Source organism: Melospiza georgiana, chromosome 9 (genome assembly GCF_028018845.1).
Source record: "Melospiza georgiana isolate bMelGeo1 chromosome 9, bMelGeo1.pri, whole genome shotgun sequence".
In the NCBI taxonomy this organism is placed as follows: Eukaryota; Metazoa; Chordata; class Aves; order Passeriformes; family Passerellidae; genus Melospiza; species Melospiza georgiana.
In genome coordinates, this window is record NC_080438.1 from 12,000,860 (window position 1) to 12,072,948 (window position 72,089).

The following is a 72,089-nucleotide window of genomic DNA, read 5'->3' on the forward strand; positions in this document are numbered from 1 at the left end:
ATTTAATATCTGTGATACTGGGGCATGTATGCTTTATAAAAAGTAGTTAGAGAATAGAAATATTGAATGCCATAGTTGTTATGAGCAATTTAATAATATCTGACCATGAAGCAAAATGTGAGATGTGACTGGTCTCTCAATTGATAGAAAATAGTGTCGTTATCTGAATCAGTACAGTTATGATGGCTTGATCCACCAGGATTTGAGAGGAAATTTGTTAATGTGACTTTTGATCCATATTGTTTATCTATTAATCTATTAAAAATACTTATTTTTTAAAAAAGTGTTTATGGAGAAGTTGTTGCCCTGAGGCACAGATTACAGCAACCACAAAAGGTGTTATAATGAGGTGGTTCCAGGTGTTACACAGTGGTGCTTTAATGTTCACAACTTTTTGCTTTCGTAACAAATTCTGCGATCAAGTGTGCAGCTGGACCAACATCCACGAGTAAATCTCTGCCAGGCAGAGCCAGGTGATGACTGCAAACCAAGAGATATGCAAGCTCCATGCCTGAGGAGATGAGCACTTGGCTTTGCCAAGGGCTGTGTTTGCATGGCCACAGGATGATGGCTTTCAGAAATTCCAGTGAGGCCCTTGGCTGTTTGCTTCTGGTAATCTCTTTGCCTCCTGACTCCAAGTTCCTTAGATTCCTATTTATGTACATGTCTCTTTCTTAATGACCCAGTGCATGTGAGGCCTATAAAAACACATTCCAGTTATATGAATTCTGCAAACTAAATACAGCCTACCTTTCAGTGTGTATGGGATGGAATCACTGAAATATAGAACTGCTGTAGGTAGCAGGGGAAGTTTTTCTTTGAGTCACTTTGGTAAATCAGTTTTCCATTGGGATGGGTCATAATCTGTCAATGATTTGCTGTCTCTGATGGTGTTTTCATTCCAATGAGATATAAACATGAGGGCACTTCAGTGAAAGGTTTACTACAAAGCTTTCCTCTCAATCTTTTTTAGTGAGTGTATGAGGGACTACAGCTGTTTAGAGATAAATTTGTATATAGAGACAAATAATGAGATTTTTAAAAATCCAGTATCAACAGACTGAGTGAAAACCTTTCAGTTTTGTCTATTCTTAACGTTATTGTAAATAACTCCAAAGTCAGGTTGCTCCAAAATCTGGTTTTAAGAACTAAGTGATAAAAAAATGTTTAAGGTTAAATAGGTAGATGGAATTAATTTTAAAAATATTGTTTTTAAGGTCTACCTAAACTCATATTTTTTTTCCAGTTAACCAATACTGTATTAATTTTTGCTACTCTAAACCTGAAGGTCAAGTAGCATTTAAGATCCCTAAGTAGAAAAAGGTGTGGACCTGGCTTTATTTAGAGGTTTCAAGTCCTGTTTTGCAGATATGCTGACATTTATGAAACTGTCAAGCTTTGATCATATTGGTTAATCCAATTTAAAGATGCTTAGAGCTTTTGTTTAACCTTCAGCTTGAGATAACTGGTGGTGGTGGTTTCAGAGAGAGGGAGCAATAGCATATTCAGGAGAAATACCACAGGCCAGCATTTGCAACTATTACCATTTAAATAGCCTGTGTCAACCTAAACAATACACAAGGGTTTGGATGACATTTTTTGTGGGAATTTGATTCCAAGGATCTTTACGGTATGATAAGTATGTGATCCAAAATGACACATTATGGAGTTATTCTGGGCTGGGGTGAACACAGATCTCAAGGAAAGGATGATAGGCAAAACTGCATCCCAAACTGCAAGGAAGGAGCAAGAAATTACAAATAGATGGGAAGCACTTTAAACAATTTCCTCCACCATGTACAGGACTGTATTGTGACATTCATCAGAGGAATCTCATCTTCCCAAGCTGCTTCCAATTTTCTGCAGCCTATTTGAATAGGTCTGCTTCTATTAGGACCAAATTTAAGGGACACAAAGGGTTTTCATTCTAGCTACACCAGGACACTGTGTCAGTACTGCAGGGAGAATAGCTCTAAAAATCCTGATTTCAGAGTTCCTTGATCTGTAAATATCATGCATTTGTTCATGGGTACACACCTAAATAACTCATTAAGGATGGTGTTTAGGAAGAATTTTCAGAACTGAGGATTAGGGAAAATTGTAATTTTTGGCTTAATTTTTTTTATCACTTAGAAATCCTCAGTAGATTTTTATGAGAACCTGCAGAAAAATTCATGTTATAAATAAAGAAAAGCCTGAAAAAAATAAGGTCCTAGGGTCTCTGAGAGTTATAGTCTTGCACTTGGAATGTGAGGCAGGGCTGAAGAAGGCTTGCAAGCTGCTCCTGCAGTGCTGGGCTGCAGGGAGCTGCGAGCGCAGGGCTGGAGGAGTGCCAGTGCCCACCAGAGCCCAGCAGGGGCGAGTCGAGAGGGAGAATGCAACTTTGGGTATCAGAATCTGCTGTCTGGGTTGATTTTTAGAATACCAAGGGTGTGAAAAATTATAGCTTAACTATCAATTGTGTAAGTGTGACGCTTTCATAATAAACACAGGCTGCTTGGGTTCATCTGAAAACAGTCTTATATGTTTGGTTTGTTTTAGTCACGGGGACGGTTTCTGTGTCATCTGCTGAGTGGGTTTGGTGCTTTTCCCCCTTTTTTTCCAAAACTAGCTCTGAGTGCTTGCAAGGAAAGAAGAAAACAGACACCAAGAGAAACTGAAGTTGTTCATTGTGGGAAGTGTGCCTACAAAATTTGTCTTAAAGCTTTGAATATTTTATTTTTGTTACAAAATTGATTTCAAGGCTGAGGAACAGATGTTTCAGTCTGTATTCTTTATCTGCAAAGTTTTTTTAAAATTCTTTGCCTAAAAATATTTGCCCTCTTTTAATAAATGGACAAAAATGGGTTGGTCAATACTAACCTTTAAGGTACAGTTTTTGTTAGCAAGCAGAAGTTTTTACTTAGTGCTCCAGTGATATGAAAGATGATGTAACACTGACCCTGCTTTTCGGATACCATAGGAGAAATACTGTGCGTGGCAATACTGTCAATGATGTTGTGTTGTTTTTAATGCCCATGGATGTACTCTGAAGTGACCTATCCTCAGGAGACTCTCTGGTTTAGTTTTGTGCCAGTGCTTTGTTTAGCAGGGCTACAGACCAATGTTTCACCTTGTTTTCTGTGTAAATGTTCTTTATTTAGCTGTCAGTCCATTATCTGCCTACAAAGTACTCTCTGAAAGAAGATTCCTTACTTTTGCCCTTTTTTTAGAGTTCAATATTATCTATGAGAGAGATGTATATACATTTGTACAGGAATAAACACTGTGTCTGCATTTATGTGACCCATGAGAGCTGTGGAGATGCTTGCTCCCACTTCAGCTACTTCCTATAGACTGATTATGATTTTAAAAGCTTATTGTAATATCAGGCCTGCTTGTGATCATCTTCCAACTGAAAGCTAGTCTGATGTATACTGATATCCTGCTAATAGATGTTGTATGACATGTGTTCAAAAAAAGAGGTAACATTTAAAAATGACACTCAACATTACTGACAATGTAAATGATGCAACCCCATCAGTTTTGAATCAATTTGGATTTAATCATCATTTATAATTCATTTGATTTCCTCTTAAACTCTGCCTCAAGCATCTCCTAGGTGTTTAGACTGCAGAAAGATAAAATGCATAGATGTATATTGCTGCCTAATAAATCTCTTTCATGTTTTCCACTTGCAGAGACAGGGTAGTCTGACCTTGGAAAAGGGCTATAATCCAGTGTCTTTATAGAGATGAGGAAGCAGCTTTGACAAGCAGAAGTTAAACCCTAGATGGTCCAGGACTATCTAGCCATTGCTTAATCTTCTTAATATGGTAAGACAAATCCCATTCTTCATTTTTATATTAACATATTTCAATTTTATTACAGTTTTTAACTCTTAAGCAGAGCTGTAGAAGCTTGGATAGAAATGCCAGACAAGCACACACGTTCAGAAGAAAAAGAACCCCTCAGCTCAGCAAGCTCACAGGTTTCAAAAAGTTTATTTTAAATGGCTGTGAGTGAGGAAAAATTAGGGCATTGAGCAAGCCAATGTAACTACTGCAGAGATAGTAAAATAAGGACTGTAAGGTGAAAATTAATTACTATTAACAATAAAATGAATTTATTCTGAGTAGGGCTTGCTGTAAAGACCGGATTTCTAAGTGGCCACAGGGATAGAAATGACCACTTGTGATTGTTACCTGCATCACCAGCTAGTTTCCCATTTTTTGGAGCAGGATGTGATTATCCCCAGTTGTTTCTGAGAAGGAACACCTAATGTCAGCCTTAATCTCTGTGAGGTGGCTGCTTGTTATTGCAGCCTGCACAGAGGCTGACCAGAAGGACTCCACTTTGAAACCTGTGTCTGGAAATGAAGCTCGCTTCTTTTCCACATCTCTTTCCATTCTTCTCTCCCAAACTACTATAATGGATATTATTTTGTGTTTGCAGAAATTGTCTGCCACTGAGCAGGTTACACAGGACATTGAAGCAGCCAAAGAGCTGAATAGTGGTTGAAATTGGCCAGATTCATTTAAAATAATATTTTCAACAATACATACTATTTATTTAAGAATAATTAAATTAATTATTTAATATTTTTTTGTGAACTAAAAAACCAATTGACTCCCTTTGCAAACGTAGGGACAGAGAATCAGTGATGTCTACTCTGTGTGTGATTTGGATATTAAAATCTGTGATTGAGCTATAGAGTTGTTCTGGTATGTTAGTGATTTGGTTGCTATAATTAGATTATATGACATTTTCTAGGAAATTTGTTCACTTATGAGTCAATTTCTTATAAAATATATTTTTATTTGATAAAACAAAGAACAAAATTACTAATAACAAAAAAAATCAGTATTTGTGAATATGTTTAACAATTCACAAAATTAATAATAAATCATAAACAGCTCAAATCCAAATTGATTCTGCTGGAGTGAGTTGTTCTGAAAACATTTCTCATGTTTCATTAGCTCTCACATTTCAAATCCCGTGCAGAAGAAAATCTCTAGAAAGTGCGAAACATTTGCAATCATAGTCAAGACACCCCAAACCAAGCTTTGTACCTTTGCTGTAAGGGTGTTACTGATATTTGGAAATGTGAATTTTGAAGGGAGAATTTTAAATCTGGCTTCTCAGATGTTGGTTGTATTTAGCAGGCTTGTAAATAACCTTGGAAAGGGCTGATTAGGTATGAGATACAGGCTGTAGGTTGATTAAATTTGTTTGAATGCTCAAAAGCAAAGCTGATTCTAAACAGGTAAAACATGTTTTTCATGAAACTGAATGGCAGATGAAATTCAATTTTGGTAAATGGAAAGGAACTAATGTATTTAAATATGCATTTTGATTCACTAGTTACTATTCAGGAGGGAGATATTGGCATTATTGTGATTAGTTCAATAAAACTGTCACCTCAGCACCAGCTAAAGAGGAAAATACAGTTCTATAAAACATCCTGGGAAAAAATAAGATAAAATAATGAATGCAATCCTTTTGAAATCTAGGTTGCATTGTTATCCTGAATATTGAGGCAAGAGTAGTAAAAGTTCCCAGAGGAACTAGAAGGGCTACAAAGAACAATAGTAGACAGAGAAGGGTTTCTTGTTGAGGACCAATTAAAGTGCTCTGTAATTTCCCCTTGGAAGAGAGAAGGCTGGGGTTGTGCTAAAAGTCTAATAACTGACAAATAGTGTAGGAGAGGTAGCATTTTTATTTGTTATTGTAATGCAAGAATGATGATGTACTGAGTAAAATCATGCAACAGTTTTAAAACCAACAAATATTTTCTTGACAAATAGGCAATTAAATTGTGGAATTCCCTATCAGAGGGTATGGTGAAGATATGAAATGGGAATAGGTTCAAATAGGATTTGATTATTTTGTGACAAAATGTCCTGCTGGAGGGACATGCCATTCTGTATTTTCCCGGTTTCTTATGGTATTTTCCAATTGTGGACCTTTTTCAAAGCAAAATATGGCTGTTTTTATGACCTTCAGATATTTGAAAACAGGATGAATTTTACCATTACTGACAGTTCCTCTATGAAGTGATATTAAATGCCTGCATATGTTTACACCTTAATCTTGTGAAGTGCGCCTGCACGGCATCCCCACTGGAATGTGCTGGGAGAGAGCTCTGGCACAGGGTGCCCCTGCACAGGGGCTCCGCTGCAGTCCAGGGGGATGGATGATGAGGACAAAGGTTGCACATTTAGGGATGGACATCTCCTGCTCTGTGCTTGCTGTTGGGTTTGGTCAGCGGGTTTGTTTCAGACAGCAGAGCTGCATCAGCTGGGGTCGTGGACTTAGGGCTAACAGTTTTATATTTAGGGGAATCAAACCCAAAGAGACAGTGGCATGGGGCTTCCCTCTCTCTGTTTGGGGTCTTGTACCCTTTTCTGCATTCTGTTGCTAAGCTGCAGATCAGTCCTCAAACAGGCACTGAAATGGACTCCGTTGTGTTCACCCATTTTTTTTCCTTCCTTTCCTGTGAAGAATCAATGTAAATGAGTTTGCAATACATTTGCTGCTGGCAATTTCGGTGTGGTGTGGTGTTTAATAATTTTGCTTATCAATTTCATGTCCAAGTAATCATTATAAGGTTCTTATTTTTTGTTCTTTGCTTTTGTGATCCATAATAGAAGTTCTATTTATTTATGGTAAATGATACAAGTTTGTGGATGCGTGTCAGGTTTCTCTGTTTGCAAGATTCCTTTTTGTATCAAAAAATGTCTCAGGGAATGGAAGAAAATGGGCTAAGCAAGAAATAAGGTAAAAAAAAACAGAAGGAGGACAAAAAAATCAATGGAATTTTGAAATAGCCCATGTGATAAAAAGTATTGTCAGCAATTTCTAGAAAGTTTTTTTGGGTACAGAATGGGCAAGATACGTATTTCAGAAATACAGGTTGCACTCTAATTCCCTTAAGCCTCTCCTTTCTACTTTGGCCTAAATTTGACATTGCTGGCATGTCTTCCTCACAGCAAAGTTCATGGAAAGCCAGAATGGTGCAGCTGGTTCCTGGCTGGTTTGATGCTAAGGGGAAATCTTAATTAAAGCCTCCTTCATTATGTGCTGCCATGTCCTTGGAAGAGGTGTGATGTTGCAGAGACTATTCCATGTCAGGGACAGGTTCAGAGAACACTGGTCAGGGAATACAAGTTCTTTGGAGAATGAAGTGCTTTTAAAATTAGTAATGATATGCAGGGATAAAATTTGGAAAATTTGGCCTTTGCTTTGGGTTTGCAAAGCTTTGGGCATTCTGCCTGTAACCGTACATGCACATATCCTGGAATTTCTGCCAGTCACCTGCCACTCGGTGTGGTAGCATCCAGACATGCCTCTTGCCAAGTCCCACAGGACTCCTCGTTGCTCTGTGCTCAAAGACTTAAACCAGATTAAAAAGCAGCCATGAGGACCAGAGCACAAGAAGAGCCCTGAAATATCTGTGAAGCATCCCTGGGCTCTCACAAGCGTCAGCATCCTTGGCACCATACCAATGCTCCAGGTGCCAGGGGGTACCAGAGGAGAGCCAGAACAGCATGGTGAGCTGTGCTTCTGAGAGCTTCTGGAGGACACTCCAGCTCCACTGATGTCTTAAACAAAATGCTGCATTCACTCAAAATTAGTGTTTTGCAATATTGTAATTGCAGTATTTCAAGTTGGGCTAATTCTCCTTAAAATTTAGATATAATTTTGATTTTCCCCTTGGGGGGAAAAAAAAAAAGTTGATTGAGCCATTCTTTCCCATAGAATCCTGAAACTGCATTTTTTAGTAATTTGTTTAACAGAAAAATGCTCAGCTTAGTATCTGTGAATTTGGATTAATATCCTTGGCTAAAATTGTCTCTTTATCCAAGCAAAAATTTGACTCTTTAAACATTGACTTCGATATGCTGACACAAATGAAGAAACACTGCTTTTAGGCTTCTGAATTCACAAGTGATAAAAGAGCAAGAGAACACCCTTTTCATAACAAAATTATGGAGGTGAAGGTCTTTCAGTAAAATCTTTTGTATTTTGCTGGAGAAGCTTTAAAAGTTATTCACTCCTGAATAGATTTACCCTGGAGGTTTTGTTTGAGCACAAATGTTTGGCTCATCCATTTCCTTTAGTGGATACATAGCAAACCTAGAAATTCCAGTTATTTCCTTTAAAGGACAACTAGGTGAAGAGATAATTTCATATTGTACACATATTTTTCCAGAAACTGTTGCTTTATGCTGAGAAACAAGTGAGTATAACTAAATACATAAACCAGTGGTGCTCTTAGTGTGATGTTTGTTAATGGGATCTGGTGGAATATTTTACTTCTATTTTACAAATAAGAAACATGCAGCAATTCTCAGAAATATTTCAGTAGCTGTTCTGTAGCTCAGTGAAATGAGACCTACAGTGGTTTAATCTGTTTTTTAATTAATATGTCTATATCTCCGTGAAAACAAATCCAGTGGGATCTTGCTGACACTATTAACTCTTGTGAGATTTTACTACATATCAGCAAACTCAAACAGAATTGAAAGGAGGTAACAGTAAAATTTTTAATTTATTCACATAATTTTGAATTCTCAGAATTTTTTTTCAGTTTAGCCTTGCATTAAAATAGCTCTCCCTTTTCTTCTTGAAAATAGTTGTGAAAATGTGTGTTTGTTCAGATAAAAGTACTCTTGGCTGCATTTAGCTTATTCTCAGTATTTCCAAGGTCATACCAACAGCAACATTCAAGGGCTCAATAATCAGATTCTGATTTGGCCTCAGCAGTGTAAACCTATGCTAAGATATGACATTTCAGTGGTTTCACTTGATGGTATTTTTGAGAGCAGAATGTGTCTTTAATTATTACATAGAACACAGCTTTGTACGTCAAAAGCTCAGAGAAAAATTGACAAGCTCAACCTACTTTACAACCATCATTTAAGCCAAAATTCATTAAAATGGATTTCCACAGAAGACATCCCATTGGCATTTCATGTACAGACAGTAACTGAAAAATGCTTTTATATACAGATTCATACCAACAGCTTTCTGTCCAGCAGGTGACTTTCTGCATTAAAAGGTTTGTAGAAGTGGAGATTGTAATAGGATGAACAACCTTGATAAAAGGCTTTGATTCTTATCTTTGAAATTTTTTCCCCATTACATTTGCCTTAGCTGGTGCTGCTGCAGTTAAGGGGATCTCAATGCACCCATTGTAAACTTCTTTCATGGGGTTTGATGACTTCATGGTAAAAAATAGCTTTTGTCTGAAATACAGCAGTTTTTTTTTTTTTTTTAACAATTCTTTTTTCAGTTAAACAGTGAATGTTAACTTGAAAAAACACATTTATTGTAAATGAAAGGGCAATCTTCAGCTCAGTAATATCACCTCAGATTAATAAAAATGACAGTATTTTAAAAATCCAATTTTGTTTTCACAGTAAGGTTGTTTGTTTGATTACCTTTTTTGAATTGCACTTTGTTTAGACAGGGAAATGGATGAAGTTAGTTTCAGTGGGCTTGTAATCATTTTCACTCTCAGGTCGTTAGTACCACAATATTTAAGATGCAATAGCTGCAAGGTAAGTTTGATGAAAACAACCACATATATTGGAATTTTCTTAGAAGTTCTAATGTTGCATCCATCCATTTATGGTTGTACTTATGTGTCACAGCCCAGCAGCGTTCACCTGCTCAGCTCTGACTTCTGCCCTCTTGCCTGTGAGTCAGGCTGCAGAGACCCTGGCTGTTGAAGATGCTATCTGCAGCTCCTCCTTCCCCTGATTCTGAGGGCACCTTTTCACAAACAGGAGGTGGAAGATGAATGAGGCAGCAAATCAGAGGGCTGAGCTCCCTTCCCTGCCCTCCTTGTCTCGTCTCCTCGCAAGGGGCCAGGCTGTGCCCTTCCTTGTTTCTTGTGACAATGCGCCTGACCTGTTTGTTGAGTTCTCCTGGCTTTTGGGTTTATGTTCTAAGCAGTGTCTCTGCTGTCATGTAGCTTAGCAGAAATATGCTGTAGTGAAAATATCAGTCAGTTCTGCCAGCCTCGGCGCTGTAACAAATAACCTCCTGTTATTTGTTAATGTGTTTTATCTGGGGAGCCACCAGGGAGTGATGGTGCTTCCTTTTAAATCTTGGTGTTTGGAAAGTGCCTTTGTGCATGGAGGGCTACTGGGCTCCTAAGGCTTCTTCTTCTGCACCTACTGTAAGAACTCAGAACTTGGGAAAAGACAAGTCAGGGGAGCAGAAGCAGCTGGGGGCTCAGTGGGCAGTCAGTGCAGTTCTCTTGGGGGACAGGTGAGCATTTGGAGGAGATTGCTCTTCCAGTGAAAGCTGGGATGCTGGTTCATTTTCCCTCCTTCATGAGAATGTGGCAGAATCAAGGTCTGTCTTTTCTCCTGCAGCTCAGATCTTCAATGTCCCCAGTGTGAGTTAGTCATTTGTCATTATCTCCTGATTTATGCAAGGTCCATGCTATGAGATACAGAATGAGCAGCTAAATGCTTAGTAATCTGTATACTTGGTAAAATGCTATGTGTATCACTCCTGGTTATACTGTTTTCTCTGTGTTTACAGTACAGAATTAACTCCTCTACAACCATTATACTCATTGATCTAGAATGGTTGCAGTAGATTTAGCAAACACCTTTCTGTATTGGAGAAGGCCTTATCAAAGGGTAGCAGTGACAGCATATGAGGAGCAGCCTTCAGGAATTTGCAGACAGCATGGATTGTGTCACTCTTTGGTGAACAGGAACCATTAGATTTGACTGTGAAATGCTTTCAAACATGAAAATCTTTTAAGAGATTTTCAAAATGCCTATCTCAGTTCATTGACAACTACCTGAATTTGAGATTTGTAGACTGAATATATTGTTTTCGTAATTCAGAACACTAGGGAAATTTGTTTTGCTTTGTTTTAGGAAATATCAGAAAAAAATCAAAAGTGATGTGAAAGCTTTAACTAGAAAAGATTTAGATTTGTGATGCAAATGAGTCTATGAAAATGATCCACTTGCACTAGAGGAATAATGGAGTCAAATTATTGGAAAGTAAAGATAATAGCATATCTGGGATCTCATTGTTCAAGAACTGCCTATAAATATAGTGCATTATTAGTCAAGCATTACCAGGTTATCTCCACATTGCTGAAATTTATGCAAAACAATTTTCAGTGCCTTTGGAAAAATGATGTGAGAGTATCTGGCTACTTATGATTGGTCACTGTTGCCGCATACAATGCAGACAGAAAAAATCAGAGTTGCATTGCTAGAGTCAAGCAACATTATTATCTAAAAATGAACTTGAGACAGGAATTTTTTGTTTTTCATTTCCTTTAAGTATTCTGTAATTAATCAGAAAATTCAATTCAACTGTGAAATGAAATAAGTGAAGAGAAAAATCTCCTTTGTATGTTGCCTCTTCAATCCCCAACACCCCGCTGACCTCTTGCTATTGCTAAAGTGAGATCTGTTCTGTGTTTACAAACCACACTCCTTCCAGCAGCACTTGGGAGGAAAGGTTGAAGTGTGTAGGGCCCTACATGCCAAGCACACTCAGGAGGGGTTGTGACAGTAGCCAGGAGTGAGTGTCCCACATCAAAGGGGTTGTGCCTCTTCCTCCAACTAAGGAGAAACAGCAGGGGCACTATGCCTCTTCCAATGGCTGTTTGAAGAATATTAATTTATAGAGACTGATGCAGGTAAAATCCATTACTACCTTCCTGTAGTCTATGTCTTAAATTTCTTTGTTGTGCCAGTAGGATGATGGTGGTACAGCTGTCTTCTTCAGCAGATAAAGTGTATTTCAATTTTCTCTACTCATCTGCATGGTCATTTTCTCTATAGAAGTATTGACCAGAAGTATACTCAATAAACTTTTGTCTCATCTGTCTGGGGTTTTTTTTTTGTTTGTTTTGGTTTTTGGTTTGGGGCTTTTGTTTGTTTGTATTTTTAAAGAGTAGGGCAAGTTTTGCTTATCTTTTTGGAGAGAGGTTTTCAGACAGGGTGCTGCAAATGAAGCCTCTCCTCATCCATCAGTGAAGAGTGGCTGAGCAGCCACGTGGTTCCAGCCTTTTCCCTTTGCCAGGTTTCCCATGTCTGCTGCAGGCAGCTCTGCTCAGTGTGCTGCACTGAGCTTTTGTGCTTGGTGTGGGCCATTGTCCCAGGCTGGGTTTGGATTTAATGATGGGAGATGGCACTTACCAGTTAATAGTCACAGAATTTATTTTTATGGTTTTTTGGTCTTTTTCAGTATAGCATTATATGGCAAGGACACTTGTTCTTTGCAGATATGATTAGGTGACTTCTTCATCTTTTGTGAGGCTGAGACTGCAGATATTTTGGGCTGTGTATGTAAGCCTGCATTCTTGAGAGAATAATATATAGGAATCTCTAAAATCTCCAGCTAACGAGCAGTAAATTAATTGGCAAGTTATTGTCCTTTCCCCTTGGTTATTCTTAGTCTACAAAACTTAGTTTAGAGTACAAAAGGAAAAGAACAAATTCCCTTGACTCTCTTGCCCCTCTCCATACTTTTCTGCAATACAGAAGGTTTAGCTCTGAATGCAGTTGTCCCTCTTTCAAAATAAATTATCATCTACTTTGTCAGCAGGGAAAGCATCATAGATTGCGTGTGAGTTTCTTTTGATAATTTTCCTGTAGCCTTTGTGAGAAGAGGGGTTTTTAGATGAGCTGGGGTTTCCCAGTTCCTGAAGGCTGAAGTTGTCGACTGTCAGTAATGTCAACACCTATTGCATTTCTAGTGATGTTTCACATTCTAGTCTTGTTTCTGGTTTTCAGGGTCTTAATCATCCTGAAACAATTTGAAGAAGTTGGACTTTTCTTTTTCAACCATGAAGAGAATGCACAATAAGGGTACTTTATTAGAATGAGAGAATGCCTTGGTCCATCAGGTGAAAATGTTAGAGCAGTGTGGACTTTGTGCAATAGAAAGGGAATGTAGCATCATCCTCCTACTTGATTACCTCTGCCTGACCTCCAACTGACTCTGTTTAAATTATTATCTTCTCACCTCAACGTGAATCTTCCATTTCTGCAAATATTTACAAATATATTGGTTTTTCTGCAGTGTATCAATTGTATTATACTGAAGGTTATTTTATCTATAAAAGCAGTATAACAGAAAGTGGAGCAACTCATGGGTATGAAAATACTGGTCTTGCAATCCATTTTAGTTTTAGCTCTCCTCAGGCTGTGTACTGCATGCTATTGTAATGCTGTGTATTTGGTTTGTATTTGGTTTTTTTTCCTCTTGGTGCCATTATTGTTGTATTGTTGTTTGTTTTGAGTTGGGTGTTTTGAACCTATTGCTGTGCTGCCCTGCATGCTGCACATCGTGACTCACAGGCCATCTGATAATGAGGGCTGACTTAAATCCACTGTCAAGTGAACATTCCAGAAAACAAAACATCAGCTCACAAAGTTGAGGAGTTCTGTTTATAGTTACTTTTTCCTTTTGCTCATGAAAAATAATGATTTTCCACTAAGGAGGTTTTTAGACTGTATTTTTAATAGGAGAGGGGAAAGTTGTTTGGTTATTTTTTGTTTTTTGTTTTTTTTTTTTTTTGTTTTTTTTTTTTTTTTTTTTTTTTTTTTTTTTTTTTTTTTTTTTGTGGTTTTTATTTGGTTGATTTTTGTGGTTTTTTTGGGTTATTTTTTCCTATGTGGTAATCTCTCTCTGGCTATGCTGCTTCAGTCAGCACCTCTATTCAGTTTGTTTTCCTTTCTCTAAAAGATGATAATGGCCGAGTTGTGTGGCTCGGGTAACCCAGGAAGAACTGTAGAGGTAAATTCAGGAAGAAGCCAGAATGCCACTGCCCCAGAATGCATTCCATGTGCTAAACAGTTTCACCTAATTGTTCATTTCTCCCTCTCTTTCATCTAAGACTTACTGTAAAATGCTTTCATGACTTGAGAGTTTTCAGAGGAGTTAAGACATTCTAAAGCATGGTGTGGTGTGTGCTGGAATGGCTTTCTTACAGTTTTGGAGACCAGGTTGAAGTGCTGTGAATATCTATTCCTTACTCCTATGTTTCAACCGCATTCCTGTCTCAACATTATAGAACATAAAATGCCCAGAACCAGTGGGCCATATTATGAACCTGATTGTTCACCAAGGGCTGTAATACACAAAAGTTTTACATCTGATCTCACATTTTTAATATATAGCCATAAAATTTAATTTCAGTGCTGGAAATATCCATACTCTTAGCTGTTAATAAAATAGTTTAAAAATATAAATGTATGAAAAAATCAATAGTGTCAATGTGCCAGATATTTAGAATAATTTGTTTTATTTATTTCCATGCTTATCTTTTAGTAATTTTTTTCTGTCTCTGATGCAGTTGGAAGTTGTATATTATACCCCGGCTTTGTATTTTAGTTTTTAATTTTGATATTTTTAATATCCCAATCAGCTTTTTATTTGTGTATTTTTAATATATAAAGCATACTTGGTTAAATCTTAGCCCTATCTTTCTATCTGTGTGTTTTAAGAATGCCTTGTTGGGTTACTGTGTGATTAAATGCTGATTTGTCTGTCCCACAGATCTGTTTAAGACGGTGGGTTTATTAAAATATTTAATGTAGATTAAAACATCATCATATACTAGACTGCAGTTACCATCTTCTTGGACTATTAGAGTACATGCAGATAAATGACACATTATCTGGGTGTATGTGTAGAGAAAAATTAATTTCAGCCATTTTCATCACCAGCTGTAAAAGGAGGAAAATGCCTTATGGTACTTTAGATAATGCAGTTCTGAAACAGACCCTGTTGCCTCACTTCAGGCATAATCCATGTAATGGCTGTATTGCAGTGAGGATAAGATCATCTTATAAATACCATAAATGCACAATCTGCCATGTTTACCCAGTTTTTCCTTTTACAGTTCCTTTTTTAAATCACACTTAAATAGATTCTCAGCAGTAGTTTATCTGTGATGCATCAGAAGAGAGATATTTTGGGTTAGGGAGAACAAAAAGCCCTATAGGTAGTAATTGCTGCTCTCTCACGAATTGTTAGCAAAGAGCATCCCATTCCACCAAAGGAAAGAAAAAAAAAAAAGAGGAGAGGTTATTTTCAGGCACCCCTGCAAACAGAAATCATCCTAAACTATGTGTTTTAATAGGGAAATCCTGGCATATGTAATTAGAAAGGCATTTACCTCAGTGATAAAAGAGTTTTGTTATAATGTTAAAACCACTAGTGTTGACAGGGACAGCTATAGACAGCAAGTAGTGTTCCATTTTAATATCAATTGTGGGCTTTATTAATATTTCAGAAAGCAGGGAGCATGTCTGTAACAATCAAATGCTCTGGGAAAGCAGCAGTTCACCAAGTGCTTCTTAAGACAGATATTGTCCAGCTATGTATGGTCTGGCTGTGTCATTTACTTGAAACATGTACACAATGTATTTGTTATCAGCATGACTGGATGCACTTAAATGAACAGTAATGTAGGAAAAGTGCTTTTCAAGGCACTGAGGAAGCCATCTGAAGCTTCATTTTGTTATGTACTTAAGAGAATGATTTTGATGAGGGTGTATAGAGCTTTCCATAGCTGTGAGTCACCCTCATAAATAAGGGCATCAGCCCATCCAACATTTCCCAGGTGCTCCTTCCCCGTCTCCCTGAACTTCTGCAGAAACTTGTGGGTTACTGATATGTGTTGCACTGTGTTTTTCTTGGAAGAACCAGTTTTCTCCAATTCAGGCAAGCAGGGAAGCTGATTTTGGAAAGTTATTTACTGTTGTTGTTGCCTTTGACAAGCAGCAGTGAGAAGATGATTAGGGAGGAAGATTTTGAGCCAGGTGTGGGAGCATTTATTTGCACTGCACCCTGCTAACCCAGGGTTCTTCTGCAGCCATTCATTCAAATTAAGTACTTTTAATAGTTCTTAGTCCATCTTTAAAGAGTTAAAAATTTCACAAAAGTAATTAAAAAAATTTTTTTTGGTTGCAGACAGTAAAACTATAACAATGCAACTGCTGTAACTCTTTTCACCTATTGAATTGTCTACAGACCTGAGATGTTCAAGAAAGCTGATTTCAAACTGTGGATAGGAAACACACTACCAGAAAAGAGCAGGAAGTCTTTCCAAATGCAAAATATTGCATTGTAAGCTTTGATACCCAATTAATGTAGCTTGAATGAAAGAAGCTCATCAAACAGAATTGCCTTAAATACTGTTATTACAAGGTAGTCTTATATTGTATTCTGAATATCTGACAACAGAAGAAGACAAATTTGAGACACTGAGCGCATAAAGTCCTCATGCTCCAAGGAGGAATGCCTTGAATACCATTTCTGTTCTCATTGTTCATGATGCTTTCTTAGGTGATTGGTAGTTTATGTTAGAGAAATGTGACTGCTTCACACTATGTGGACCTGTGATGGTTTGAAGGCAGTTTTAGAGAGGGCAGTACATGTGAAATTTTAGAGCAAAATTCGAATGGAATATGACAGGTTAGGTGTTTAATTTCTATAGTCCCAGAAGACCATTGGCATGCCTGTCCAGTGATTTGTGGAAAAGCTGTCTTTACAAGTAATTCTGAGAAGGTACCGGTTGGGCCAAAAAAACCCCAAAAAACCTCCAAAAGTCAAAATAAAGACAACTTCTCAAATTTCTTCAGCAGTTAACAGCAGCTGAAACTCAAAAGAAGATTGTGCTGAGTGTTAAATATTTCTGTAATTACTTGTGACTAAGTACTAGTTTATTTCACTGATTACTTATCTGTGCATTAGGGCCAAACACTATTTAAACATTCCCCAGCCATTGTCTTAATTTTCACAGATGTTTTTCAGTTCTACTAGGTATTGTCCTTCCTCCTTATTCCATTCAGGATTTTATTAGGCCATGCTATTTCCACTCTGAATCTTTTTCCAGCAATCAGTAAGATAGGGAATGTGGGATAGGCATGTTTTGCTCGGATATGAATTCTGTCCAGAGCCTCAACATAACAGAATAATTGACTCCAAATCACTTTGGACCAATGACTCTGAAAAATACAATCCTCCATCTGTGACTCTGCTTCTATTTCTGTTTTCTTCCGGCTAAAATTTATTCTGAGAAGAAGAATCCTAGGGAAGTATTACCTCTTATAGATCATCTTCTCTGTTGGGTACTTAATACCAAATCCATTGTGACAAAAAAGGTAAATAAACACGGAATATCTGTATTTCTTTTCTTGCTTTGTAAAACCAAGCAATTGGACTTTGCACAAGGACTCTTTAACATGTTCATGAATACAGTGAGGTACCTTCTTGCTTTTAATTATTTTAAATTTCCACTGTTTCTAATAGGATCCTTCTCTTTAGAGGAGATTGTCCTTTCTTGAAAGGAAAATCAATTAATGAGTGGATTCATGGCCTACTGGAGTAAAAAAAAGCCCTGTTTGCTTTAAAGCATCTCTCACCATTCTGCCCTATTCCTTGAGCTGAAAGCAACCCTCAAAAGTAAGTGACATTCCATACTGCACATATCTCATCTTGTCATTGTCCCTGGTTAAGCTTGAGAAGTGAAGAATCAACCCTACTGAAACAGGGATGGGGGGAGATGGGGAAATAACCAGGCAATGGGCCAGAAATTCTTTATATTGGGGATATTTGTTGATACTGGGAATGAAAAGACTTACGTTGGGCAAACGCATCTGAAGTTCTTTCCTAGTTTTTCATTTTCTAGTAACTCAGATTTCTGAGGGACATACTTCTGCTCACATGAAACATCCCATATCCTTTTAGCAGCCTGTGGTATTATGAACATTTTGGAATCAAACAAAATCTCCCAAACTGCTCTGTCTGAAAGGATCTTTTAGCATCTCTTGAACTGTAACCTCTTTAGTTGGGAAAAAGAAAGAGATCTGCTAAAATTGTGACCTTTCACTGCTGGAGTGATTTGAAAGCCTTGGGCTCACAGTCAGTTTCCACGTTCTGTCTTTACTGCTACTGGTGAACCACATTACAGTGTGAGACTGCTGTCCAGGCACATGCAGCACAGCCTCTGCTTCAAGGGACTTGCAGTAAACTATTTTGTTTATTGATAAGTGCACAGATGATATTACTTGCTCCAGGGTATTCATCTGGTCAATGAAGAAGCTGTGTAACTGTTCTGCCCAACTGTTAATCGTTTTGTTCTCTCACAAAATGGAATATGATAAAAATAAAATCTTTATTTGATCATTCCAGGGAAAAGATCCCCTTAATTGCAAGTTTCCAGACGGGTGATGAAGACATAGCTTGGTCTGTCCCAAATCCTTCATCCACCATATATCTTTAACTCATTCTCTCCTTACCAGACACTTACAGGCTGTAGGTTGTGGGTGATAATAAGCTTTATGCTTATTTGTTAATGTTCCTTGTTTTGTCTTATTACTGTTTCTGAGACCTCTTTCTTCTAGTTCCAAAGAAACTGTTTGCCATCTTATTTGCATAATTCTGTTTTAATCTTTCCCCTTGGTTAATATTCTCTTCCTTGATAAAGCTCTGCTTCGCCTAAAGGATTTCTGTCCACAAAGGTGAAACAAGTCTGTAAGTTAATAAGGATTTTCACTCAGCCACCCCCTCTCTCATAGCCTGGATTTTTACCCCAATCTAAACAGGGTGAACCACCAATTTTACTCCCTACAATTTCAAAAGAAGAAAAGCATCTTTTTAATTTCACTTTTTTGCATTAGACAAATTTACTTTACAAGAATAGATTGATTTTTGTTTCTTGAAGGGCATCATGTGCTTTACAGGATATTGAGAAATCCCAACTCCAGCCATGTGAAGGATAAACCTATTGGTGCCTCAGGCAATGCAAGTAAAGGACTTGCCAAACTCAAATGTTTATTCTTTTGGGAATTTTTCTTAAGCACTGTAATTTCACAAGATGATTCAGTTGCCCCATGGCTTATTTATAAAACGTTAAAGTGTTAAATACAATTAGTATAAGCATCCTAATCTCTCTGGAGACTCTTTGCTTATAGTATTGCTTGGAGCTTGTGTAAAATAGTCTGGAATATTTAATATTTTCTGGTTCTGTTTATTTTTATTTTCTGAGCCTGAATGAAAAAGGAAATTTCAAAGACAAAGTATTTTCTTGTTCTTTGGGGCTACTACATTCTGCTGGTGAAGCTGAAGTAAACTGGCTCTGTCCTGGAGCAATGATGCAGTTTGGGTAATTCTGGTTGTTTGCAATTTTTAAATTCTTTTAAAAATCATTGTATGATGAAAACATTGTAATGTGGCCTGTGTGGGACTATTTCCTGTGATCAGATGGAAAAGGAAACTCAGTTTGTTTTGAAGTGGTTGGTGATTCTGGGAGAATGTAAAACTAGAGTTCTCTGCCCCAATAGTGTTTGTGTCTGCTTATAAAGACTCAGAAAATAAGGTGAGGTGTTTGGTTTTTTAAGACTTAAATATTTTAGTACCTTTTTCTGAATGAAAAGAGGAGTGGTTACAGTGGGCTTTGCCATGTCAGCAAATGTAACATAAAGTAATACTGAATTTGGTGTTTAGGTTTACTTTATGTGGGCTTTGACTAATGTTAAAGTATCTGGACTGTGTTTGATACTAGTCTTTCAAAAAATTTCAGTTTTCCATGATGCTCTCACCACTAATGGCCAGCAGAAGTCTCTTTCTAATAGAGACTTTTTAGGCTGCTGGTAGTAATTCACACATTGACTCTTACATGCCTAATTGTGTGAAAAGGGTGATTTTATTTGATAGACACTAAAAAGAATCTCAGCCTCTCATCATGGGGAAGGACTCCCAACTCATAGATTCAGTGTAAATTAGTTTATTTTTGTCTGTTAGGTTAGTTAGAACATGAGCATGGGACATTGGAATTTGTTGTCAAAATTTCAAAGTAAACAATATGCATTAAAAAATGTCACCTCCATGATGTCTCACAGATCTTGTGAGCCTGTCAAACGCATGGTGCAGATTCAAATCACTTCAGGCACCCTGTGGTAGGAAGGCCCAGTTAAACAGAGATTGATGGAAAGGTTATTTGACATTATTCGAAATTTCTCAGTCCTCAGTGAGTTTTGGGGCCACCTTTTTCTGGTATTGCTGTGTTCAACAAAAAAAGCAATCAAACCTTGAACAATCTGAAAAGTTCAAGGAAATATTTCTCACTGGTTTTATTGAATGAAAAGTGAGTTTGCCTGCCAAGTTCATGTGTGAACAGAAAAGAACACAAATACAACAGAATGACACCCTGATGACAGACCTAAAGGTAACCTTTATTGAGTAATTATCACAAATAACTGTTTATGGATGGTAGCAATGTGTGCTAAAAAGGATTTCTGTTTCTGAGCTTCATGGAGGAAATTTTCAAGTAAGGATTTGTATGAAAAGTGGGACAAGAGGCAGTGAATTGTGATGGATGTAAGAAACCAAGGAGAAAGAAGAAATTGCGAAAATGGGAACAATGGAAGTGAAATAAGTGCAGAGACAAGTTTGTTCTTTAGCTGCTTCTCAATATAGTTGTTGGTACTGATCCTTCCAGCCTCAGAACATTTATTAAAAGGAAGGAAGTGCACCAAGACCTCAGCTGGTCACACTGCACTGATGGGGAGATAACATCTGTTAGTGGCCATGCAGGACACAACTGCAACACATTGCTGAAGATAGCTTGATCTTTTGTGTTATCACATTCCCAGAAAATGGTGATTTCATTCTGCTGTCACTGATTTCAGTAGCAATGATTACCTATATAATTTGTGACTGATACTATGAACACAGTTAATTACATCTAAAATTCGTTTGTTTAGCTTGGGATTCTGCTGCTGTGATTTATCTTTTGGCTTTTATTCTCCCATCCACAAGAAAAGTACATGTTTGAAACAAAGATTTATATAAAATGGCTTTGCCTATGACAACAACCAGGTTGTAAATGAGATGTGACAAGGCAGAGGATGGATATTCTGGTTTAATAACTACAGTTAATCGATCAATCACTCTGTGTCCCTAGGGAAAACGATGCATTCCATGGATGCAGATGATCTGTTGCATTGCCCTTGGGGAAGTTTAGGTTCTTCTATGTGATAATCATCTGCTCAGAAGTGACAGTGAATTTAAAATACCACCTTTACAATCTCTCTAGATTGGTGGATCATCAGATTGGATGATATAATCAGGAGTCAGGGCAGGTGATCTCTAACTCTGTTCTACTCAAAGAGGGTAAGAAAAATTTTGTTGTGTTTTTCCAAGCATTGGCTGTAATAGAGCAAGATAGAAATTAGTCCTTCAAAGATTTTCTTTACAATTACATACACTTACATAAAATGGTGAATACAGATAGAGAAATAGGACAGATAATTAAATGATAAATCTATCCAGATATTTCTTTTGCAGAAATCCTGTTACAGTCTGAATTATAGATATGGTTACATGTTGTTCTCAGTGTTAAACATGGCCTTAAATCTAATTAATTTTTCTTTGAACTTGAGAAGTGATTTCTTGCCATGAAATTTTGAGACCCTTCAGGATGAACTGAAATGTAAGAGGTTTTTTCCATGACAGTGAGAGTTTGACCCTTCTTCACTAACTCTAAAGCCCCAGATGTTTTAACATAATACAGATACTCTTGTTTGCATGAGCCTTGTAGAAAACAGTGTGATTAAACAATTCTCTCTGTATGTATTACCTACAGCCTATTTTCTTCTAGTTTGTTTTTTTCTACAGCTTTTTCACAAATAACAGGATTTTTGCCCCTTATTACAGCTTATCTGTCTCTGCAGTTTTTTCCCCTCACCTGGAGTAATAATCCTCTATTTGCAGCACTGTCAGCATCCTCACAGTAACCAGCTGTGATCTCACAGGCAGCTGTGGATCGTGATTTCTATTAAAGAATATATAAAATATATATTTTAAACCAAACATATTTTTATGCCCCAATGTACATTTTAATGAAAAACTAGTTTTTTTGTTCATCTAGAAAACAAAAGTAAAATCAGTGGCTTTGAATGTCATGGTACACTTCCCATTGTGTGAGCAATGTATTGTTGGCAAGACTGTATTCCCAGTTACTCCAATGAGGAATAACTATTCTTTTGCTATAATTAGGCTCTGATTTTAATGGATATATAGGGTGGATAACAAAGATGCAGAATAAGAAACTGTATTGCTTCAAAGAAGAGAAGATAATGCAGAGTACGGAAAAGCGATTTGTGAACTATTCCAGTTTTGCAGTTTGTATTCAGTAACTGCAGTGAACGTTGTCAACACAACGTTCAGTTGTCTGTCCTAGAGTTAGGAGCACAGTTCTGTTTTTCTTTCAAGAACTTATTTTCTGATATCTTTTCAGAAAGATTAGCGTGTGATTTGAAACCTTAACCCATTCTAAATGAGTGAATTTGAAAACAAAGGACAGTAATAATTGATATGTAAATAAAAGTTAAAAAAAAAAGGCCACAGGAGTGTTTACTTTTCTGAAGCCTTCTTAAACTTCTATATTTACTGCCCAGAAAGTGATCTCCTTCCTGAGCCACACTCCATGGGAGATGTCCTGGCCGATTTGGTGCTAAATACTGTATCTCTAGAATAAGTACAATTTCTTCAATTGATGAGCAATCAAACCATTTTTGGCTATGTTTCTCTTTATGGTAACTTTTGGATTACTTTAGGGTAACTATTGGATTTAATGGAGGACTACAAAAACACAATAAATATGACATGCCAGTTAAAAAATTTATGGACCAGTTCAGGTAATCACAATAATACTACTTCAATAATTTGAAGTACAAACAATATTTTTGAAATACATACAAAGTACAGCATGATAGTTTGTGTTGGGACATTAAACACAGGTTATTTTGGTCTTCATCAAGGATGGGATTTGGTCCAAGAGATCAGAGAATAAACTAGACTAAATGGCAAACTGATTTTGTTAGTTAAGGAGACATTGCAGGGAGATGTTGGTAGCATGATGCTTGTTGTGTAGAAAATCTGCCAGTGAAGATGTGAGGGGTGGGTTCATCATTTCCATGCATGGAACATACCAGCTTTTGCCATATTAGAAAGACTTAACTGCTATCTCAAGAACAAAATCTCACTATTTGGGAGCAGCAATCAATTTCTCCTAACTCACACAACACCTTACCTGTGTTACCCTGAGATCTGCAGATATGAGAAAAGTACCTGGACAGAGGGGATAATTTACAGAAAACAAGTAGGTTGTTTTAGCCCTTGGTTTTATTTGCTTTTTGAGTTGAATATTGCAGTTCAAAGGTATGAAATTCTCACTCTGGAATTTAATTTCTAGATATTCAGGGATAACTTGTAGCTGTGGTCCATATCCTCTTAGGTACAGTTGCTTGGATACGCTGTGGGATCCTGTTCCTCCTCCTCCTTGAGTATGCAAATGCTATAGGCTATGCAAGTATTTTTGGTCATGAGCTTTTGTTAATAGAATACTGAAATTCTTCTTCTGTAGGCATTCCTGAAGAAAACCTTAATTGTACGAATGTTGTCAGGCAGTACCAACAAAGCTGTTAAAGACAACAAGTGAATTGCAATGGGTATTGACACTCTTTTGTGAGTGAAATGGTTCATTGTATTTCAGAGTGAACAGCCCCCAGATTTCTGACTGGCAGATTTTTCAGGGCACAGGGTTTTTCCTCCTTTAAAAGTACAGGTTTTCTCTTCTTTCTGAAATAAGGTTAAAAAATGTGCAATTCCTTCTACCTTGAAGGATTTAAGTAAAAGTGCATTAGAAAACCTTATTTTTTCTTTCTCTACTCCAAAAATCTTGCCTTCCACTAAGAAATATCCACAAGTCCATATTGAGAATTTAGGAGGCTTGGCTGCCTAAAGCCTAGAACTAAAATTTATTCTTTTTTTTTTTAGGTAGGAAATGACTTTTTCACAAACAGTTTGTTCAGAAGAATCAAAACATGAAGTATCTTTAGTAAGACATTTGCACATTTGGAGACAAGGTGGTTTCTGAATCTGACAGACTTTTTTGTGGTCCTGAGTATATTTCAGTAGCATATTAATTTCTCTGTCATAAGTCTCCCTTATGCTGGCTGAATGCTAAATACTTGCTTTAGTTGCAAAGGCAATAAAAGCTTCATGTTTTTACAGAGTTTTTCTCTTAGATGACTTACTGCAGTTTCATTGTTTTTATTTTTATAACCTAAAATAATTGTTTTTGATGCATATATTGAAATGAAAAACTCCTTCAATATAAAATCTCAGAAGAGAATTTCTATTGCCTCAATCCTTTTCCTGGCTTATGGCACGTGCCTGTTTTGTAGCAGCATTCTTTCATGCTCCATAGGTATGTGTTTTATTTCATACAGCATCACTGAAACCAGTCCACTTCTTTGGTACAAAACTAACTTTTAACTGTGGCCAGCCAGGATGTTCTTTATATATATATATATATATATATATGAAAATCCTGGATTTGCTTATTATGAGAATGGGGTCACCTACTGGTCATAACAAAATTTTCATTATTTTAAGCTTTTACATTAACTAGGATATGCCTAAGAACCTTTCTTAATGACTTTGTGTTGTTTCAATTAAGTTGTTCTTGGATCAAATCAAATAATGGTAGGATTTGTTGATCTGCAAAACTGCCTTCCCCATATGGATTGGTAAGGGATTATCCCACCAGGGGTTTAGAAATCCAGGAAATTAAAAAAAAATTGAATGAATAAATGTTTTCAAAAGAAGGAAACATCCATGATAATGAAACTGAGTCTATTTTAAAATGCAAGGGATCCTCTTGAAAGCCAGTACTAAGCACACTCAAAGAAAACATTGTGCACTAAACACAATGCATTATGATTATAAAACTAGGTCTCATTTAATCCATCAATATTTTGGTATGTTTAATATTTAAAGAGTGTTTTTAAGCCATTATTCAGAAAACCCTAGGACAAAAATGATTTTACAAATAACAATGCATACAAGAATCGAAGTTAATTTGACCTTTATCACTGTATTGTCATTAGGAAAAGAAATTCAATTGCAGCAGTAGTCTACATATCTATGTAATCTGTATCTTTTCAAAAGAGGAGAATACATCAGAGCATTTTCCATAATTTTGAGACTTTTACAAATTGGTTGCATAATAAAGTTTGAAACTGTAATAAATGCAGTTTTGCATCCCAAATATATGCCAAATGTTTTATCTTATTCAATAGAAGGAAAAGCAGATGGCTGAAAGGAATTTGTTTTCCCTGTAATCAGTAGAACCAATTTCAAAAAGTACTTACAGAAGCTGACAGTGAGTCATCACCTTTGTTTCAACATAATATAGGGAACACTCCCTTAATCACCCCAAGTGACCTGAATATATGTTTTTGTATTTAAAGACTTAGTTCATAGATGAAAAGTTATTAGAGGAAAAATATATAGTTGTAAAAAGTATAGGATGATCTGAAACAGCACCTTTCTGTCAGAGCTTGCCTGGGATTCCATTTCCCATGGATTGTCTCTTGTGTTTGTTCCATGGGGTGCCACCCATCCCAAAGGCTTCCAGGGACTACTGAATGGTGTAAAGAAACCCAGACTGAACTTGCCCTTCTTTTACCCCTTCTGTGTTCTGCCCTGCATTGTTTCAGCACTGTATCTCACACTGCTAACAGATTTCAAACCGCTGCTATGTGCTTTTTGCAGATGCTAATCCCTACAAATAGTGTTTATGATTTATAAGAATTCTAGTAGCAGGCTGATGATGGCTTCTTTTGGAAAGAGGTCTTAACTGTGCAGACTTGTACCTTGGGTAGCTCACAGCCAAATTAATATGAAGAGTTTGGCAAATCCTTTATTTGTGCATTGAAATGATGGCATGATCTTAAATTAAGAGAGTAACATAATTTCCAACTCCTCAAAAGTATGTTGCTGTATTCATTATGAGGATATATGGTGAAAAATATCAGGGTGGTATTGCATGTAGGGTGTTTTCTCTATCTATTGGAGAATCTTATAGTGAAAAGGCAAGCCACTGCAGTTAAATGTCACCTTGGAAATCTCTGCTTTGTCACGTGAAGCCACATGATAAATTTAACCTACTAGTAGAAATCTGCTTAAAGTAATTAATACAATTATATAGCCAAGTTCCTGTGAATTAGATGACTTGTCATCTCTCAGTAACTTTTTATTTTTTTTGTGCCCCTACTTTCTTCAAGAGAGGGGTCAGACCTTAAACTTTTCCTTATTGAATCCAAATTCTGTTTTTGCAGAATTGCCACATAGTGTGATATCAATGGCATCTTTCAAAGTGCCATGGAATGCCAAATACTCTGAAAAAAGGAACTACTTTAAAGCAGATTCCTCAAGTGTGTATAAACCCTTTGTGGGCACACTGAGTTATGAGGACAACCAAAACACCAGCAAATGGAGCATAGCTAGCTTTGGGCATCAGGATTAATAGTCCAAAGTGAATTCACATGTCTCGTAGAGAGGCTGCTCCTGGCTCTTTCAAATGCTGAGAATGTCTCTATGACACATTGGTGTCACCCTGTGATAACAGGGAACAGGTACTCTCTGTACCTTAATTTTCCAGTAGAGTTAAGGGAACACAACTTTATACCCTGATGGCAAATTAATTGGTGGCTGTTGATCATTCACATGGTACAGCAGAAAACTTCACAGAAAAAACTTATGAAAAATTAAAATGGGGTAAAATGGCATGTTTTTGAAGTGACATTAAAGACCTGAGGCATCACATTGAATAATGGAGATAGAATGAAATAAAATACTCTTTTGTTCACTGAAGTTCATCTATCTTATTCACCAAACAGTTTGGAGTCCAAGGGAAATGCTAAAATATGAATCAATGATTGGAGGATTGCTGTGAAATCTACTTTTACAATTGAGTAGAAAGTTGTCTGAATTTCTGCTGTTCAGGTTTCCCTTCAGCTGAAACCTGGCAATCCTTCACAATGCTTCTAGTCCAAGGCAGACCATGAATTTGCTTACAATCCCTTCGGTGATAATTAAAACTGAGGGCTTCTTCCTCTTGTGGAGAGTCTCTGTTTCAGGGGAGGTGATGGTAGCCCCTCAGACAGAAACAGGTCTGTCTGTGCCCACAGCAGTGTTGTCAGCCTTGTATACTTGAGCTCTGGTCCTTTCAGGAGCAAGGAAAGCTTGGTAGAGCTGTCAATACCAGGCAAAACAATGTCTGATTTTATGAATTATTTTCCTTCAACTCACCACTAAAAATTTGTGCAATGAATTTAATTTATATATTTGCAAATGCTGTAACGCGGAACATACTGCTGCTGACAATCTGAATTGCTCATGCTGTCAACTGCTTGGAAGAGCTCTCAGCCTAGAGTTTGACATGTGCTTCCTCAGAGAACAAGGGGAGTTGTTTTCCCAAGCACAACCTGTTTATGGAGCAAATTATTTGTAGGGGTATTTCTTTCATTGACGCTCTTGCTGCCTTGAACAGGTTTAACTTTAATGAGTTCCCCCTTTGTAGCTGTACTTTACAGTTTCTTTTCTAGACCCTGAAAGCTATCTTGTCCACTTCGTAGCCTTAAGGCTGTGGTTGGTGTCTCCCAGTCTTCTTAATGTTCATGATGGTGCATATTTGCTTTTCATTAACAGCAACACAAAGGGAAATAATAAAAATTAATCCTGCATACAATTTTTTTTGTGTGAGGCTTTTCCCTTCTGCCCAGCCCTATACCCCCTATTGAAGGCAGTCCCTCCTGCCTTGCACTGGGCTGCTGGGAGAAAAGACAAATGTTTCAGTGTGGAAGGATAGGGAAGAAGTCAGAATTTTTACGCTGAGATCTGTGGCAAGGAGCCTTTGTAGTGCCCAAAGACCCGAAGGTAAGAGAGTGTTCCTTGGCTCTCTGGGTCTCTTTGGGCCTTATTACACAGCTCAGGCCCTGGGCTCTTTGCTTCAGCCGTGGCACATTGCTGTGGAGAGCTGCCCCTGGAGCTGGAGAGGGGCATGAACTAGAGCCAGATAAATGCAAAGGAGTTAGTTACACAGTGTGAGATACAAAAGGCTTAATGAGCATGGATATCTAGCAGAAACTTAAGAGAAACTGAGCTAATTGTCTGTACACTGCTAAAGAAAACACAGAGTAAATGGATTTAAGCATATTCAGGTTCTAAGTTCAGATGCATACTTTTACAAATAATAACATGAATACTGTGGCTTCATACAAAGTTCACTTAGTGTTTCCTTTGCAAAAAAGAGGGAAAAAAGTGATATTAAAACACTTTGTATATTACAAACCACCTTTTTTTTCTGCTTGACTGTTCAGCATTTCGAGCTGACTATTTATAGAGTTAAAACCTTGCATTTTAGAATCACTATTTCTTTTCAATGTTAGTAAATAAACGCAGGTAGCAAGAATGGATTTGTTTGCAGAGGGTGGATATTGTCTTAAACATTTCTCAAAGTGAAAATGAGCTGAGTATGAAAAGAAATCCTGTTTGTCCCTTTTTACTTTAAATTATCTGTTCTGTAGCGTATTAATGAGTAATAACATAACTCACAGTTAATCAAAATAATCTGGCCTGGAAAGGAAGACAATTTATAAGTGTGTGATACATATCCATGACAGAGTAATCTGCCGGAGTTTAGTAATCATGCGTTTGTTGCAAAATACTCAAGAGCTTACGTAAGAGCCTAATTCTGATCTCTGACATTTGGAGCCTGGCTCCGTGTGTTTATATAACACTTCTTAATGACTTAGGTTTTCCTGGCAAGTGCTGCTTTGATTGCAGCCTCTGTAAGATCTCTTTGCAAAATCAGTAAAAGCTGCAAACTGTGAATGAAATGTTTATACTGGAAGGTTGGAGAGCCACATGTTGACTAGTAAATTTTTAAAGTCTGCTTCCATCAGTGGGGATGTGGCAGGGTCTTGGCAGCTCTTGTGCCTTTGTAAGCTGCAGTATAATGCTAACAAAGCCCAATCAGGGCTTTTCTGTCAAGACTGCTAATTACTTGGATCCTGCTTCTGTCACTACTTGCAATGCTTGCTCCAAGGCAAGTGGATTGGTTGACCTGAAGCATGTATAAATTCTTCTCAAATTTCATTGATATCCTGTCTGAACAAGCAAGAAAGAAGAGAAAATGCATTTTATTTTCTCACTAGGTCACTGGAGACGGTGACCATTTGAAGCAGCACAAAGCTGCCGAATGTTTTCCAGGGCAGACTGTTTCATTGACAGCAGGTGATCCAATGTAGCACTCAACACAAGCAGTGGTTAACACACTGAGAGGGAGAGCCAGTTTCCTGGGAGTAAGTGGCATTATTTTCTGGCATTGTGGGACCAAGTAGGTTGTGTCTGGGTGATCCTGTGCTTTGTTTATCATATAACGATGAAAACTCATGTTTCTGCACCTTGCTGCCACAGGTTTTGACATGGTACTCTGTAATTTTATCCCTTTGTGAAGGGAGGTGACACAGCCAAAGGGCTGGCTTTCGGAGGCCACGTCCCGGTGTGTGGGATCCCTCTGGAGTCACCAGGGGGAGGGAGAGCAGTGCCATGCCAAGGTGAGGGGGCAGCTCTGCAGTTGCAGAAGTACTGAGAAAACTGTGGTCCCTGCAGTGTGGAAAAGTCACTGCTCAGGCCATGTATAGTTTATGGGTAGCTATTCCCACATTGCAGACAAGAGAGGGTTCCTTTGTGCCATCAGACAATGGGGTTACTTGGATTTTTATAAGTATCTGGCCACAAGTAGGCCAAAATTGGCAGGTAACATATACTTCATCAGAAAATACAGGTGTGTGTGTAAGATGTAGTGGTCACTGACTGAATCCACATTCTCTCAAAGTTTGTAAATATGACAAAAATTGATGCCTTTGGCTGTAAATGGGTTTGATGCTTATTTAACATCCTGTGTAAATCAGCTGCTGGTCTTTTTCTTCTGTGATACTGATATCTATAAACTAGGTCATGCCAACCCCTACTAGCCGTTTCACTGTGACAGTCTTGCAGGAGAGAATGTTAGGACGAAGACAGAAAATGAATTTCTGTTTTATCCCTGCAGGAAGCTTGCCCCTGCCAGGTCTGGGTTTAGCTGTGTGGCTGGTCAATGGCAGGAGTTTGTGCTTTCTAATGCTGATTGTACTGAGCTCGTTCTGGGAACAAAAGGGTTTGGTTTCTGCTGATGTCAATCTGACTCCTTTTCAGAAGCACTAAATTCAATCAAAAATAAAAAGTTTTGTGGTGTGCTTTACCTTAATCTTTACTGTTATGATGTGGTGATTTTTTTCCCTTGTATTTTTTTTTTATAATTTGATTATTCATTTTTTCCTTTGATTGAATTTGACTTGATCACCTCTATGTCGCATCAAAAAGTGTGTCAGACCTGAGGACAGCTTGGCTTCTCCAAACACTTCCTTTTAACTTCCAGCTCTAGATTTTAATGAGCATCTGATTCTACTCAAGTGGCAGCAGGTTATTATGTCTGCTGTGATACGGATTTAATTGTGTGCCTCTGTTACTATGCTGAGATTCCTGGGATCTCTGTAACCACTTTGATGTAGCGAATGTTTAAAAATTGTGTGAGTTATATATTCCCCTCAGAGGTAAGGAAAATGTTTTGTAATTCAGGCTGAAGTTATAGAAGTGAAAAGGCACAAGGGAGGCAGTGAACATTTGTGGCCTGTCTGATCCATTGGTGGTAGAATTTCAGCTGCAGTGTTACAGAGACCTGCTCGTGGTAACGTCAGAGGATTTGTCCTCACTGGCATCTCTGAGATTGAATTTTATTAGGTGTTTGTAACCTCTCCCCCTTGATTTATTTTAACTGGTATCATCTCTTTTGACAACCAACATTATTGCAGCATTTTTACTGCTGGAAGTGCCATGATTTGCATAGCTGAAAACCACATATCCTTGCCAAAGAGCAATTGCTCTTAAGGTTCCTTTTTTGACAAGAATTTGAGAGAAGGAGTTCCTGCTCCTGCTGAAATAACTTTTGCTGTTCTATTACAACGAAGTCTTACTTTGATTTCCATTTATATTAATTTCCTTTTACATATCTGTGGTGTGAGTTTTGTTGAGGTTTTTTCCCCACAATATTATTAAAGGCTTCAAATCAATGTTTGCATTATGAAGAAATAACTTATGAGATAAAAGTGGTCATAGGCATAGTACAGAAAAAGCAACAGCATATTAGGGAGTTTTCTGATAGTCCAGTTAAAATTATTTTCTATTGTTCTCAGGAAATAATAGAAGGAAGATGCTATGTAGCACAAATTGAAATACCTTTCAATATAGAAAAAACTCTCAAATTTCTATTTTTGTTTTAGCAAAATTTTGACTCTGTTTAAGAGGGGATAACATTTTAGAAAATCAAGATATTATTATGAAAAATGTTTACATTTCTCACAAAACAAATCTGGAAAATGCAGTGGCATTCATTTGAAACAAGAATACCATTGAATAAAGAGTGGTGGGAAAAGATTTGATTATTTTTATGGCGAGATTTAATTCCTTCAATGAAGTCATGAAATTGCTTTTCTGTTTGAAGTATCTTTGTCACTTTCTATGTAGCCAGCATATTATGTTAACTATTTCTTTGATATATTTTTGCAGCTAAGTGGTTTTAATCCCTTTGAATCTCACAGTACTAATTTTGTTTTACACAGTGATTTAAACACAGCACTCTTTCAGAAATATCTGGTTCCCCTCATTTAATATTTATATCTGAGAATCATAATTTGTTTTTTCTTTTCCTGAGGATGATGTACAATTTCATTTGACATTTATCTTGATTCAAGGGCAGTGTTAATTCATTTCTGCTTGGCCTTGTAATGTCTGTTATTCAGTGGAAGGGATTGTCTGCACCTCTGTTGAAAACTTGTTGACTTGCAATATAATGCTCTTTTAAATTGAAAGATTTTCAATTTTCCTTTACATGACACTATGTTGCTGATAATTTTACTTCAGATTCTGGGTTATGTGCTGCTGGTTTATTAGCAGGCAAGTTCAAAAGTTGTCTTTGTTTACAAAACATTTGTGAGGTATGTTTTCTCCTTTCACTTTCTGATGATCTAAAAGACAAGTTTACTATTTCAGCTAAGTCTAGGTTTTAGTATGTAGAAGTGTAGACGTACTTTTTGTCAGGAAAAAATATTTTTATATTTTTATTTACATATAAAATATTTTTATATGTTTTATTTCAGAGAAAAGTATTTTTATATGTTTATATGTCTATACATTCATATGTTTATATGTTTATTGTCTATGCTTATGAAGATTCTTCAAGTCCTTTGCTAGAAGGCCATGGCATCGATGATTTCCCTTTTAAATTTAGGTACACAATTGAAGTTAGTTTTCCATGATCACTAGCACAGTCTATTTGCTTGCTCTTTCTCCACTGTTCTGCAGGTCCTTATTATATCTGTTGGCCCCAAAATATTTTAAGTTTACATGTGTGCAAAGGAAGAAATTAATTGGGTTATGTGCAAAGTATCAGCATAATCTGAACTTCCCTTAATAGGAAGGTTGCTGTGTGGCCAGGAAATGACTCCAGCTTGGTAACAAAGACAAATTGCCTCACTTAAAGTTCAACATAATGCTTAACTCTATCTGTAATCAGATCATAAACTCAGTCCTAATGTGGTGCCTCTGTATGCAGCATGCACAAAAGGCGTGCAGAAAACAGTGGGTTCATGGGACTGCCTGAAATATTTTCATTGTTTGTGCTCAAGTGCAGTCTCTCCTTAACCTTTTCCATAAGTGCCACAATTACGAGTTAATCTCCAACTTTGTACAGTCCTCAGCCATGGAGTGAGTGCTTGTGCTAAATGCCTCTTTATTCCTCAAGTCAAAGCTGCTCATTCATTCTGCAGTACCTTTTAAAGGTAGAAATTAATTTGGGACTACCTCCTAAAATCTTCCAGTTGCTAACACATGTCAGTTCACACCTTGCACTCAGATGCAGAGAGAAAGCGCTCTGCTTTTAAAATTTTTCATGTTGCTTCTTCTCTAAATCTTTTTCTTGGATTTCTACTTTGTATTAATATTGATTTAATGGTTTCTCCACTTAATTTTAGTTTCAATTTGTGCATCTTAATTTTAGATTATTTCAATTGGACAGATTTTAAAAGCCCTGGAATTGTGCTTCTTACCTATCATACATTTAGACATGCTGTATTACAGAGATAAGTAGAGATTTTATTTTCATCACTTTTTAAATATGGTCAGAAAATATGGCAAATTCCTTGATTTTCTTTCATTTTTTTCTAATGAGCTGTGCAGATCTGCTGAATGATATGCTTGTTGCTGATGCTTATAATTGCATATCGATCTATTTATTTTTCAATGTGACTTTATAATAGAAGATGCTGAGGAATATTGTGATGATGCTCAGTAACCTTATGTTGACAACTCCAAGGAAATTGTAATTAAATGGGTAGACATGACTAGTAAGTAACATAAGATACAATATTCTCAATTTGTGTTTAAATGTGGAAGACAGGAGAATTTTTGGTACTAGAATTACCTGAAATGGTTGCAGTTATAGTTCTTTATGCTGAATCCTCTTCCAATGTTATACCTTTGTTACCATGTATGTAATTGCAAATTATGGTTATTAAGCATGGGAAAAAAGCAGCAGTTTTGACAAATCATTGTAGAAACCATGTAAGTGAAGAACTCAGCTCCTCCTTCTTGAGGGTCAACAACAAATAGCACATACTGGGTCATAAATACAACAATTGTGGGAAGAGAGAGGTTATATTTGATATATCATCTGAGATGATGAGGGCTATATGGCACATACAATGTGAAGACCTATATTTGTGTATTATTGAATACTTTTTATTGCAGGTATTTTTGCAGAGTTTCAAAATGTTGCATACCTCAAGGATGTGGATATTACAGTTTTAAGCATTCCTTCCAAAGATAAAAGCAAGCAAACAGACAAAAACCACCAAGAAACCCAAATCACAAAGAAACCCTGTTTGTCCCAGGCTGGTGTACTGTACCAATAAAATATGATCTCCATTATAATAACCTACTTTATGAAGATTAAATGGTTTTGCAATTCAAACAAGGTAAAATTGGTTTAAAGCAAAATCAAACACTAGTTTGCTAGTTTAGGATTTGAATAGTGGAATGAGAAATCTTTTTTTATATTGCTATTGTGCACTGGTCAGCTAAGAAGTAATTGCTTTTTATAAGGCAAATTTGCTTTTACTTTTCCAAGGTAATGAAATGAACCTGAAACATTTCCTTTGAAATCAAAGTCACTATCACTCAAATGTCACCAGCAGAATTCCATCATATGGTTTCAGCAAATACATAATGAGAAAGTAGTGCTTGGAAATGATTGACAGGATTCTATTAAAAAGCTTTACTACACATTCATCCCTAATTATCTGTGTTGTAAATCAATAGTGATTTGACTTTTTTTTTGATATTCGCATGTTGCTAACATGTACAGACCGAGACATCTGGATCCTATTTGAAGAATATCTTGAAGATGTGATTTGGAAACTGCAAATGCATTGAGGGAAAAGGGTCTGAATTTGCTTTTTTAAAATACCTAATGAAATTCTGTGCAAACAAAGTATGTTCATTGACACAAGACAGTCTTAAAATATAATATGCAAAAATGTTCAAAGAAGGAAATCATCTAAGATTGAATCAAATCTTTAAACAGATCTGTGTAAAGGTCTAACAAGGAAATTATTCCCAAGAGTAAAGATATTCCATTGCATAAAATCAAAGCTGCTTAAGGGAAAAATTATGTCAAAAAGAGTTTAACTCCTTTCCAGCCTAATCATCATTTCAAAAGAGGAGACTTTATTTGTGCTTGGGGAAATGCTTTTTAGGGGCAGAAGGACAAGGGATGTAAATTCAGTCTCAGTGAGAGGGCAGCATACTTTTAGCACAATAGCTATCAGAAGGAATGCTGCAGTAGGGGCACAGAGTAGAACCATTTTCAAGCCCATCCCAATGATTCTGACACATTCCTCCCTGTAAACAAGACTAGAGTGAGGGCTGTAAAGTTAAAAAGTGAATTGAACAAACATGGTTCATGCAATTAACAGCTTCTGTGACATTATCACAGGAGACTGTAGTTAGAGGATGTTCTACAAGGTTCTCAGCAGCCTCAGAGAAAAACCAATCAATACAACAAATACCAGTAGGACAACACTGAAGCCATTGGCATGACTCTCATGACTCAATATTTAGCATCTTGGGGAAGACTTCTGTGGCAGAAGGGGAGGAAAATTATACTTCATGCCAAATACAGTACAAAGTTAGAGCAATTACAAAGTAAGAGTTAATAATTACAGAAAGTAAGATGATGGAAAAGAAGAAGATGTGAAAATATCTAAGACTTGAAGGTTTTGGTTAAATGGGTATAGTTTGATAATGGTATTGAGTACTTTTATAAAGGAAATGCTTCACCTTGAGGTGTTTGTAGTGCATGATGCCAAAGGCTCAAGTATTCCTTTGTTGGTGGAAACTTTAATGTGGTTTCATGAAGAAACCACATTGGCTCCTTTCAGTAATATTTACTTTCTGTAACTGTTCTTAGTCTGGCAGGAAATTTCATGCTCTCTAAAGGTGAAGAGGTTTTCCTTTTCATCCCTTTAAATCTGTGACTCAGCAAATCTTTAACAGATGAAAAATCTCCCAACCAATCAACGAACTGGACAAACCCACTTGTTGGAATTAGTTCTCCTGTGGCTAGGAACTGTCAGGGATAGTTTTGGGAACCACATAGGGTTTTCTTGTTAGTTTTTCCTTGCTCCTTGGTTGAGAGGCAGAGCGGGTGTGCCAAAGGGCTCGAAGCACAGTGCTGTGGCACCCTGTAGTGGTGCTTGTTTGGGGCTGCATACAATCCTTTGGGTCAGCAAGAGGCTGTTGATGCACTTGCTGTTTGTATAGCCAAGGTGGAACCCATGTGGCACTGGAAAGAAAATAGAGAAAATGAAGCACATTGCTCACTTCCTAGGTTTGTTTACTAAAGCCAGTATTTTAAAGTGCTCAGAAAAGGCCTTTAAGCTGGCATTTGTGAAGCACATTTCTGGAGTGAAGGAAGTGTGCAGGATGGATTCCTTACATTGCTACACTTCATCAAGTGTTTCACTTACAGTTTAATCAGTCAGCTTGGATAGTTTAGAAGCTATTCATGCCATGCTCAGTATGGGGCTCCATCTGTATATAAATAGACTGGATTTAAAGGATAGTTTATTTTGTTTTGATCTTACAGAAAACTGCAATGCAGGTAATAATATAAAAATGTCTAAAAATACAGTGAAGGTGACTGGAACCATTTTTTCTGCTAAAACTAGACCATTAATCACAAAATAGGTCAGGATTTTAGTACAATAAAACTCTTCCTCAGAAGAAACAGAAGAATGTGTTTTGCAACTCAATATGTTCTCTCTGCTAAGGAGTAATGCAGCACAAGGCAGCACAGATTGGCACCTGCCCCTTTCTTTTCATTCTGCAGCCTTTCAGTTGCAAATGAAAGAAACAAGCAGCAGGGTAATGCAGCTGTAGGCATTAGGAAGTTTGAACCTACTCTATGTAGTCTGATTCCTCCATAACATTTTGTGAGTTGTTTATAACATATCGTTGCGTGTGATGTTAATTGGACGTTTTTGAGACAGGGTTGGATGGAGCTTGGAGCAACCTGGTCAAGTGGAAGATATCCCTACCGATGGTGGGCAGATTGGAACTGGATGATCTTTAAGGCCTCTTTGAACCCAAACCATTCTATTCTTTCTGCCTTGCTAATGCTGCCATCAGAATGATCAGAAGGATCTGGTTTCCTGGAGAAATCCGTCATGTTGATTTACAAGTGCTGCTGCCGTCTGTGTCGTGCTAATAGGAAGCTCATGGCATCTGTCTTTGTGCTGAAAGCTAGCCAGCAGCAAAAACCACATGATTACTAGATGATGTACAATCAGTGGATAAGGGGAAGTTCAGGCAAGATTCTGGGCAACTTCTGGTTCTCAGTCAATGAGCTAGAATTACTTGATTCTCTTATGATATAAAAAAAGTCTTTTACCTTCTGATTAAGACTCTGCAGTTCTTTTATGTTCAGATTGATCAAGTTGTATTGCATGTTCTTGGTCATATCACAAATGAGCAGAAAAATTTAATTATTTCCCATCATTATGTGTGTGTCTGCTTTCCTCATTAACTTAAAATGCCATAGTAGCTTCTATCCCTTTACTCATCACTCTGAAGAGGGATGAGTACATGTGTACAACTTCTCCTTTGAATCCCATTTTATTCTACTTCCTACTGCTTTAGTGAATGAAGAACTTGATTTCTGAGCTGAGGAATTTTGACCTGCCAAAACCAAATTGTTTTCAAATTCTTTTCCTTTCTCTCCCCCTGTGGATGCCTTTCCCCTCCTATATTCGAGACCTTGGTATCTTTTATGTGAATGCCATGCAGAATTTTACCTCTGTTTGTCTTTTCTTTTTTCTCCACCTTTTTCTCTACAAAAATCGACCATGTCTACATTTACAGAAAGAAATCATAATTGTTTGCTGCCTTTTTTGAGAGTTGGAAGCTGCCAGAGCTCTGTACTCCAGCAGTGTCTGGATGCTCAATATTCTAATGACCACTCAGCCAAGAGAGGTCCTGCTCTAGGCACTGCTTGTGTGGACAGGCATTCTTTGGACCTGAATTTTTGTGTGATTGCCAGTGCCACCACTTGATTTCTATAGTTTAAATTATGTGTTTTGTGTAGTCTTTGATTGTTTTGATGCAATTCAACCATTTTAAACATCAGTTTCTCCTAGTAGGATTCACAAGGTAGGATCTTAAGGAGATCTTTAGGGTAGAATTTGCAGCCTCTTACTGTTCCTAGGGGCAGTAGATAGGTTTGCCTTTCCCAAATGGTTTGAGTTTGAATTATCCTCCCCACATAGTGCTTGTGATCAGCAAGAAATGATGAAAGGAGGACAACATCTGGCAGAAACAGTGGCAAAAAGCTTGGGATAAATGAACCTGATTGTGTGCCATGGCTGTGCTGTGTTCTGTTAAAAGTTAAGCAAATGCATGTGGCTGACAGCTTGTTTAATCTAGATTCCCTTTTTCTATCAATTAATTTGTGTGGTCTCATGATGAGGGAAATGTCTTGTTTTGCAAAGACCAGTCTGCTCCAAGTATCTGCTACTTCTATAACAACAGGAAGGAAACTTCAGGAGATGAGTTCTTTCCAAATTCAACTGCAAATTGGATTTACTCATTGAAGTTACAGGTGTTATGTTCTGTAACAAAATCTGCTCCTTGAATTTCTGTCCAACAGCCAGGGAATACTTAATTCTTTGTGATATAAACAAGTAATCCTAAAGACAGAAAAGTTTCTTGGGAAAGTAGATGTTTCTTAGGAAAGAGAGAATTTCATCTCTCCTGTTATTCAACTTCCTTGAGAATTTTGGGACCAGTTTATTTTATAGTAGGAATCAGTTAAAACATTCTTAAAGTGTATTATTCATGTGGTATTTTGAAAACATGGCCAGAAATAGTGCAATTAAAATCAAACTCAAGGTCTCAGTTTATTATATTTTGGGAAGTATTCTTAGAAAACTGCTAGAGGTGTTTTCACACTGTAACTGTATAACTCGCTTCCCTAATGAAGCTAAGAAATGCCAAGATGCAACTAAAGATTGGAGTTCAAGCATTAGGACATTTTTTGTTTGTTTTATATTTTATTCTTGATCATATATATAGTTTTAATATTTCATTTTATATTTTAGATCACTATAATATTGAAATAATTTATTTTATTGTAATTAATTACTTTAATTCTTATTATATCATTGAATAATTACACCTTATTAGACAGTATCTGCAATCTTCAATGTGCCAAAAATATATAAAAATATATATGAATATATCAGCATGCTTACTTTTATCACTCTTAGTTTCTGATTTAAGTGTCTGCCATTATTGCAGGTTTTTAGGGGTCAGAACAATCAAAAAAACTACCCTGGTGATTGCAGATGTATCTTGTCTGAATGCCTGTGCTCTGCTATTTAACACTTAAACAACTCCACCTCTCCTACATCTTTTTTACAAGCCATGCTCTGATGTTAAATGGTAATTTTTGAAGAAGAGCTTCATCAAAGAAAAAGTAAACTTGGTGGGTTTGGGACATTTTTTCCAATTTAAATGAAAGTCGTACTTGGCAAAGTAGATATTTGCTATACTTAAGTAGAAAATTATACAAAACATTTATGTTGTTTTCAAAGATGTCTTATAGGTATTGGGTGTTTGGAGCCATATTTTTAAAATTTTGGGCAAAATTAGGGCATCTGTGAAAACCCTAATCAGAAGTCCAGACTCCTGAATTATATTAAGTATAATGCTGATGGCATAAATATCATTACTTGTATCATCACTCAGTGCAGAATTTGGACTTGTGATGAGAGAGAATGTGGGAAGTATTTTACTGGAGCTGCATATATTTTCCACAATAGTTATTCACAGAATAACTTAAGAATAACAGCTCTGTAGTATAACAAATCTTGTGTTCTGAAGGAAGAGCTCTTCTTTCAAGAGCATAGTGTTGAAACTTTTTGGGATTTTTTAATTTGGCATAGAAAAGGGCATGTGAAGACAGGAGAATCCATAAATAAGGCTGAGGTTCTAGGCAACCTGCCATTCTGACAGCATATTTTATAAACAACCATAAATAACACTCACTGCAGCATATCAGAGACAATTATCCCATGCCATCAGCACCATTGCTCTGATTTACTGAGGTCTTTGAAGAAAAGAAATACTTACCTGTCATGCCAAACTGCAGAGCTCTAATACGGTTGATATTTTTTCTCAGACTTCATTATGTTTGGCTCTTGTTTTCAGTGAATCTCTCTTGTTTTGTGTTTCAAAATGCAGTCAAGAAGGAAGTTAGATAAGGGGTTTGGAATAAAAATGTCTGAATGGCTTCAGCAGAGTATAGGTGCAAATCCTTTTGTATTGCTAAATAAGATTAACGCTTTTATGAAAAGTGCTTTTCTTCTGTGTCTTTGAGCAAAATCCTTCTGTTTCAAGAACAGAAGACACAGAATCAATATAATGCAGGGTTGGAAGGGCAATGGGAAGTGGTGGCGTGTGAGATTGACTGGGAAGTTCTTCTAATGCCATATAGCTTAATTGGCAAAGGGGTGACCCTAGGAAAGTTTTCTAATAAGGGCTGGATTATATGAGGCACAGACTTTGATTGGAAATGAGTAGAAATGAGATGAAACAACAGATTTGGGAACATCAATATTTTAAACCATAAGTAGAAGTGTCTAGCCCGTTACCTTGGATGTCTAGTTCAGTGAGACCCACTGACCCTGGGTAATTTTTTAGGGGAAAAAAGTGTTGGAAATTCTGAAGGATTTTCCTGGGTGAAGAGGTCAAACAAAAGTTTGGAAGTTATATATAGTGTGGTGCTCTGACAGGTGATATCCGCGCTCTCTTTTGTTGCAGTGTCAGGGATGTGCAGGCTGGATTTGAAGTGTCTGCTTTGCTGTCTGTGTGAAGCCCCTGTAGGCAATGCTTCCACCATGGAGCAAGGTGGTGTGTGTGCTGCGACAGCATTTCCACATTTCCCTGGCAGCCTTGGCTGCCTGCACAGGGCTTGGGTCTGGTGTGTGCTAAAGGCCAGCCAGCCTGGTTATCTGGTTATGTGCACTGGTTATATGATTATATGGTTTGTTTAAGGGTGGGAGACTTGTGGTTTCCTCTTTTTTTTGGGTGTGTGTGTGTGTGTATTTGTTGCTGCTGTTGTTGTTGCATGGTTTTGGTGCTTTGTTGGTTATTGTTTGTCCCTTTTGTTTGGCTGGGTTTTCTGGGTGAAATTGCATTGTTGTATCTAGGTGAATCATAACTATAGCCTTGGAAACTTAAGAGCTCAGGTTCTTAACACACTTGCTTATAAGGCATCCTGCAGCACTTCTTAACAAGAGAAGTTTTCACATTATGGTTTGGCCAAAACACAAGTTAAACAATTTCTTTTTTCTGCTTCTGGTTCTACAGACTGATGTAGTCTTCGGCCAGTGTTTTGAAAAGTTCTTTAACATCATATGCAGCATAAAACCTGTGTTTCTCAGGTGAATCAATTGTATTCCATAGTTCATGAAGAAGGTTTTTGGGAAACAGAAGAGTAGTATTTCATGTCACTGCTATATCAAAACTGGTGCTGCTATTCTAGAATAGGAAAAAAACCCAAAACATTATTTAGCTAACCCAGAGCATGCACAATTTTGAAAGCAGAATTTCATGATGGATGGACACTTGACAAAACAAGATAATCTTCTGTCTTGCAGGAAGTAAGTGTCAGTAAAGAGTATGAGTCTTCAATTAATGCAAATAAATGGTTATTAGATATGGTAGCCATCTGGAGTAGAAGCAATATTGCATGTAAAGTTTAATGAGATTAATTTTGTGTGTAATGAATAAAAGATCACTAGGAATGTCTGGTTTGTACATAGGCCCCTGTATTTTCTGAACTTTGAGCATTCTTGTATATATAAAACTTGACTTTGTAAATCAATAATCATAAAACATTTCCTTGCAAGTGCAGTATCACTTTATCACTTGATCAGGTTTTTCCAGTCCCAGTGAAATATTTGGGGTATAGGCTGATTAGAACAAAGAGTTACTGAAAGTACTGTTTGAGGCATGATGTTGCTGGAGGTTTGTTTATCTAGTAAAATGGATGGATTTATACAACCTTGATGAAGGGGAATCCTAGATAATTACTGAGGTGCATTTTGAGCTTTTTCTTTTGGGTTTGTTTCTGATTGCAAAAGAAATCATGGGTTCTTCTGATAAGTAAAAAGCTTGGCTGTTTCTTGGCTTCACAGACTGTTTACAAAACAGACCAATATAAATTGACAGTATGCAAGATCTATTGAAAACTCACAGGATTTATGATTAAAGAGCTTGTGCCAAATTTTTTTTTTTTATTCTGCATACTGCTGTGGGCACTAAAATGCTAAATTCCAATTGTGCAAGATATTCTCACAGGGTTTTTCTGGTCCTACTCAGTGTTTAATCTTTCATGAGATTCTTCCAGCAGATGGTTTCTGCATTGTGCGTATTCATGGCAATTTCTATGGACACAAACGTTTAATGACTTACCTCTGAAACAAATACAGAGTTCCATACCAGTTTCCAATGAAACTTCTAATTTAAGGAGGCATTTCACAGCTTACTTCCCAAATGGCTGTTTGTCAGCGCAGGAGCTGACCCTTTATCAGCACAATCACAACCAGATGTGACTCAAATCAAACCTGCGTATCAGAAGTAACTGAATAGAATCCAGAACCCACTGGATTCCCTGTTTCACTGCATCATATCCAGGTAAACTAGTTCATGTTGGAGAGGTACAGATTCACAAGGCCAAAAAAATTATTAAAAAAATTATGCAGACTCTTGACCCTTTCTGTAGCATCTCAAAGTCTAAACTTGGAACCATACTGCTAAGAAACTGCTAAGAAAAAAAATAATAAATACTGTAATTAATAGTAGAAAATGTTAGGAGAATGATTTGATGTTTGAATAGATACGGAAAAGAGAATCTTTTTTAATCTCCTCCTAATATCTTTTTTTCCCCCGTTTCCCTGATTATGGCATACAATTCAGGGAAAAATTATTCTAAAAACAATCTTTTTTTGTTATACTGATGTGAATGATGTTCTAGTGAAAATTATGTGTTAAGGTATGGTGTTGCCTAGAAAAAATGTCAGAACTGCCTGTGGGAAGTGCAAATTATTGAAGAAATTTATTGTAATTTCTTTGACAGATGAATTCCAAAGAAGAGAAGAAATATTAAAGAGGGAAAAAGGAGAATCCAGTATCTGTCTTTGTATAGCAGTGTATTCTGGCTCAGGCATTTCCTCAGAACCAAGGTTACCTGACTGAAGTCTAATTAAGTGCTAAGAACACTAGGCTGCAATTTCAAATCAATGTCCATATACAGCAATGGCTAGAAATTAGTAATTGCCTCCATAATTAACAATATACAGAGAGCTCTTTGTCCTTTTGTTTGGTGTCTCATCTGCTTGTGGTAATCACCAAACCTCTTCTGTGGCAGGGAGAGGTACAAAAAACCAGGCAAGCACTGGGCAGTGCCTGGGTGGTATCCAGATCCAGGAGCTCAGATCCAAGAGTGGAGAAGCTGAGTCTGAGGGGACAACTTTGGCAGGTGTCTGTGGCTGACAGAAGTTCAGGCAATCCTGTATTTATTTTCATCATGTAGTATAGACATGCATCAGAGTTAGGTCTTTGCTCATAGCTCATTTTGTAATGATTTAGATTTGTCATTGTCTTTGAATCACAGGAACATCCACATATCCAGAACAACCTCCACTCTGAACGATGAACCCTATACTGGCTACTGCCAGTACAGAAATTTGCTTTTATTTCTTTCAGAGACTTCTTGTGTCCAGTAGTTCTGCAACACTTTGAGAACCTAGATCACTTGAGTGACTCTAAAGGAGAAGTCTAGTTCAGTAGGTTTTGAATTTGAGGGGAAAAAAGGCCCACTATCCTGAAAGTTATTCAGGCAAAATTGTTGGTTGCTCATTATTATTTAGTGACAATAGACAATTGTAGGTGCACGGTGTGTGGTGATTGTGAGTGGGGCTGGCCCAGCCCCATCCCCAGTGGGTGCAGCTGTGGCAGCAGGTGAGCAGCACTGACAGCAACGAGCCAGGGAGTGCCCAGGGGCACTGAGCAGCCACCAAAGGGAACAGAGGGCACACAGGGGCAGGGCACCAACAGGAGGGGATAAAAGGCTGGGACAAAGAGCAAGAAGGGCAGAGCTTGCAGCCTTATGAAGGTTTGGTGTTACTCTGTATGGGCAGAGCCTGAAGCCTTCTGGTGAAGTAAGGTGTTGCTCTGTTTGGATTGAACCTTTCTGAACTTATATGATGGCATTCTGTGTATTGTGGCCATCTCAACTGTGATATGTGCTGAGACAGACAATAATAACAATGTTCATGACTGAAAATATTTCAAAGCCCATACAGCTAATCAACCATCTGTAATTAAAGAGAGATAAACAGATTAAAGACAATGTGCTATGCACCTGGTATAGGAGGATCCATGGGTACTTGTGAAGTCTGGTAGTAAGATAAGAAGTCTGGTAGTAAATGAAAGTTGTGTGGTTATTTTTTTAATTCCTCCCTTACATTTCACCCTTAATGTTTTAAATTTATCAGAATTGTGTTTTTAGGACTGTACTGACGTCTGCAATATACTACCATCTCAGGATGAGTTTTGTGTGGTTTTGGGTGCAATTAAGGTTAGATAAATAAATAAAACCATACTTAGAAATATTTAAATGTAGTATTTTGTAACGTTAATATTCATATACTGATGATTAAGTAGAAGATAGAGCTCTGGTTATTACAAGCATGTGCATTACTGACAATGTTATTAGAACCATTAAACTCTGTTGGTAAAGTGGAATAAATTAAATTAAAGTGTTTGTTCAATTTTCCTTGTGTGCCCAAACTCCAAATTTAGCATGTTTTAAAGCCTTTTTAAATTTTGTTGCTCTTAATATTACTGAAGTTAAAGATGCATAAATGTGAAATTATACTCATTTACTCTTCCTAATAGAACATAAATGTATACACACTATGGTAGGGATGCAATAACTGTACATTATAGTAGCAGTTTTTCCATACTAATTCTGGGGTTTTCTGGGGTTATAAGGATTCAAGACGGTCTTGCCACAGATGTCTTTGTTCAGCATATTTTATTTATGATAGATCTTTTCTCTATTTAAAACTGGATGAAGACTTCTTAAAAATATTGTTATTTCATCACAATAAATAGGGTAAGAAAATTTTGGGGAGAAAAAAAGAACCACAAACTTGTAGTTTTGAAAGCCAAAATGCTTGGTAGAATTACAGTACTTCCTGAATAATATTTAAAATCATTGTCGTCTTCATTTTTACTATGGTATGTCAGAGAATCATATTTTTCAGAAAAATCTTGGAAAATAATGAGGCTGGAAAGTTTGGCAGGAGGAAGCAGAAGTTAATGGCTAAAATATACATGCAGTAGACAAAATTTAAAAAACTATTTTAAAATAAAATCTCACTTATAGAAATATCAAAACTCTACATATGTGTATCATATTTAATAGTTTTAAATATTATAAAAACAGTTATTTTTGTTTACTAAGGGTCTGATTTGATAATTTTGGAACTGTTGTAATGTTTCTGAGATGTGTCTTTACAAGAAAGAGCGACTGTCCAAATGAAATGTTCCAAACTGTCTCTAGATAACCTTCCAAAAAAAAGCAGCTTAATGTATGTATGATACATATGAAGGTATTGGTTTTCAAACTTTATTTATGGAATTGGTATTTCCTGATCAACCTGCAATCATGTTTGTGGAAACTAGGTATATTTAGGTATTTCCTCAGTGCTTAGAAATTGTTATAAACTTATTATGACCTGCCCCATAATGTGCCCTTGTTCTAGAATCTGTGATTTTGTAGTGTGCCCTGAAATGCAATACTGTGGTCTGAACAACTGCAAGAATTTTGAGCTTAACTTTACAGCATTTAGTTGTAAGTTTTACAATCATAGTGTCTGATTGTGAAAATTGCATTGGCTGTAAAAATCAATCACTTACCAGGTGAAGTGATGGCCGTGCATGATGAAAAGGAAATGTGAGCCTGAGCCTCACTTGAAACCATTCAGGCTGTCATGAGACAAGACTAGACAAAAACAAAAACAAAAATAAAAAAAATAAATAATAAAAATAAAAAAAAAAAAAAAACCAAAAAAACAACAAGCTTGGGATTGGGATTTCTTTTCCCTGTGCCATCCCCAGCTGTAGCTCTGGCTCTGGGAGTGTTGGAGCTCAGCCCTGGGCTGTGGGTGCATTCAGACCCAGGGTCAGTGGGTGCAGAAGGGAAAACCCTCGCTCTCCTCCCTGACCTTCCCTCCTTGGGTCTGCCCAGCAGCCAAGAACCACAGCCCAGCACAACTGATATTGGTTGACAAATTTTGTTTAGACACAAAATGGGATATGGGGGAGAGCTCATTGCCACGAGATTCACTCAGCTGCCATTTGAATATCGTAGCTCTGTTAAAATCAGACACATGGATTCCCAGCTAGATGTAAATTTAGTGAAGCTTAAAAATATTTTCACTCACGGGCTTGTGAATGTATAACAAATATGCTAACCAGGGCCCTGCATGCTGGGAGTGTGTTTTAAAGGGATTAATTAAGGTGAGGATAGTGCTCTTCCTGGCGGAGGAAAAGCTGATTTATGGCTTCAGGACCCAGAGCCAGCTGAGGAATACATTATCTGTTTGCAGATCAGCAAAGCGTGTCATGCTGGCACGTCAGGAGTGGCCAACTGAATTCCCACCCAGTACTGAACACCTTAATTAGAGGAACCTTCCAGAAAGTTTTGGCATCCTGAAATTTGCTGCAGCGTGGTATGAATTTACAGCATCCTCAATGAAGTAAGTTCCAGGGTTCTGGTTTCCTGGACACAAAACAAATTTCTCAAAGCAATGAATCACAATTAATGAACAACCATGCGTCAGTTATTGACATTCCCTTCAGATTATGCTGCTCAGCAGCAAGGTACTTTCTTCTTCTAATAAGACCTAACATGACATAAGGTTCTATCTGAAGGACCTTCTTGCTTTATTAATCTCATTATGACCACTTGAATTGCTACATCCTCTGTAATGATTAAAACATTTGACTCCCAAGTGTGACATTATAATGAGGATGGAGTTCCCAGAATAAGTCATTGTATCATTCTCAAAGGCTAGCAGCAAATAGAAATAAAAAGTCAAACTCCTCAGTGTCATTTCCTTACTGTTTCCATGGAAAAACAAGCTAAAAAATTTTACATGCTTATATATGCAGGTTTTTAAACAAAACTAAATAATCTCTCATAGAGAGAGATTTGTTTTTTTTTTAAATTTAAAGAGTATAGATATCTTGAGTACCAATTTTAAAAGGAGTATGGTTTACTTATGTGAAGTGCTAAGCTAAAATTGACCACATGTAATGTAGTATGCCTTCCTCTTCCCACCGTGTGCATATTTTTGGGAAGGACTGGGACTGACTAGCCAAATTCCAGTTTGACAAATTATATATTTCATATTGTTCTTTGCACTTCTTAACTTGAAAATTTTTAAACTGCTCTGCATTTTCTTGAATGTGCCATTGCTCTATGGGATTATATGACTATATACATATTGAGAAATATGCTTTCATTTAAAAAAATATTCATCTCTTATCCCAAAATGAAAAACTTCTGTGTGAAATTTGAAATAAATCTTGTTTCTAAGTAATAAAGCTAAATGAGAGAAAGATAGGAAATAAAATTTTATTCTGTCACTTTTTCTGCTGCTGGAATCTTGAGGGAGATAATTTGGACACTTTTCAGCATCATGATTTGGAATAAAAAGGCACAACACATGTTGGTGAAGCAATCCTTAGGTATGAAAATTGGTAACAGAAACTGAGAATAATAAGGCTTCAGGTCTTTTTTTTTTTTTTTTTAGCTGTGTGGAGGGGGTTGTGTTTTTTCTCATAGAATGAGCTAATCCAGCATTTTTCTGGTTCAAGAGAAATTTCCGTGGGTGCAACTGTTACCTTAAAAGGCTTCAGCCTTGACTCTAATTGTGATTTTTTGCCAGCAGTTTGTCTGTCCCAGCACAAAAACCCCAGTGACTTCAATTAACTGCATGTTCAGTTTGTTTTTTATACTCTCTTTTTTTTGGTCTAATTATCTTCCTAATGGATACATTCAACTCCCCAAGTTGTGTTGTTTCCTAATCTTGGTGAAAGCAGGAAGGGAACATAACAAAATAATTTATTCTTAGGGAAAATGTTAAGATTTGAACATGACTTGAAAAAAACATAGAGGAATTCCTGCTGTTGTAACCTCCTGGTAAGCATTCCCCAGGTAGTCAGGGAACCTGGGGTATATTTGTTTGGGATAAAATTGATCCAGAAGGAGCTAGAAACCTGCTGACCTTTCAGATAAACTTATTTCCAAATGATGTTTTTACTGCTGTTTTGACTTGGAAAAGTTAACTTTTCCTCAGACTCTTGACTTTGTCCTGCTATTTGACAAGAATTCTGATGTTCAAAACCATTAAAGGGAGCAACAAATAGAACAGATAGTTGGAATCTAATTATCAATGAGGTAGAGAAAGAGCCATCCATCATCTTGGGTTTAGCCTTGTGAGAAACAGTGTGTGAGAATGTAAAAAAATGTCATTAGGACATCATTCTCTGCATTCCTGAGCATTTCATATTGTGTGTGTTAGAGAAAAAAAAGTAGAAGACCCTCTCTTTTCTCCCCTGCCCCTGATTACTGAGGTAAAAACACAGCCCCAAAAGGATGGACTATAAACTGTAGATCAACCATTGCAAGAAAGCTAGAAAAAAAATGCTGAGACATTTTTTCTGAGGGTCATTTTTACTATTATTTGTTTTATAAGGTCACTTTCCTATGATGCTATTTGAGAATGTCTTATGCACGGAACTAAAAATAATTTCCTTTATTTATTGCATGGAAGGGATTGTGAGCTTTTGGAAGCTGTATGGTTTGCTAATTATATCATTGTCATTCAGTTGTCAAGTTAACTGAATTTTCCACTTGGTCTAGGATTGGGTAGAATTTGTTCTCGTTAGTCTTAATAGGAGAGAGACAACAATTGCACCAGAAGGGATCATATTCTCCTTAATGTTCTTTGAAAACATAACTGCTTCGGGTCATTACAGCACATGTGTGCATGATAAATATTTTATCACTGTAAATTGGGCTAAGGCTGGGTGGTTTGATTTGGGATGTTGATTTAAATGTCAACAGTGAACCTGGCTTCCATATTTCTGCATCTTTTTCATGTTCCATTTTAAATTCATCCTTGCATTTAAAGGAAGCTTTTTTTTTATCCTGTGGAACAGAAATTAATACATGACATATAAGGCAGCTGCAGTCTTGTCAGGAAGACAAGAAGGCTGACATTTGGGTTTCACAAGGAAAATGAGGATGGAATAAGGAGTTCGAAGCTTCGTTTTCCCCTTCTCATTTCATAGTAGCTTGTTCAACCTAAAGTTGTAACTGCACTGATGCAAAGCTGGGGTGGTGACTCTTCTCATATCTTATGGAGTTTGAAAAAAGGAGAAGACTCTAGGATCAAATTCCCTTGTTGCTCTAAAGGATTGGGGTTTTTCCTCAAGAGTTCAATAGGTGATGGCTATTTGACATGTGTCCTAGAAGCTGCTGATATCCCTAGACAGCCATCAAAATCAGCTAACTCTCAGCAATCCAAGGTGTGCTTATCTGGTTCTATGGAAGTGGATATATTTTAGGATTATATAGGTAATATTTTGATTATTATATATAAAACTGAAGTGATCAGCCATTGTAGAGAAAATTTTTTTAATTTATTATCTCAGGAAAACAAATAGGTGAAATGGAGAAATTAAATTATTCCATGTATTAGTTGTGAATGGTGAGCAAGATCTTACATAGTGCTATTTTTACTCTATTCATACTGTAAGAACTCACTTCAAGGGGTTTCAGGTGTTTCATTGCCAGTAGTTGGTTTTTATTTGTGCCGAAAGTTGTTACAAGCCTTCATCTGTTATAGCCCCTTTTCTATCATATTTTAATTAGCTATGTTTTTTTCCAATTAATGTAGGCTGTTTCTTTATCAGTAGAGCCCTGGTTTTAGTTTGTTACTATCTTTGCTATTAAAAATTGCTTAATCCTTACTGAAATACTGGATTTATTAAAAAGACAAACACGCTTGGAAGTGGACGGAGTGCCTTGGGACTGTTGAAAGGGTATAATGTACATACATAGTGTAGTTTTTGTGCCTGTAATGAAATGTATCAGAAGTGCTGGTACAGTGCCATTGCAGGCAGTTCCAGAGACCAGAGGCACACAGCATGATTTGCTATTTAGCTAATCCTGGAAGATAGGTACTTTGGGCTTGCAGCAATATCCCACTGACAGTGCTGTAACTCCTCCAAGGCTGGAAAGCACAACTACTGCACCTTAATTAGCTAGAAATACAAAACTCCCACTTGAAAATCTTTCTCCAAAAGCTGCTTGGCTTTTGGGTTGTTTTTTTGGTTTTTTATTTTTTTGGTGGGGGGAGGCATAATTTATTTAAGTCCTATTTCTCAGTATCACTGTGTTTAAGACAATTTAGGAATTGAAAAGACAGGAATAGCAAAGCTCATGCTGAGAAAGGAGTGAAGTCCATGTGTCTGGTTTGTATATACATGAAACTCATACTCAGATGGAGTATTTGTCAAACTGTAATCCCTTATAAATGGATCTCAAAAAGCTTCTTCAAATAAAGATTAAAAGCCCCAAACAATCAACCAACCAAAACCCCCACCAGCCACCAGGTCCTTTCTGACAATGCTGCAAGCAATGCTGCAGTGTAGCTAATAAGACTTTGATTGTCCAAGGATACCATGTTTACCATTGCAGGTATATTCCTGCTGGTTCAGGGCAGAGTTTCTGTGAGTGCTGACAATGGTGGGAGGAGCACATGGGTGGAACAGATTATTTTCTCTTACTTGACTGGGAATTGTTTTAAGAGGAACAGATCATTTTCTGTTACTTGACTGGGGATTGTTTTAGTTTGCTGTAACACTCTGCTGTTTATATGATCATGAAAATAGATGTTCTTTTAGCAAGGAAACAGAATGTGATGGTTCAGTGTATTCTCATTTTTGGAGAAGCACTTTCTTCCGACAAGAGCTCTGCTCTCACAGGCCACTTCCTCTGTCTGACTGGAGATCAGTTGTTTCCCTGTTGCAGTTCTTAGCAGACCTCTTTGGATTCTGTGTTGTGGACCAATCTCTGTCCCTTCTTGTTCCTTACTCTCCTGTCCTGATGTATTTTTGTGCAGGATGTAAAGGGACTCAGATTCCATGGCACCTGAAAGAGTTACAATCACATCATGACAAAAGCTCATCTCTCCTGTGGTAATTGCTCCTCAGCATCTGCACAGCAGGCTCTCACTAAATTTAGGTATTCACATTCCAGCTCTGTTAATATATCTGCCAGGTAGGTTGAGCTCTGCTTTACTTGAAACCACCTCTGAGTTCCACGGGACTGAGGAGGACAGGATGGAACTGTTAATGTAATTTGTAGTCCCTCTGGGACAATGAACAGGCTTTTTTAGTGAACTCCACCTGTTTTCACTTCTGTATCCTTGTGATTGCTCTGAAGGAGAGGAGAGCAAGACAGGGTAAAAAACCATCATCATTTTAGTTCCTAATAAGCTTTTTCTGTAGTTTTGTTCTTCATTCTTACCTTCTCATTTAAATAGCCACTATGAGCTCTATTAAAAAGTTCTTTGATCAGGGTCAAAGAATTATCAAAGCCAGCAAACTAAAAGTTGAATTGGCAACCAGATGCTTGGAAGAAATGAGCACCATTTGGCTCTGAACTACCTTTAACCAAGATTTAATTACAATATTCATTACTTCAGAGACTAGGAAAACTCAATATGACAATCTTAAGGGACCAATAGTAATAAAATAATGAATGAAAAATTCTAAAATATAAGCCAAGTGAGACAGTATATCTGTAACAGTAAAAAAAAATGCAATTAAAACAGTCATTTAATTTCAAACCCGATTGTTTTGTGTAGTCTTTAGAGAAAAAGGATAAAAAGAGAAACCACTGAAAAAACCACTGAAATATGACTGCTTGTGCTCCTGCTGGATGCTGAAAAGGGTTGTTCTGTTAGTCATGAGATCTTCCTGTGAATTTGGGTCAGTCATACATATATCTTGCTATTACCATTGTATTTTTCTGTTCCTTATTGGCCCAGTTCCTTTGCCATCACACCAGTGTTAGATCCCAACCCATCTGGTGACAGAGGAGAGCCCAAAAGTCAAGGGGCTTCTTTTGCAAAATATGTCTGATGCCTAATCATAATGTCCCTCCTAGCAAATTGCAGATAGTTATTACTTGATTTGCTTTAAACCAGGTAATTTACATGACAGCCACTCAGACTGTGTGGCAGAAGAATATTTTGAGTTTTAATTCAATTCTATTGTCTGCAGAATTGGTTTAATCTTGGCTTTGAATCTTTGGATTTTAATAAACTGTGCATCTGCTCTGGATACCTCATATAAATTGTAAAACTAACTTCAGAGTTCAAGTGTCAAGTAGTTTATTTATCAAATGTCAGCAATTTCTGAAACTGCATTTATCCTGGCATTAATATTTTCACTTGCACTATGCTGTCAGATAGTGACATTAATCTATTAATGTGTATTAAAGCCGCATATTTTGTAGATAATATCAAATTGCCACTAAGTGGTTGCAGGTGCTGGTTCCTGCTGTTATTTATGTCAAACTCCTGAAATTGTCATAATCTGTAAACAGCTTGGGCCTTTCTGAACTATTCCTATTGCTCTTCTTGAGGTTTATGGTAACCCATGGGGGAGAACAAAGGATACTTTTTAATACAATACTTGGTGTATCATTTTTTTACCCCATTTGCTTTTTCTATTGTACAGATTTCTTTTTCTCTTCTATCACAATTGCATATTTTGATGGTTGAAATACATATTTTAAACCACGTTTTCTTCCCTCTTAAAAGATTTTTTTGTTGTCATTTCTGAAATGAAAACCTTTCAGCTGACATTGTTTTATCAGTTCATCTATTGAGGTTGTAATTTACTGTTCATACTGCACAAGGCATTTCCTTTCCTGTATGTTATATACATATGCATCTAAAAATAATGTAGTCTTGTGAAGGCTATTATCTCTTTCATTCATGGTTAAGTATTTCATTTACTGCCATATGTCCCTAAGGACCCAAGCTGCTTAGTTTCATTTGATTGGGTTTTAAAATCTATTTGATGAATTAGGTCCACCGAGGCACACCTCTGATGTGACATGAGCTCTACAAAAATTATTTGGGATGCAAAGAAATGCACTCAAATAATTGTTTCCAAAGTCTTCTCCTAAAAATGCAGTAGATTTAATCCAAACCAGTGAAGAAGCACAAAAGTTGTATATTGTTCCCAGCATGTTTTCACCAACAATTACTTATATATTTTTTAAGTCAAGCCCATGCTTTTATGCTCCTTCATAAATCTGCCCTAGTCAAAGAAGGAAGGGATGTGGGCAGAATATAAAGAGGTGGTAAACCGAAGTAATTTTTAATGAACAGCCATAAGATTGTTTTGCTTTGAAGAAAATATAAGCAATGAAAATTCCTATAGTCATCTGCTTGGGCTGTTTGTGGTCAATAGCACTTTGCTTATGAAAGGCTATAAAATGGCTGCATTTTCCCCACATCCAAATACCTATTTGGATTCTAAATAACACAAAAGCACAACTTGCACCCAAATATGGATTCAGCAATATCTGAGGAGGAGTTGTCAGTAAAAGGTAGATCTTGGATTAGACTTGGCAGCTGGACTAAGGCATTTCTGGGCCTCTCTGTAGAGAGCCTAAATGATTTGAATGTTTTTGCAAGTGTGTTGCATCAAACATGTACATTACCTTGTTTACATCTGTTAAGATGTAGGAGTTTAGTTGTTTTTATTCACATTCAAGACATATCAGCATATAGTTGAGGGACATTTGCAGCTGCTGTCATTTTGACAGAGAATGAATGTGATGTATTTAACAAGGTACAATGCTACTTGGGAAGAAACTGATATTTATTTCCATTCATGTGTGGGAAATACTGCTCCAAGGTAATGCCCATCACTACCCTGGAAAAAATAGAAGTGATGGCATAAAGAAAGTGCTTTGTAAAAAATGCAGGATGGCTGCAAATAGCACTGTTTTAGGAGCTAAAAACTATGAAAGGAAATATTTAAAATATATCTACAGGATTGGAGGAATTTGACACCTTAAACTACATCACGAAATTTATGCTCTCCCTCTAATTACAAAGGAACCACCAACATTTAGATAGAATTTGAAATTTTGTGAGATAGTCGTGTCTGCTTGATGGGGACAGTCTGGACTTTGAGGCAGTATAGCCCCCTCTCTCTGGGCCAGGCACTGCCTACTTATTTCCCAGTTTGTACTACGTGCCAGTGTGCAGAACCCAAAGCCTTTCTTCTGTCTGAGCATTGCTTATTCCCTGTGTTTGCATTATTCATCTCCTTTCCTTACATGCCCCCAGATCAAATATTCTCTGTAACAATCATCCTTTAAGCCAGAATCTACAGTAGTCATAATATAGCCTTTTCTCTGTCTAAAGAGCAGAGAATACTTTAAATTTACAACTCTAACACAGCAGAACTAAAAGTAATAGAATAAATCATGAAATTATGATCATAGCAGCAACTAGTACATAGGCAAAAAATTAATTATTGTAGAAATATTTTCAATGTATTTCATTAGAACTCTGTGTACACTGTATTTTCCTTTACCTCTTCTGAGAAAAATTTCTCTTTCCCGTCAACAAGAATATAAATTCTGTATAATACCAACAGTTTCTTTTGCTACAGGTGATGCATGTCACGTGGTTTATTACCAAGCCAACTTGGTTGTAAATGATTTTCATAATTTTTCCATGTGATAGTATTTTCATTCTGTAGTGGAGTGATTTTGTGTGAAGCATCCTCAGCTGCACAGTTTAGCACATCTCAGAAGGCAACCAACTGGGATTTCTTTGTACTGAGTTGAATCTCTGACCTGTCATTATCTTGGCTATGTTAAAATTTTTGACACTATTATATACAGTTTTTTAGGAAGTTGTGTATTTTATTTTTTAAAATGGACATATATTTTTTTGGTCATAATTAAAAATTAATAGTGTCAGCTAGAAGGCTTGAAGAATTTGACCTGAAATTAGATATTTTTGTTGAAGTAGTTTAGGAATATATATTAAAATATTTTGAATGCTTGCCCCAGACTTTGTAGCATCTGGATTTTGCTACTTGCAGCAACATTTGTAGGTAGATTCTGGAGTTATCATCATCACTATTGTTCTTATCATTTGTACTTTGCAGTTGGCAGTACCAATAGTACTTGTTTCATTCAGTCCAGAGATCCATGTGTGAAATACAGCCTGTGCATTCCCTGAGTGTGCTGCCTTCCAAGCCACACTAACACTGAAAGCCAGATCCACTGGGAAAGGAGGAAGGCTGTGCTGCCAGTGCTTTCTAGGAAGGGGAGAGCTGAGAGCAGATGAAAACCTGTCTTATTTAGGCTGGGAGAAGTGCTAATGCTAATGTGATTGCATTCTAGAAATAGATTTGCATTAGGAGAGAGGGAGAAGAAAAGGGGCTTTGTGTGAAAGGTGAAAGTGCAGTGTGCATCATAAGGATGAAGTAATTTATTTTAAAATATTCATATCTAGGTTGGGAACTACAAGAACCATATATTTGTTACTGTGCTAACACAGGGATATGTTCAATACTCCTCTGAGAGGTAGAGGAAGGATTGCATTGCAAGGCTCTTACTGGTAGTTAAGTGCTCATGGCCTCTAACACAGACTTATAAAATAAGAACTTTGTATTTATGGGGTCAGGTGGGTTGTGGTGGTGGTGGATTTTTCTTTTTGATACTGCTATTGTCTCCAAGAAATAAGATTCTTCCTTCCATTTGTGTATAATGGGTTTCCAGTGCTGCTGGTCTGTGCTTAGGGGAGGTTGTTTAGCTTGCTGTTTTGACCCATTAAATTTGTTATTGCATTTTGATAATGTAAAATGTAATTTACTGACCTGTCCCTGATTTTTTTGTCCTGCTTAAGTCTTGAATACCCTCATATTTTGAAATTACAAAGGCTTTTAAAAAACCCTCACTGTTCTGAAATTGCTGTCACTCACTGTCTGGAGGTGTTTTTGTATTGTTGTGATCTGTGGAAACAGTATAAAATGTCTTTAGTCCCAGAATATTTGTGGTGGTTACACCCCTGAGAACATCAGAAATCTCTTGACTCTTCTATAAAAGCTGAGTAAAGAGTACTTCTCCAATATTGCCAGCTCTTCTTCTGACAATTATCTGTTTCATAGGGTAAATTATAATGGTTTGAGAGTTCTACAGATTAGCTGGATGATATTCATTCTAACAGTACTGGAGAATACAAATTACATCATTTGAAGTGACTGTTTCCATTTTCTGCTTTCAAGGTCAATGGGTATTTTGGGCCCACTTGATACCACTTACTGAAAAATTTTTGAGTTGCTCTTGCCATAGAGAGAGAGAAGATTTGAGAAGCTCAACAAAAATGAGCACTTTGCCAAGATTCTATATTAAATTCAGCTAGTGGGTTCCCATTAAATAAAACAGTATATATAAGCACAAAATTGTGAATTCACAACTCTTAATTCACTATGTGATCATACTTAAGATCACCACCTTACACTGAATTCCATGTGTGGACATGCACCTTCATAAATACTGAGAGAAAACAATGGGGCTGTCACTTATCTGCATATGCAGAGTTTAGTTTTAGCTTACAAAGTTATGCTGAATAACCCTTATAATAAATAGAGATGAAACAAAGTATTCATAATGACATTGCTTTCCTTCCAAAGTGAGTTGAATATATTCTATTTTCAGGCAGGAATCATCCAACTCCCCTGCTGTGGGTTGCTAGCTCAGGTTGTTCAGGGCCCCATCCAACCTAGCCTATGGTTTGAAGTTCATTTGGCATCCAGCTGTGGTCTCATTGCAAAGCCAAAATGCCAAAATGGAGATTCATCCTTTTGAAGATTGAGTTTCATTGTATAGGAGCTTGTTTAAACATAAAAACTGGTATGAAATTTGGTAGGATGAATGTATAAAATGTATTACTTCTTTAATAGTATTCATGTCATCAGATTGTTAAATTTAAGTTACTTTGAAAGTTTATTATCTTAATCAGTAAAAAGACGCTTTTCTGGACTACAATTAGTTTCATGTGTAAATAATTTGCAGCAGGAAATGCATAAGGAAATATGTAAATAAGGTCACTTTTTGAATCAGTATTGGTGCAGGTATTTTATCAGGTTTTGCTTTGAAGATTATCTTTGAAGCTATCTTTGGGTTTACCGTAAGTCTACCACCACACCCCTGTATTTGATCATTTAGTCTGTTAGTAGTTATACCAACATTGCTTTTGTCTTTTTTAAAGGTAATGTTAGCTTAATGAATAGCTTCATTAACTTGTACATGAAAAATGCTCTATTGTGTTCCCAAGTAGGGATTTGGCTGGTTCTGGCTGGGTTTTGGTGTATAGATCTATTCATCTGATATATTGCAATTCCTGCCTCATCCCACCAAAGACACAGATAAAACTGGCAAATGGGACAAGCAGAAGAGCATAAACAATGAGAACTACCAATGATTTAGCAAACTTTAAATCTGAAAATCATCAAGAATATAAATGGTCGTGTTGCTGATCCGCTGCTTTGAGTTTCTTGTGCCCGAACAGCTCAGTGACTGTGGCGCTATGCTGCCCTGCCCCACTTGAGCAATGGCCACAGTGTCAGCCAGGCTGTGTGCATCCAGCTTCACTGGATTTCAGGGAGCCATGGCAGCCCGGCAGCCGGGCTGTCCTGCACCTTTGTGAGTGTGAGACACGATTCCAACTCCACCACCTTCCTCCAGGAGGAGAGCACAGCCCACCGCCCCTCGAGCTCCCCTGACCAGCACTAGGCTGTACACCAGGAGCAGGGATGGCGTGCCTCTCAAGCTTTCTGCCTCTCAAATTTGAGAGAATCCTCATCAGTCACTCAGTAAACAAAGTGGGAATAACATTACCGAAACTCTGAAATCTTGGATAACAGATAGAAAGGGTTGGTTTTGCATATATGAACCTTTAGGTGTAAAGATGTAGACTTTGAGCTCTGGGACTGTCTGCATCCATCTGCTCATAGACTGATCACTGAGAAGGTGTTTAGAACACAGAGGTCCTTTCTGAACCTCGTGGCTCAAAGGCAGCGTCCTCTTGACAGTTTTGTCTGACCCTGTCCTTTATGCAGGAGATACTTGTGTAGCTTGCCATCAAACCTTGTTAAACCAGGGCTGCCTTTACCATTGAAGGTTGTTAACTCACTGTCTTATATCAAATATACCAATGTTTCTGTCCTGGGAGTGAAGTGCATCACTCCTATGCAATTCTCTGCAGAAATATGAATATGGACTAGAAAATGTAAGGAGTTGTTTTCAGTAGCCCAAAGATGATTGTGGTAGAAAGAGAGAAAGGAAAGGAGCTGCCCAGATTCCTAAGCATATCTTTAATGTTTTAATCTACTCCTAAAATGTGGATAGATATTTCTCCAGAGAAAAACCAAAGCTGGTAGAATTTTGATTGAAAAAAATAATTATGGAGCTTAAGAACTGTCTGATATATGCCTGTGTATAAAGGTCATTCAGAAACAGTGCAGAAATGGGAGCAGGAATTCAATGAGGGCACAGATTCATGACAGAAAGTCATGACCCTTTCATGCCTAGCAGAGCAGAGGATAATGGATTTCTTGTGGTGAGAGGCACTGTGCCCAGTGGAATGGGCAGTGCTGTGCTGCCCTGCTGTGCCATTTGTAATGCTTGCTGTGGTTTCAGTGAAGGCAGCTGCTTGAGATTCCCTGTAAATGGGAGTTCTGCTTCAAAGGGTAAAAGTGCAAGGATCTGTTCTCCTGGTCCAGTGGAATAGGAGAGCACAGGAACAAGTCAGTGTGCAAAGAGTTGGTTGATATAAAAATCAGATGCACATTGAAAATATGTGTAATAAATAAAAAAGTAGTCAATATCCATTTCTTGTCAAAAGTCCGTACTGTTCTTTTCCTCCATTTGGCTCAGTGTGCTGGTTTATTTTTTCAGAACTTAATCTCTTTTCTGTCAGATTTCCATAATATTTATGGACACAGATTTTTTCAGTCCTTGGTCTGAAAATAGGTGAAAAGGCAATTTTTCACTAATTTGGCTACAAAATATTAGATGATGTTTAGTTAAACTTTGTTGCATTTGTCAGTACACTTATATATTAACTTGATCTGGGAAGTGTGGTGCAACTGTAGAGTAGTAGAATAGATGGGTGAGTTAAGTGAAGTTGCTATATTCCGAATTTTAGACTATTTAAAAGTGATCCAGGCAGAATTTAAATTAAAAATTAAAATACATCACAGACTATTCTGAGTTGGAAGGGATTCACAAGGACCATGGAGTCCAACTCCTGAGTGAATGGCCCATATGGGGATCAAACCCACAACCCTGGTGTTATCAGCACCATGCTCCAGCCAACCAATATCATCTCAGAGGTAAAAGTAATTAAAAATCTGGTATATGTATGCAGAATAATTCCTCTTACCATCCCAAACCTATGTGGTATATGCTTATTACAGATAAAAATAAATTCCTTGCATAAGAATTCCTTCAATAAGGATGGTGGTCATGTTTTCTCTTTGGTCTTATGTAGATTTTTCAAAACAAGAATTCTAATATTTCACCAAAGTCTAATTTCATATTCCCAGATCAGCTGAGTAACTCATTTTCAGCCTTCTCCAAGGTGAGTTTTGAGCAAGTTTTAACCTGCATGCATTTTTGATACATGTGGAAATTGACTTTCATTTCCTGCATGCCTAAAATAATTTCATGTCTTGCTAGATTAATGCCATACATCGTATTTACCTTAATAAGTTAAGAAAACGTCTTCAAAAATGTCTCCCTTAGAGCTAAAACTGGAATTGGGTCTTAAAGATTAATCAGCAGGTAACTTGCATTACATAAGGTAGAAATACTGGCTGGGAATAATCATTTTTAAAACAGCATAGTTATCCCTTTATACGATGTATTTTCATATGTTAATATTTTTTTATTTCAAACCTGATTAATTGCCACTGGGACCCCAGCACATGATGTCTGTTTTTAGTTTCTTCTGAAAATATTGAATTTAAACCCAATTGAAAAATGCTCAATTAAAAATCTGTCCCTTTTTATTATTTCCTGATCTGGCCTGCAGTTGTGTTAAATAACATGAATGCCAGTGGCACAGACCAGGTGACTGGTTTTCCCCAAATACTATATACAATATTTTTTAATTGCTTTGGGGGTCTCTCTTTTTTTTATTTTAATTTTCTCTAGTTGCAAATATGGGTATGTACCCAAATGGTGCCCTCTCAGACTATTTCATGGCTCTTATGGGGAGCAGTAAAGGAAAATCCTTATTTTTTCAGTGAAAGACATCACAGAATGGAGACGTGGAACTGAATGGAAGTTGAAATTTTGAACATCTACTGTATGTTATTTAAGCAAAAACAACAGGCTTGAAAGCATGAGCTCATATTAAATACATGATAAGAGTGCACAGAGGATGGAGGTGTTGGTGAATTTCATCCTTTCATTAATTAATCATGGTTGAGAGCCACAATCCTCACCCTGTGAGCTGGAGTTTAAACACGGCCTAGCTCCCAATTGAAATGAAGAGCTGGTAATTTATGGTTTCAATTTACACCAATAAAGGCTCATAGATTCAATGTGTTTTGTTGAACCTTTGCCTTAGTTCCAGTTCAGATCTGCAGCAGAGAAACTCCTGCTGAAAGGTGTTCTGCCTGATTATTGGTGCAGGAGGTGACACCCCCATGCTTTTCTTAAATTTCATCTGAATTCAGCCTGTAAGACTCACACTGCCTGGCCAGAAGGAAGAAAAATAAGTAAACATTTTCAGCACCTCTTGTGATTATCTACTGTCAAAAACCATAATCAGCATTTTGCAATTAGGCACATGGGCTACAATGTTGAGCATGCAAACACTGTAGGAATGCTTGCATGTGTTTAGGTGTGAGATGTCCCTTTCTGCATGTTCACATCCAGGTTTCTACTGCATGAATGGAAACTATTCAGGGAAAATAAGGTCACAAGGAAATTTGTATCCGTGCAAGAAAATTCCTTGGGTTTTTTGAGATTAGAGATCAAATTCTGGTAATGTAGACACTAAATGGGAAAAATATCATTATTTGGGGTGGGAATTAGGTGTTTAATCCCACCTTTATAATCATGTGCTTGTCTTTATCCACATGTGAGAAGCTTGCATGATTACTGCACTGTTCTATTACTGAACTAGTTTGTGTTAATAACCTTGCCTAAAATGTGTCTGTCTGATGCTGTGCTCACATCTGCAGACTTGATGGTATTCATTTTACTGTGGTGATTTTCTGACATATGTTTTCTTGTCCACTGCATGCTTATGATGCTATCAGTGAGATAAATTTAACTTCCCTTGCAAAACTGATGCATGTGGGGGATGCTCTCCATCAGACCTGGATTTTATCTACAAGTTGAAAAGAATAAGAATATCGCACTTAAAAGCACTGTTTGCCTTCTCAAAGGGCTGCAGGAAGCCTCTGTTGAAATTGTAAAGCTTTTCAAACAGCTTTTCAAGGTTTTGTGTGTGTGAGAGAGGACTTTGTCCTCCTGTTTCCTTTATGTAAAAACCAGGCTGTGTAAAACAGGGAAAAATACTTTAAAAGTTTTTCTGCTATATATTTCTTCGCCTAGGAGGATGGAGGACTTTATGCTTTTTGTTTTGCCCCTTTATCTTTCACAATATGTTCCCTGGTCCTTGGGCTGTGTCAGAGGGAGTGGTGACGTTCTTGAGATGCATCCTGCCAGTGCTGGGTCAGATGGTTAATAGCCTCAGATTGGGGAAACCATGCTGCCTGTTCCTCATGCCTCTTTTGCATTTATATGAGCCATTGTTCTGTGCGGTTGAAAAAGAGCCCCAGCTGAAAAATACCTCACTTGCAAAGCATTCAAGCAGTTTTAAACAAGCATTTGGCTGGTTTTCAGACTGTTTCCTGCTGTAATTTCTGCCCTTCAGGGAAGGTAGAAGGTTTCTCCTGTACAATTATAGCTGTCATTTTGCAGCAATCCAAGGATAACTGTGGGGGGAGAAATCTTTTCTGCAGAATACATATAAAAGGAAATGTATATTGAAACAGATATGTGTAGATGCTATGTTTTGCTTTGAACTTTCTGAAGGAATACCAATGTAATTTGGAAAATATTACAGGAAATTAGGATAATATGATGTATATTCATACAGTGCTTCCTAAGAGATCCCTGCCAAATTATACTGTGCAATTACGGGTTTATTCATTCAAGAATAAAACTTTAGAATTGCTAATCTACCAGTCTTGACTAGAAATTGATGATGTATTTTGTTTATTTTATTATTACATATGATAAGTATTTTGCAAGTACAGCATGATTTCCAATTAGTCACAACCCTGAACAGAAGAAGGAGTTGTAGACTGTTAAAAGCCGTGGAATGAAGAGCTTCTGGCAGGGAAAGAGATGTTTTTCTGAATATGAGATTTATCAGTGATAAAAAAGGATTCTGTGCACTGCATCTAGAAGTTGAGAGCTGTTTATAGTGGTAAATACTTTTACCAGTCCAGGAACTGACTTAGGTCTAAACTGGGAGATTTCTGTCTGTCATTAACCACCTGGTTTGTTAACTAGCAATTGTGACATCAAAAAGGAATTCCCACCTTCCCCACCCTCCACCCCAGGGTATAAGAAAGCAACCTTTGATTTCCATGCGTTGCTTTTCTGTGATCATCAGTTCAAAGCATTTTTCTTATCATTTAAGGTTTCTTTACCATCTGTGGATTGCAGTTGATTCATCTTGTCATGAAGCCTTACCCCACTGATGTGTAGCTGTAAAAAAATGATGTAGGAAGTGGCTTTCTGTGGTAGCAGTGAGTGACATTCTGATTTGGTTTGAGTGCCTGTCAGGTTATGTATCATCATAGGCAGTGGGCAAGGAAGAAGACTTTCCTTCAAAACTTGGTACAAAGCACTTACATTTCTATTTGAAATGTACCTTGGAGAGATGATCTTTGGCAGAATTAACTAGTCTCCTAATCAAGCAACCTCAGAACCCTCTGACAGGTTGCAGAAATTATTTCAAAACCAGAAAAAGTTTAGGGGGGACAGAAGTTATGGGGCAGAAGTTAGGCTTGCAGATTACTTGACAGGAACATCTCAGTCTTTGTGCCAAAACTGTGATTGAATTTGTGGTTGGTTTTTTTTTTTTTTTCCAATTAATCTTCATGTTTCTAGCGATATATATCTTTAATTAACTGGTGCAATGAGCACCAGTTTACCTATTTTCAGCATACAGTGTATACATGGAATTTCCTGGAGTTGTCTGCAAAGAGAATGTGTGGGCATGATTTTGAGATGTTGTAGGGAGTGAAGCTGGAAAGCATGGGGAGGAATCATGACTGTAGTGGATATAACAATGACAGCTTCAGCAGGACCATCTCAGATTTCCATAAAAAATTTAAGTAAAAAAGTCAGTATAAGACTAAGTATGAAGAGATAATCTTCATACCCTTTAAGTTTTTTGATTCTTTGCTGCAAGTGCACATTCATGCTGTCCCAGGAAGAGCATTTTTAAGCAATCACGAGCACACAGGTAGAACTTTTTACCTTTAACTGAGTCAAGATGAGTTTCATCCTGTCTTTGTCTAATGCAGATGCTGGGCAGCTCTGTCTCCACAGCATCAGCTTCTGAGGAGAGCAGCAATCCTGTTGGCTTGGTATGACAGCAGTGGCCCACCAACTTTGAGATTTCTCTGAGGTAAGAGAAGGGAGTGGTGGCTGTTATAGTCACTAATTTCCTTAGGACAAACAGATAAGAGTAAAGATAATGTACAGACAGAGAACAATGCTTTGGGAAATAGTGTTCCAGGCTCACCTCCAAAATGCTTCTCATCAAGATGCAGCTTTATGGTCAGTTTGTACCTGTGTTCATTTGGTTCACAGAATTTAAATTTTATATCATGCTGGCTACTGTCTGTCCCTATGGGTGCAGTGGAAGAACAGATAACTGACTTAAATAATGCTACCAGGGTGCTGATGCAATTTCCTACAGCAGTGTAGTATGGGCCTAGAATATTCATTGGAAAGCTGTTTTACATCATCAGAGTATCAATATGCTTGCATAATACCAATTTAAAAAATAATTAGTCTTAGTTCCATGCAGACTTTTATAAAATAGCATGGCTCTGAGTTATTTGGAGGAAACTTCAAATAAGCTTAACATATTTGTAAAATATGTGTTCCATATATTTTAAACTTTTTTTGATCATTTACTGTGTGATCTTTTCCATTTGTCATCTTCCCCTGTTTTCTAGGAAGCTATTGAATTCATAACAAAGGTGTTAATTGGTTGCAACACAAAGGCAGAGTTTATATTCTAATAACTTAACTTTATCTGGTCTTGAAAGGAGTCACACTATGTTCTCAAGCTCTAGGAGGTCAGGATCTCCTTTCTTCTCAAATATGGTTTGGAGAAAGAATACTGTGAAGAATGGTAGGATCCTGATAATAATCCAAATATTCTTTAATATTTTATCAAAATCATACTTTTCATCTCTGTTTTTGCCTAGCAGGAAATAATTTATTTTAGACTTGATTAGAGAAATTTGAGGAAACAAAGAATTGGATATGACGCTTCATTGTGAGAATGTTTGTGTAGAGGACTTCAAAGGAATGTAATGTGTTGGCTGGGCGCTCCCTTTGGGAGAGGAAGCTTTGGGCAAGTACTTTTCCTCAGGGATCCATTTTGTGATTGGTGTTCCAGAGAATCACATCATAACTTTACATGAAGTGACACTCTGTATATTTTCAGGCCACCTAGCAAAGTGCCATGTCATGTATTGCTTTTGATTTTGAACTGCAAGGTGTGTTGGTCTTACCAACTGGGAGCACTTTTAAATTTATTTATTATATATTTATTTATTTGATTTTTGGTAGAGCAGCCTGTAACAGGTACGTGTTCACTATCTTTTGTATGGTACTGTAACACAGTGGGATTGTGCTACAGTCTACAGGCTGGTCTCTTTTCCTCCCCATTTCTCTTTTGTGTCATGTCTTGCTGTATCTTTTCTTTTTTTCTCTTTCCTACTGCTCTTAATCCTGTAGAAGTCTTTGTTTCCAGTTCTCTCTCAGAGCCTGGAGCAGGACCAGTGATGGAGATGTTCTCACTGAATCCAGTGAGCACAATCCAAAGCTGCAGCCATGCCTGTACAAAGGGGTGTACCATGGGACAATACCCATCTCATGGCCTCTCCTCCCTGAAACCCAAATCTTGTGAGCCGCTGCTCTGTAGGCAGTTATTAATATTCTCTCTAAGTGGTTTGGCCAAACAAAAGCAACTGCAAGGCTATAACAGATTCTGTGCCTTTTATTAACTTGCCCTCAGTCTCGTGGTACCTGATTTGCATTGCACCTCCATGAAGACAGGTAGTTGACAAAGAATCCGGCACCTATAAACAGAATTTCAAACAGAACCCTGAAGCTGATGTCAAAGTTTATTTTTCCTGTAATATTTCTAAGTGGTAAGAGGTTAAATGCCATTGAAAAATGTTACAAATTTCAGAATGGAGTCATGTTGGATTTGTAGATAGTGGGAATCAATGAAGTTTCACAGATTTTTACTAGGGATAGAATATTTTCATTCACTGAGGTTTTGTAATAAGATCAGCATTTATATAACAGTTTCTGAGTGCTTGGTTTGCACAGAAGAAAACCAATCAGCTTCATCCTCTGTTCAAAAAGTTTTCATACCATAAATCATCAACTGGTTTAAAAATCCAGTAATTTTTTTTTCAAAATAATAATTTAAAGCTGTTAATTAGTAACTTTTTAAGCAGTTAATAAATGTAATTCCTGAAATGTCCTGAAATAAATAACTTTTGTAAAAACAGTAAAAAAAAAAACCCAAAACCCTTCTGCTGTAGCTACCATAGTTTTATTGTTAGATTGGTGTGAATTCATAGATTGGTTGACTATCAATTGTTGGTGTTTTTGTTATGAAATTCCTCTGTTGTCACTTCCCTTCTTTTTTTCCTCATTTTTTTCCCTCTTCTGTGAAGGAGAAAATAAAAGAGCCATAATGCTTGAGGCAATTATGTAAACCACCTACAGCTATAAAGACATCTAGTATAGACAATGTTCAGAAGTTAGTCACAAAATGAGAGGGAACTTGCTCAAAAAATGGAGGTTAAATCTCCCTGTGTATCAGAAAAGAGCTGGGTGAGGCCACAGATCACAGATATATAGGACAAAGCTGTGTTTAATTCAGAAAGGGAAAAAAAAAGGTTTGTTGAAATCTGTTTGAGCCCAAATCTGGAAAACTGCTTTTGCCATTTATCTTTCAGTGTGTTTCTCCTCCATGCCTTTCTGCTTGTACCATGCTAGTCTGGCAACCCAGAATGTACTTGAAATGCCTTCCCTTACTGTCCAAAATGATGGCTTTTATTTCAGGACTTGGCTTATTATTTGATCCTTTAACCCCCTAAGGCCAGTATTAGCAGTTGGTGTCAGGAAATCCCAATTCCCAGTGCCAAGGGGTTAATTGCTTTTTACCGTTTGATCTTTTTCTGCCCACTTTATATTCCACCTGACCCTTTCACCACCTATAGGAGGTACACATGCTTTTCTTTGTTGGCCTACTTCCTCAGTCTCCCCATAGTTTTCCTCACTGCTGCCTTGCCAATTTCACATTACATATTTCTCAACAAAAAAATTGAAGTTGACCTGAATTTTTCCTTCTTCTGCTATCCAATTTTCCTGGCAGAAAAGGTGCAGCGTGCTGTTATTGTATTTCTAGGAACTGAGATAGAGAGGATGGGCACGTGATATATTATAAAGAAAAAAAAAATTGAATATATGTATAGACTTATGAAATTGGACTGCTGATGTGTTAAATTTGGAGAGCTTTGTTGGATAAAAATAATTTTCATGTCATTTTAAACAAAAAAGCTAAAGTGTAGGGGATGGGGGAGGAAGAAACCTTTCAAATTAAATAAAGGCATCTCAGATTTTATTGCTAAGCTAAATAATCTTATAATCAAACAAAACATGATCAAATTTGTCAGAAATATTTCCCATGTCAAGGCTAACCCTATATTCATTGAAAGTTTTGTTTTGTTACCAGGTTACAAGCATAATACATTAACTCCTTTAGGGCTTCTTGTTTTAAAATAGTAATTTTATTTATGTTTTCTTCATATTCCACAAAGTTGGCAGTCAAGCTGATATTATGCCATAGTAATTTTTGAAATCTTTGTAGTTGTCAGAAACTGAAATTTTTTGTAATTTATATTAATTTTCTTTTAGAAAGTGAGAAAATATTCAAAATAACAGAGAAAATGTAAAAAAAACTATCACCATAGATTTTAATGGCTATAATTCTGACAAATACTTATCTTCTGTATTTTTACTGTCTCTGAAAATGTAATGTGCCACTCCAACTCTCATATTTTCAAAATAACTGTATCACTAGTAAGGTAAACCAACATAAATAGAGAGAGAACTTGAATAGAGTTTCCATATTGGATAGTGAATGTCAGGTCTTTAGTATGGAAAAAAATAAAGCAGTTTAGATGGGGAAAAGTAGTTCTATCAGTACTAAAATTTACACACATTCCAGTGTATCTGTATCTTGTGATAAAATAGTCTCAATATTCAATTTTCCCTTCAGCTTGTGATTTTATTAAATATTTTCCAGGATGTTTATCTGGTCTGACAAAATGAGAAATCACACATGAAGATTTTTACACTAGCAGGCTGCTTAGGCCTAGTCACCAGCCTTTTAGGCTACCTGTTTTTCACAACAGCAATGGATACTTGATTCTTTCAAAAACCTGGGTGATCTTCAGCTTTGATAAAAATGTGTTGCCAAGCTAGTGAGTGATTTTTTTTTTTAATGGAGGTGAAAGGCAGAGAATGGAGCATGTGTAAACCTAGAACAGTCATGTGAGATTTATTGACTTCAGAAGATAAATTAAAATTAAGAGTAAAGTTTTAGCTTTTGTGCATCCTGATGTGTTTAAAAGCTTAGCTGGATTGTGCTAGTTCTTTGAAACATTCACTAAGACCCTGCAGGTCTTTCAAAATGTAACTTGAAGCAAAGTTTGCATGCTCTTGAATTTTAGTATAAGATAGAAGATAAAAACCTGCAAAGGTAATTTGAAAATCCGCACAGGAGTTACAGAATTCACCCACCTTTTTGGCTGGTGAATTTTGTCTGTTTGGAGTTCATTTATCTCCCACTCTGCTAAAATTTCCTTCCTCTGCAGGGAAGGAGCTGATGCTTTATCACCTCAGAAGGGGCTGTTGTTTGCCTTCAGGAGGCGCCAGGGCTGGAGCCCCTTTGAGTGAAGCCCCTGCCTGTCCCCTCCCAGGGCTGAGCTCCCTCCAGCCTGTGCTCCGTGGCCAGAGCACACAGATTCCTATCCCTGTGTTCAGGTGTGCTGCGTCCTTCTGATTCTGGGACTGAATGTTTTGTTAAAGACCATATGGCCCTTAGAGGGATTTGGGAGTTGTATGAGGTTTGCAGGATGTCTACAGCACTTTGCCACTTTCAGAGATGAAATACTGCACAGCAGGGACCTTTGCATTGTGGCTGCTCCAGAGTATGGAAGGAAGGAAGAGGAATCTTAATGTGGGTGGGATGGCCTGTGGGATGCCAATCCTTGTTTTTACTGTGTCTCAGGATGTTGCATAAGAAAAGTGAGAACTGGCTCCTCACTAATGAAAAGGGAATAATATAAAGCATGGCATTGGTAGATGTGCTTGCTATTGTCTGGAAGTAGAGTACCTTGATATGAAAGCAAGCAAACCACAAGCTCAATCTAGCAGCCATTTCTGAAAGCCCACAGAAAATAGTGGGCATGTATTTATTTAAATTTCTGACATCATAATCCCCGACTTAAAAATGTTTTCAGCTTGGCAGCCTTAGCAATGGGTCAGGAATCAGGCTTGTACTACCTTTCTCATTCATTATCCAGACTTTTATCTTGCTACACAATTGCTACACAATAATAACTCGCTTAATTTCCCTTAGGCTCCTAAAAATTTTGCTGTTAGCAAAGTGCAATTGCTGTATCTTCAGATCTTTTGTTGGTGAAAGAATGTTTTTCCCTCAAAATCCAAAGAGAAGGTACAACCATTAAAAAAATGAGGAAAATAGAAATGTTTCACTTCTACTTCTTGATGCAATATTTCATATCTTTCATGTTGACTTAGCTCAGCAAAATTCTTTATAGAATTTCTGTTACAATGGGCAGACTGAAGACTGCATTTTCTATAAATTATTTTAAACTGCTCTGAAATGTTGCAACATGAGTTATAGTGAAGAGTTGTTTTGGACTGACAAAGCCAAAACACAGAAAATAGAGTAGAGAGTGAGTTTGCCAGAAATGTCTTGCTGAGTGCCCAGGCTGTGTTTCCATTGGCTTGGAGATTTACCTTCTAAGAAAGGGTTATCAGAGGTTGATATCCATGACACTGGGCTGCTGACTCTTAGCTAAAGCACAGCTGCAAATGGTGAACTATCCTCTGAATGAGTGGCAACAATTCTGAGCCACTGAGTGATCTAGTTTGCTCATCTCTTTGGCCTTCATAGGAGTAAACAATACAGAAATCACTGCTGGTTTGAGGAAAAAGGTAGGTGACATGCACTACTCCTCCTCTGCATGTTTAATCTGCTCTTCTGACTACTTCCTTGAACCTTGCTGAAAAGGAGATTTGATTAATTATTTATTTTTATTTATTTCTGCCACAGCAGCAGATTGCAAATTACAGGATCAAGGTACTTATCCAAACCTCTGAGTTTCTGTGTGCTTGAAAGCCAAGGACAAACCTACATGATTTCCATGAACTACAAACCTCTCTATTGTGTGCCACGTTTACACTGTCAAGCTATTACCTGAAGTGTCTTGTAGCTATTCCACATTTAAACTTGACTTTGACCTTTTACTGTTTTCATTCCCTTGACCTCTTTTCCCCTCTTGTCCAATTTGAAGGATATCATATCTGTCTGGCACCAAGTTGTGCCAGTACTCGGGAGCCTGAGTAAATGTTACAAAATAAGAGCAGCTAATTAAAAATCTGTAGTGTTGACATCTGTTTAATATATGCAATACTTCCAGAATTTGATAGCAGACCACCTTACAGTAGCAAGGGTCTAAGTCAGGCTGTTTAAATAAAGTAATAATGAAGTATAGGGAGATGGCTGTAAACTTGGAACAGTTCCAAATGGGGTAATAAAGTGTGCTAATTGGTTCTGAGAATTGGAATGCCGTAAAAGTCAAATTTTACCACAGTGACTATTATACAGTGGAATTAACTTGGCTACTCCTGAGGCTTAAAATATACCTAGCCATTAAGAGACAAAGTCACAAGATTATAGGGATTTGACTCGACTAACAGAGATTGACAAATCCGTTTTCATTTCTGAAGATTAAGATAACAAGAATGTCCTAATTAACTTATTTAGGTAAAGGAGGGGTGTGTACAAAGGTATTTGTTTTAAAAAATTAGTAGTACTGACAGACTTGATTAGTCAATGTACTGGAACACTACCTAAAACTTAAGTAATGTTTTGAGTCACTTAAAATGTATGTAATTATTTGTTTTACCATTATTCAGTCAAGTTGCAGAGCAACTTCATTAAATTCATTAAGTTAATAAGAAGTACAGAGATGAGAGCTGTGACAGTGTTAAAATATCCAAAATATTTAAGCCTATAAAACACAAGCAAAATAATTTTATACGAAAGTGGTGATCTTTATGAAATGCATCACAAATGTGGTAGCTATTTAATATATTTCTGTAAATTTTAAACCAAAAGGAAGTGCTAAGAGGTTTCTACTTCAGTGTCTGCTGTTATTGAGGCATTCCATTTTCTGCGGCGAAAATCTCTTGATCGATTCAAAACATTTTCTCTATTGAAATTTGGGGATTTTTTTAAATATTGCTGGGGACAATATGATATCTTATTGCAACTTAATGAGAATGTCACCATTTAGGTGATGGTTTCTGGATCTTAAAGGCAATGATTACTGGCATCTGAAAATGAACCAACAAGTGAGTAAGTCGTGGTTGTGGCAATCCAGTGCAGCAGTCCTTGCAGCTCCCATTACTGCCTTCCCATCTTTTCTGGCAGTGGGGATACAGACTCAGAAGGAAAATGCAAAATACCTTTTTCTGGATAATTATACTAAAAGGGGTACACTGGGAGAGGCACAAAGGGAGCATTTGGTTCCTCCCCTGTTATTCTCTGAGTCTATTCCAGTCTGAACTAATTCTCTAATATGAATGCAGTGTTGGTAGTTTAAATAACCCAACTATGTTCTGTCCAGCCTGTCCTGTGGGTGTGTGTTGGAGCAGAAATTTGTTGGACTTTATAGGATCTGTTTCCTGCAGAGGCATCTGGTACTAATAATCAGCTTCTGAATATGAAGAACCTGTCAAGTACAGGGAAAATACATCCTGGAGAAGGATAAGAAAGAGTAGGTGCAATCAAGAAAATATTTTTCTTTAAATCTGTGAAGTCTCCATATCTGAAATAACAGAATTTAGAAGAATAGAATTTAAAAGATGAGGCATAAATATTAAAAAGAGACAGACATTGTTTGCATTGTCTTCTTCACTTGTACTCAAGCAAGTGAAAAGATAACTGCAATAGAAAATTGCCATTAATAATTCAATTGGAAACAGGTGCAACAGTATTTAAACTGCACAAAGATTATGTTAGTTTAACATCAATCAACAGCTGTGGAGTAATTGCCCTTTAAAAATGAAGTTATGAAATTGTTGGCAACAATAACAGTAACCCAAATCTATGACAATGTTGCTAATTTGATACTTGGATCACCATCAGAGGCTCAGATGATTAGGTTTTCCATTGATAACTGGATTTGTGGGGAGCTCTGCTGCTAACAAGTTATTGTAGAAATGATCAGGTAATAAAATATATTGATTTAGTCTGTTAAATTTAGAAAATACTTATCTTTTTAATGTACTCAACTGTCAGCATAATATGATGTGAGAGGAAATCTTGTGCTTGAGCCATTTATTTTTAAAAGAAAATATTTACATTTAAACATTGTAGAACTGAATGTAGGTATTGTACGAGAGACTTGCTTCATATCAAATTTACTATAAAACTTATATGTTGATTACATCATTCTTAAGATGAGCCTGAGGAGGGCTCTTCTTGCTTTTTGCATGAATGAAAATTTGCACAAGGTTTGTTGTATAAATCTGTTGGTTGTTTTCAAACTTTTGACTAAATAACCCCTCTTTAGACTTATTTTCCAGCAGCTTTATTTCAGATAATTCTCCTGCAAGTAAACTGTAGTTTGGAAGAAAAAGTTGATGGGAATACATCTCTGTTGCAAAGAAGTGATGC